Source organism: Tachyglossus aculeatus, chromosome 15, assembly GCF_015852505.1.
Source record: "Tachyglossus aculeatus isolate mTacAcu1 chromosome 15, mTacAcu1.pri, whole genome shotgun sequence".
Taxonomy (NCBI): Eukaryota; Metazoa; Chordata; class Mammalia; order Monotremata; family Tachyglossidae; genus Tachyglossus; species Tachyglossus aculeatus.
Genome location: NC_052080.1, coordinates 24,294,874 through 24,366,316, shown reverse-complemented (window position 1 = coordinate 24,366,316; position 71,443 = coordinate 24,294,874). Strand labels below are relative to the sequence as shown.

The following is a 71,443-nucleotide window of genomic DNA, read 5'->3' as shown; positions in this document are numbered from 1 at the left end:
CCCAAGCGATGCGCTGAGAGGCTGCGGAACAGTCAGAAGACTGTGAGCCCTATGTAGGACAGGGACTGTGTTCAATCCATTTACCTTGTATCCACTCCAGCGCTTAGAACAGTGCCTGCTGGCATGTAGTAAGCACTTCACAAATACCATAATTATTGTTATTATTTTATTAAGAGCTAATGAGGCAGCAAAGTCTAGTGGAAAAAACAGGGGAGGGGGAATCCAGATACCTGGGTTCTAATCCCCATTCTGCCACTATCCTACTGTGTGACCATGAGTGAATGGTACTCACTGAACCCTAAGTTTCTAACCCAAAGTTTCTTCATCTGCAAAATGGGCATAAGATACCAGCCAGCTCTCTCCATCTCATCATCATGATGGCATTTGTTAAGCGCTATACGCAAAACACTGTTCTAAGCACTGGGGGGGATACAAGGTGATCAGGTTGTCCCACGTGGGGCTTACAGTCATCATCCCCATTTTACAGATGAGGTAACTGAGGCTCCGAGAAGTTAAATGACTTGCCCAAGGTCACACAGCAGACATGTGGCGGAGCCAGGACTCGAACCCATGACCTCTGACTCCAAAGCCCGTGCTCTTTCCATTTGGGATAGGCACACCGTCCCACATCATCATCTGTATCGATCACGGTGCTTTAGCACATGGGCAGTGCTTAAGAAATGTCACAATTAGTATTACTTTACAGAAGAGCATTCCATAGAGAACTTGTATTACTAGTTCATGGAAAATTAGTATTTACAAACACAGCCTCAGATATGCTATTCTAAAGTATATCCCTATCCCTAGTCTTTAAATGAATTACCTCATACAATGAAAATTTCTCCTTTCATTTAGTTTTAGTCTTCTCTCTCAGGTTAATCAAAAAGACGTGTTATGGGGTATGCCCTTATTAATAACCCAGGATGCCAGTTAAACAAGACCTCCTCTGGTTTTTCTAGGCTACCAGGACTATTGGCAAGATTCTGGAATGAAGAATTAGTTGTAGTGAAGCAAATATAATGTACTAAGCACTAGACTTTCCTCTATTGTTTCTTAGGGTGGCTTTTTCCTAGCCTTTGTGTTTCTGCCCCTGGAAAAATGGAAGTGGAAATGTCTGTTTATAATTGAAAATGGCGTTGACCATTGGAATTAGTACATTCATCCTATGGCGATATGCAGCTGGACACTATTACTACTTGCTCTGAAAGAAATGGTAATGCCCATTTTCCTGGTGAGCTTGTAAAAGAAACATTAGTTTGGGAACCCCATTTCCAGATTACGAAGTTTTGTAGAAAAAAATGAATTACTCCCATTGAGTGGATAACAGTGTATTTCTCAAATTATAGAACAAAAAAAGCACAGAGTCAATGGTGATATGTCAAAATGGCACCCAAAATCCATATGCTTTTTTTCTGTTTCACTCAATTCTTCCTTCTTCCTCTGAAGTTCTCAGCTCTGGGCATGTCTCATTTTATAGCAAGGGTAATGTAAAATATATAATGCAATGTCGCTTTCAACATAAGCGGTCGCAAGATTCTTGAGGCTTTAGAGTAACCTAACACCCATAACCCAGAAAATAACCCGGGAGAAAAATACACATGCGCCAGGCTGGGCTATCCAGGAAATATATCAATTTCAGTGTAGGTGAAATCCGCAGTTCAAGTCTCAATATTGTTTCTAGATACGTTTGACATATTTTCCATTCGAGTTCAAAATAACTGACAGTGCGAATAACCAATATTCTGGCCCTGAAGTTTACAGAATGGACTAGTAAGAATTTTCCTGCCACTGAGAACAAGGCACTACTAAAGCTGAGTAATTCAGCTCCACGTGGAAATTGTGCTTGGGAATCTTAGGAGTGAGCATAGTTATTTTTTCAATGAATTTGTTTAGGATTCATGCATGGCTCTATAAAGATCTCTTGCAGTCTTCAAACTTGCCTCAGGGAGAAAAAAAAAGTCTCTCACAATATTCCTCTGCAAACTCTAAGATAGACGCCAAAACAGATATTTTAATCCTTTAAAGCAGAACCACCACCATAATCATTGGCAAAACCCCAGGCTTTATAAGCTATTTGAAAACGACATATTTCTGCACAATTGGAAACAAAGGAGAAATATTTGCGAGGAAAAACTTCCAAGTTTCATGTTACACATCAATTTTCTACTGAAAAAGTATATTCTATAGAGAACAATTTGAGATGCTCATACGGATCAGTTGTTTTTACTGTGACGTGACTGCACCAATGAATACGCAGCGAATGGGCTTCCTTATATCCTGTTCTCCTTTCATTCATCTGTCCTTTATTTTCAAGTTTAATAATAAAAATCACATAGCATATGCTTCCCATCTTTTAGTAACCCTCTGGAGGTTTAAATGGAGAAATAAAATATGAGAATAATAAACAATAGTGGTATTTGTTAAGTGCTTGCTATGTGTCAAGCACTGTATTGAACACTGGGGTAAATACGAGTTGAGCAGGTCACTCATGGGCTCACAGTTTAAATAGGAGGAAAAAGAGGCAACTGAATCCCCACGTTAGAGGGAGGGAACTGAGGCACAGAGAAGTGAAGTGACTTGCCTGAGGTCACACAGCAGACAAGTGGCAGAGCCAGAATGAGAACCCAAGTTCTTCAGATCCCCAGGCCCGGGCTCTATCCACTCGGCCACAATTATTTAATATTCATTAAGCGGCCGTAGGTTGTTAGCTTTTGGGCAGAATATGCAAAACCCGCCGTTCCGGCTCTCGTGGATAATAAATGTAATAAAATGAGTTTCCGATTTAAAAAATCGAGGTCAAGATTAAAAAAAAAAAACAACCCTGATCTATCAGCTCAGAGAAATATGTGGGTTAATGGCATTACTGTATAAACTTTTTTCCCTTATTCTTATCACAAATTGACTCATTTCCTTTCTAATAACAATAATAATGATGGCATTTGTTAAGCGCTTACTATGTGCCAGGCACTGTTCTGAGCGCTGGGGGGAGGATACAAGGTAATCAGCTTGTCCCACGTGGGGCTCACGGTCTTAATCCCCATTTTACAGATGAGGGAAGTGAGGCACAGAGAAGTTAAGTGACTTGCCCAAAGTCACACAGCTGACAAGTGGCGGAGCCGGAATTAGAGCCCACGACCTCTGACTCCCAAGCCTGGGCTCTTTCCACTGAGCAATGCTGCTTCTCAAGCAAAGAAGCATGAAGTGCTTCTTTCTAATCACTGCTTATAGTACACATTCCTCAGACTTTCCATCATTCTTTATTTTACTGTTCCCAGTGGTGATACTGCCGCATTGTTAGATAAATACTGCATAATAAATACTCATGGCTGTAAATGGCTTGTTTTGAGTACTTACATTGACGGTATATGCAAAGGTTGCTCTCTGGTTCAGTGAGAGCATATGGTGTAATAGTCGGAGCAGTGAAGAAAGAATCAGACCAGCAGGATTTCATTCCGAGACCTGCTATTGATTTGCCGTGTGATTTTGGCATTTGGAAGCCTTTGTTCATCAAGTCGCACGCCTGAGGTAAAATGGAGTTCAGAGTTCAGCAGAATTGTGAAGACTAACTAGGTAGGCCCGTAATATATCCTACATTTCTTGGATAAAGTAGTTTGCTAACTGTTTTCCAAAAGAACTGATGAGCAATTAATCATCATCATCAATTGTATTTATTGAGCGCTTACTGTGTGCAGAGCACTGTACTAAGCGCTTGGAAAGTACAAATTGGCAACATCTAGAGACAGTCCCTACCCAACGGTGGGCTCACAGTCTAAAAGGGGGAGACAGAGAACAAAACCAAACATACTAACAAAAGAAAATAAACAGAATAGATATGTACAAGTAAAATAAATAAATAAATAGAGTAATAAATATGTACAAACGTATATACATATATCCAGGTGCTGTGGGGAAGGGAAGGAGGTAAGATGGGGGGGATGGAGAGGGGGACGAGGGGGAGAGGAAGGAAGGGTAGTGACAACAAAAAGAATCTGCCACAGGCTTTCAGAGCAGTAACAGTACCTCCATTGTACTTTCCCAAGCATTTAGCACAGTGCTCGTTACGGAGGATGAGCTCAAAAACCTGAGTGACTGACTGAATACCTACTGAGTGCGATGCTATCAATTAATCATATTTACTGAGGACCTACCAGGAGAATAAAAAAGCGTTAGTACATGTGATTCTTGCCCTCCGTGAGTTTTGCCATTTAGCCAGGGATGCAGGTGTTAAAATAATTTACAGATAGAGACGACCTGGAGCCCCAGGGTGGAAGGACAGGATCGTTGTTGTGATCATTCAGTCAGCGCTTGGCAAAGTACAGTACTACCCCAAGACATGGTCTCTAACCACAAGGAGCTTACTATACCCTCACAGAGGAAGATGTCGCACAGAATCAATCAATCAATTGTATTTATTGAGCGCTTACTATGTGCAGACCACTGTACTAAACGCTTGGGAAGTCCAAGTTGGCAACATCTAGAGACGGTCCCTACCCAACAGTGGGCTCACAGTCTAAAAGGGGGAGACGGAGAACAAAACCAAACATACTAACAAAATAAAATAAATAGAATAGATGTGTACAAGTAAAACAAATAAATAGTAAAATAAATAAATAAATAGCAAAATAAATAAATAAAATACATAAATAAGTAAAATAAATAAATAAATAGTGAAATAAATAAATAAGTAAAATAAATAAGTAAAATAAATAAATAAATAGGTAAAATAAATAAACAGTAAAATAAATAAATAGTAAAATAGTGAAATAAATAAATAAAATAAATAAATAAGCAAAATAAATAAGTAAAATAAATAAATAAAGTAAAATAAATAAATAGTAAAATAAATAAATAAATAAAATAGTGAAATAAATAAATAAAATAAATAAATAAGTAAAATAAATAAATAAATAGTAAAATAAATAAATAAATAGTAAAATAAATAAATAAGAAGCCTTAAGCACACTGTTAGTTTAAAAGAGAAAGGGTTAATAAGAATAATGATGGCATTTTGATAAGCACTTACTATGTGCCAAGCACTGTACAAAGTGCTAGGGTAGATACAAGGAAATCAGGTTGTCCCACGTGGGGCTCACAGTCTTAATCCCCATTTTACAGATGAGGTAACTGAGGCACAGAGAAGTTCAGTCACTTGCCCAAAGTCACACAGCTGATCAGTGGCGGGGCAGGGATCATAATACACGACCTCTGGCTCCCAAGCCCGTGCTCTTTTCACTAAGCCACGCTGAAAGAAATAGCCGAGATATTATAAGACAGCGGATGTCATCTTTTCTTTCTTCGGCGAAATGCAAAGCAGAGCTGATTTTAGGGTCTGACGAAGCAGGTAATAATAATAATAATGATGGCATTTATTAAGCGCTTACTATGTGCAAAGCACTGTTTTAAGCGCTGGAGAGGTTACAAGACGATCAGGTTGTCCCACGGGGGGGCTCACAGTCTTCATCCCCATTTTACAGATGAGGGAACTGAGGCCCAGAGAAGTGAAGTGACTCGCCCAAAGTCACACAGCTGACAATTGGCGGAGCCGGGATTTGAACCCATGACCTCTGACTCCAAAGCCCAGGCTCTTTCCACTGAGCCACACTGCTTCTCCCAAGTCACCCGGGCCGGATTTTGGGAGGCAGCAGCTCCTAGTTTCTGGTCCAGGACGTGACTTCTGGGCCACCAAAGAGTTCCACTCCCTAAACTCTCCATACCCACAGTTGAAAGCTACCCTACCTATCATCATCATCAATCGTATTTATTGAGCGCTTACTGTGTGCAGAGCACTGTACTAAGCGCTTGGGAAGTCCAAGTTGGCAACATATAGAGCCAGTCCCTACCCAACAGTGGGCTCACAGTCTTAAAAGGGGGAGACAGAGAACCAAACCAAACATACTAACAAAATAAAATAAATAGAATAGCCCCAAAGAGGCCAGGTCTCTGAACTACAGTGATCCTTTGGAGCCCCTAATGTGTTAAAGTATTTCTGATTGGCAATGAGTACGCTGTAAACCCAAGAAAATGGCTCGAAATAAAAATCTGCCTAAAACAAAGCAAGTAGATGGTACACACGTCAAGAAATAGGCAGGCAGAAGAGGTATGGCTGATTAGTATGGACCCAAGGTAAAACAATCTCCTCAAATCTCCTTGAGAATAAACTGGTATTCAGTGACACAAACGTAAGACTCTGTAGTCAATCCAGTGCTCTGCACACAGTAAGCGTTCAATAAATACGACAATGAATGAGTGACAATGGACGCTTCTGCAAATGATGGAGGCATGTTAATGAAATTCCATCATATCAATCAATCGTATTTATTGAGCGCTTACTATGCGCACAGCACTGTACTAAGCGCTTGGGAAGTACAAATTGGCAACACATAGAGACAGTCCCTACCCAACAGTGGGCTCACAGTCTAAAAGGGGGAGACAGAGAACAGAACCAAACATACCAACAAAATAAAATAAATAGGATAGAAATGTACAAGTAAAATAAATAAATAAATAAATAGAGTAATAAATATGTACAACCATATATACATATATACAGGTGCTGTGGGGAAGGGAAGGAGGTAAGCATCATATGATGCAAGAATGCCTGGTCTCAATAAAATGAAGAAATCCATCACTTAAATCCATTACCACAAAAGACCGAATGAGCTTCTCTCAATGAGAGCCAATGAAGAAATCTAGAAAATGGAAAGAATGCAACTACATTGACTCTTCCCTGACCCAAAGCACGTGAGAGTAGATGCCCCCTGTACTTTCCTCAATCAACAGTATTTACTGATCACCTGTTCTGTGTGGAGAGTGTACTAAGCACCTAGGAGAGACCAGGAATTCTGGATTTACTCCTTTGGCCCAGAACTCAGTAGAAATTGATTCTGAATTGGGTGTTGGTGCTAGATTTAGAGAATGAGGTGAAATTAAAAATAATTTAGGGGAGACTGGGAAATTTGACCAAGAAAGTATTTGAAATTAAACGTGCTCTAGTCATAATGGAACAGACTTTCAAAAAAATAGTTTATATCACGGGCTTTCTCCATGTCAAACATTGTGCAAAGCTGTGTAATGATAAAAGATTACCAGCTTGGATTCAGTCCCTGCCCCACATGGGGAGGCAAAGTCTAGTGGCGGGGAGGGGAGAATGTGTATTTTCTAAATGAAGAAACTGAGGCAGGAGAGGAGTTTGGCGACTTATTTAACCAAAGTCTCGCAACGGCAAGGAGCGAAGCCAGGACCAAAGCTCTACCTAAGTGCCCGACTCCCACTTCTGTGCTGCCTTTCTTACTAGGCTAAGTCATTAGCTAACGAATTTAAACAAATGCACGTTTGCTAACAATTCGTGGGAACTCATTTCCATGTTGAGAATTAGCCTTTTACTAATATTTGTTGTTTTCTGCATCTTAACCCACAGCAGGATTGTTACCTCTGGTCCTGTGGCAACTCTCCCCATCTCCATCCCCCCCCATTTTACCTTCTTCCCTTCCCCACAGCACCTGTATATATGTATATATGTGTGTACATATTTAATACTCCATTTATTTTACTTGTACATATCTATTCTATTTATTTTATTTTGTTGGTATGTTTGGTTCTGTTCTCTGTCTCCCCCATTTAGACTGTGAGCCCACTGCTGGGTAGGGACTGTCTCTATATGTTGCCAACTTGTACTTCCCAAGCGCTTAGTACAGTGCTCTGCACACAGTAAGCGCTCAATAAATACGATTGATTGATTAATTTGAAACTCATCAAATATACTGTGATTTCTTTCCATCAGTAGTAGTAATAGCAGCATTTACTGATTTACTGAGCACCCATTTGGGGCCACGCAATCTACTAGGGTCTTGGGAAGTTCTGTGATATTTCGACTAGAGTACTGTAAGTAAAAGGTTCATGAGATTCAATAATAGTTGGAGAAATATAATTACCTTCACCAATCAATCAAGGGTATTTATGGGGTGCTTACTATGTGCAGAGCACTACACTAAGCATTTGGGAGAATACAATACAACTACGTTAGCAGATACAGTCCCTGAACGCAATGAACCTGGTAGATTTAAACAAGTCAGGTGCTCAGGAAAGGGATCACAAACCTATTTAACATCTGTTTCTGATACCACAGCAGTTTTATTTTCTGCCATGGGGAGAGTTTGTACTGTACGTGATTGGCAAAAGTTCATGAGAAAGCTCGGAGAATTCTCCGCAGACTTTTAACAAGAAAAACATTACGGGGCCAGATGTAAAGGTTCATGTAACAGGGTGGAAATAGTTTTAAATTAATTATCCATTGGTCTAATTAGCCATATTATAAAACAGAGTCAGTTTTACCAGCATATGATCAATCACATCTGCCTGATAAGATTAAAGCAGAAACAATTTAATCCAATGCTTCATTTTTCCCCACACTGAGACACAGTAGTATACATTTCAACCGCAGTATTGTTTTATATTCTGCCAGAAAATAGCTTAGTAAGATGCTCAGTTTAGTAAGGTACTCGGTTCAACCAAAGAAGAAAATTTCACTCCCACCTTTGGCAAAACTTTTTGAAAGCATTTATAGGACGTCACCCTCCTCCCCACACGCCAGCAGTTCTTGGTATTGCTAATTTTCGGCGTCGATTGTGAATGTAAGATGGGGAGAGGAGTTGATTGCGAATGTAAGATGGGGGAGAGGAATAAGATTCCTCATTTCTTTGAAGTTGGAATATTTTAAGGAGCATTCTACATAGCTGGTGGTGGTGGGCAAATCTCCAAAAAACCTCCTTCTCTCCATTTATTTTCCCATCTTATGTGTTTTTTCTCCTATCCTCCCTCTATAATCGAGTGTCTTTTGTGGATTTACAACCTCTTCCCAATAGAGATAACTCGCACGCCACTTATGAACTCATCATCATCATCAATCGTATTTATTGAGCGCTTACTATGTGCATAACACTGTACTAAGCGCTTGGGAAGTACAAATTGGCAACATATAGAGACAGTCCCTACCCAACAGTGGGCTCACAGTCTGAAAGGGGGGAGACAGAGAACAAAACCAAATATACTAACAAAATAAAATAAATAGAATAGATATGTACAAGTAAAATAGAGTAATAAATATGTACAAACATATATACATATATACAGGTGCTGTGGGGAAGGGAAGGAGGTAAGATGGGGGGGATGGAGAGGGGGACGAGGGGGAGAGGAAGGAAGGGGCTCAGTCTGGGAAGGCCTCCTGGAGGAGGTGAGGTTGTGAGGTAACTCACAACCTAAGCGCTTGTACAGTGCTCTGCACACAGTAAGCGCTCAAAAATTACGACTGAATGAATGAATGTGAGTCAGAGGTTGTGGGTTCTAATCCTATCTCTTTCACTTATCAGCTGTGTGACTTTGGGCAAGTCACTTAGCTTCTTTTTGCCTCAATTGCCTCATCTGTAAAATGGGAATTAAGTCTGTGAACCACACCTGGGACAACCTACCTCGTATCTACCCCAGTTCTCAGAACAGTGCTTGGCACGTAGTAAGTGCTCACCAAATACTACTAATATTATGTATATAGTTTTACACTTTATGACTTCAGGTGTCCCACTAGATTGTAATCTCTCTGAGGGCTGATTAACTCTATTCTCCCACATACTTTGTGCAGTGCTCTGCATGTAGTAGGCACTCAATGAATACTCTTGATTCAATAAATTAGTAAACGTGGCTTAGTGGCAAGAGCCCGGGCTTGGGTTCTAATCCTGACTCTGCCACTTCTCAGCTGTGTGACTTTGGGCACGACACTTCACTTCTCTCAGTTGCCTCAGTTCCCTCATCCGTAAAATGGGGATTAAGACCGTGAGCCCCACGTGGGACAACCTGCTCACCTTGTGCCTCCCCCAGCGCTTAGAACAGTGCTTGGCACATAGTAAGCGCTTAAGAAATACCATTATCATTATTATTAGATGGAGGTATAACCTTATCTAGAGGTGGATATATACAGAAGTCGTCAGGAATGGGCTAACAGTACTAGGGTGGCAACAGAAGTGGGGGGGTGTTGAAAATGAATGGGGGAAGTCTTCCTGGAGTCTTCCCTTCCCCACAGCACCTGTATATATGTTTGTACGTATTTATTACTCTATTTATTGATTTATTTTACTTGTACATATTTATTCTATTTATTTTATTCTGTTAATATGTTTGGTTTTGTTCTCTGTCTCCCCCTTCTAGACTGTGAGCCCCCTGTTGGGTAGGGACCGTCTCCATATGTTGCCAACTTGTACTTCCCAAGCGCTTAGTACAGTGCTCTGCACACAGTAAGCGCTCAATAGATACGATTGAATGAATGAATGAATGGAGGAGGTGGACTTCCAGGATGGAGTTTCCAGGTGGTTGCCGCCGTGATGCCTGTCTACTCCAGCGCTTAGTACAGTGCTTTGCACATAGTAAGCGCTTAATAAATGCCATCATTATTACTATTATTATTACTTGTTTTGTTGTCTTTCTCCCCCTTCTAGACTGTGAGCCCGTGGTTGGGTGGGGACTGTCTCTCTCTGCGGCCGGACTGTACTTTCCAAGCTCTTAGCCCAGTACTCCGCCCACAGTGAGCGCTCAATTCATTTCATTTAATCGTATTTATTGAGCGCTTACTGTGTGCAGAGCGCTGGACTTTCCAAGCGCTTAGCCCAGTGCTCCACACACAGTGAGAGCTCATTTCATTTATTTTCATTTAATTGTATTTATTGAGCGCTTACTGTGTGCAGAGCACTGGGCTAAACGCTTGAGAAGTCCAAGTTTTCACCATCTAGAGATGGTCACTGAAGGCCCTACTGAGAGCTCACCTCCTCCAGGAGGCCTTCCCAGACTGAGCCCCTTCCTTCCTCTCCCCGTCGTCCCCCTCTCCACCCCCACCATCTTCCCTCCTTCCCTTCAGCACAGCACCTGTATAAATGTATATATGTATGTACATATTTATTACTCGATTTATTTATTTTGCTTGTACATAACTATTCTATTTATTTTGTTAGTATGTTTGGTTTTGTTCTCTGTCTCCCCCCTTTTAGACTGTGAGCCCACTGTTGGGTAGGGACTGCCTCTATATGTTGCCAGCTTGTACATATTTATTACTCTACTTATTTATTTATTTTAGTTGTACCTATCTATTCTATTTATTTTATTTTGTTAGTATGTTTGGTTTTGTTCTCCGTCTCCCCCTTTTAGACTGTGAGCCCACTTGGGTAGGGACCATCTCTCTATGTTGCCAACTTGTACTTCCCAAGCTGTTAGTACAGTGCTCTGCACACAGTAAGCGCTCAATAAATACGATTGATTGACCGTCTCTATATGTTGCCAGTTTGTACATATTTATTACTCTATTTATTGATTTATTTATTTGACTTGTACCTATCTATTCTATTTATTTTATTTTGTTAGTATGTTTGGTTTTGTTCTCTGTCTCCCCCTTCTAGACTGTGAGCCCACTGTTGGGTAGGGACTGTCTCTAGATGTTGCCAACTTGGACTTCCCAAGCGCCTAGTACAGTGCTCTGCATACAGTAAGCGCTCAATAAATACGATTGATTGGTGATTGACTGTCTCTATATGTTGCCAGTTTGTACATATTTATTACTCTATTTATTGATTTATTTATTTTACTTGTACCTATCTATTCTCTTTATTTTATTTTGTTAGTATGTTTGGTTTTGTTCTCTGTCTCCCCCTTCTAGACTGTGAGCCCACTGTTGGGTAGGGGCTGTCTCCCTATGTTGCCAACTTTTACTTCCCCAGCGCTTAGTCCAGTGCTCTGCACACAGTAAGCGCTCAATAAATACGATTGATTGAATGAATGAATGAATGCGGCCGGAGACCTGCCCTCGCAGCCGCCCGCTACGCCGGGACCCGCCACGGGGGGGCGTGGGCGGGGCCGGACAGGGAGCCGGAGCGGAGGGTGTGCGTCAGGCGCGGGCGGGGCAGGAGAAGTTGCGTCAGGTTGCGTCAGCTTGCGTCGGCGTGCGCCGGACGCGGGCGGGGCAGGGGCCGGAGCGTCAGGTTGCGTCAGGGTGCGTCAGGGTGCGTCAGGGTGCGTCAGGGTGCGTCGTACATGGGCGGGGCAGGAGCCGAAGCGTCAGGTTGCGTCAGGTTACGTCATCGTGCGTCAGCGTGCGTCGGGCGCGGAGGGACCGGAAGTGAGGCCTTGGGCCCTTCGCACACGTGGCTGCCCTGGGCCGGTCAATCCATCAGTCGTATTTATTGAGCGCTTACTGCGTGCAGAGCACTGTACTAAGCGCTTGGGAACTACATCAGTCGTATTTATTGAGCGCTTACTGCGTGCAGAGCACTGTACTAAGCGCTTGGGAACTACAAGTTGGCAACATATAGAGACAGTCCCTACCCAACAGTGGGCTCACAGTCACGGTGCTTGCCCTGCCCTGCCCATGGCCGAGATTGTGGAGCAGCGGATCGAGGACCGGCTCCCCGAGTTCGAGCAGCTGGAGCGTGTCGGGCTGTTCACCCGAAAAGAGATCAAGTGAGGGGGGGCGGGGGGGGGGGGCTCGGAGGGGAGGGCCCGGAAGATGGCGAAGAGCAGGAGGAGGAGGAAAAAAAGAAAAAAGGGTGGGTGGGGTGGTGGGGGGAGGTTGCCCTGTTTTTTCATTACTGTTCCTCAGTGGCCTGGATGTTTGCTGTAGGCCTGGGGATAAAGACGCTTCACTCCCACGCAAGGGTAACTTCATTGCTCCTTCACAACACCCTCCCTCTTCCTAGGTTGCCAACTTGTACCTCCCAAGCGCTTAGTACAGTGCTCTGCACACAGTAAGCGCTCAATAAATACGGTTGAATGAATGAATGAACGAGAAGGAGGTGGATGGGCAACCCCCATGAGTGGGGAAACACGGACTGGACGTTTCTGTAGAAAAATGAGCCAGGCAGCTGAGTGAAGTGGGGACTCCTTCCCCTCCCCACGGCACCTGTATATATGTTTGTACAGATTTATCACTCTGTTTTACTTGTTCATGTTTACTGTTCGATTGATTTTGTTAATGATGTGCATTTAGCTTTAATTCTATTTGTCCTGACGACTTGACACCCATCTCCATGTTTTGTTTTGTTGTCTGTCTCCCCCCTTCTAGACCGTGAGCCCGTTGTTGGGGAGGGACCGTCTCTATACGTTGCCAATTTGTACTTCCCAAGCGCTTAGTACAGGGCTCTGCACACAGTAAGCGCTCAATAAATACGATTGATTGATGGAGGAGGAGGAGGGGCGGTCTCTCTAATAATGATAATAATCAATCAATCAATCGTATTTATTGAGCTCTTACTGTGTCCAGCGCTTGGGAACTACAAGTTGGCAACATCTAGAGACAGTCCCTACCCAACAGTGGGCTCGCAGTCTAAAAGGGGGAGACGGAGAACAGAACCAACCGTACTAACAAAATAAATAAAATAGATATGTACAAGTAAAATAAATAAATAGAGTAATCAATCAGTCGTATTTATTGATCGCCTACTGTGTGCGGAGCACTGTACTAAGCGCTTGGGAAGTCCACGTTGGCAACATATAGAGACGGCCCCTACCCAACAGTGGGCTCGCAGTCTGAAAGGGGGAGACAGAGAACGGAACCAACCATACTAACAAAATAAAATAAATAGAATAGATATGTACAAGTAAAATAGAGTAATCAATCAATCGTATTTATTGATCGCCTACTGTGTGCGGAGCACTGTACTGGGCGCTTGGATAGAGAGACGGTCCCTACCCAACAGTGGGCTCGCGGTCTGAAAGGGGGAGACAGAGAACGGAACCAACCATACTAACAAAATAAAATAAATAGAATAGATAGGTACAAGTAAAATAAATAGAGCAATCAATCAATCGTATTTATTGATCGCCTACTGTGTGCAGAGCACTGTACTAAGCGCTGGGGAAGTCCACGTTGGCAACATAGAGAGACAGTCCCTACCCAACAGTGGGCTCGCAGTCTGAAAGGGAGAGACAGAGAACAGAACCAAACATACTAACAAAATAAAATAAATAGAATAGATATGTACAAGTAAAATAAATAAATAGAGTAATCAATCGTATTTATTGATCGCCTACTGTGTGCAGAGCACTGTACTAAGCGCTTGGGAAGTCCAAGTTGGCAACGTATAGAGACAGTCCCTACCCAACAGTGGGCTCACAGTCCAAAAGGGGGAGATAGGGAACAAAACCAAACATACTAACAAAATGAAATAAATAGAATAGATATGTACAAGTAAAATAAATGGAGTAATAGATAAGTACAAACATATATGCGTATATACAGGTGCTGTGGGGAAGGGAAGGAGGTAATGCCTTCTAGACTGTGAGCCCACTCTTCGGGACCCAGACTGAGCCCCTTCCTTCCTCTCCCCCTCGCCCTCCCTCTCCATCCCCCCCGTCTTACCTCCTTCCCTTCCCCACAGCACCTGGATATATGGATATATGGATATATGTAACAGTGCTAGGGTGGCAACGGAAGTGGGGGGGTGTTGAAAATGAATGGGGGAAGTCTTTCCTCTTTCCCTTCCCCACAGCACCTGGATATATGGATATATGGATATATGTAACAGTGCTAGGGTGGCAACGGAAGTGGGGGGGTGTTGAAAATGAATGGGGGAAGTCTTTCCTCCTTCCCTTCCCCACAGCACCTGTATATATGGATATATGTAACAGTGCTAGGGTGGCAACCGAAGTGGGGGGGTGTTGAAAATGAATGGGGGAAGTCTTTCCTCTTTCCCTTCCCCACAGCACCTGGATATATGGATATATGTAACAGTGGTAGGGTGGCAACCGAAGTGGGGGGGTGTTGAAAATGAATGGGGGAAGTCTTTCCTCTTTCCCTTCCCCACAGCACCTGGATATATGGATATATGTAACAGTGCTAGGGTGGCAACGGAAGCGGGGGGTGTGTTGAAAAAGAATGGGGGACGTCTTACCTCCTTCCCTTCCCCACAGCACCTGTATATATGTAACAGTGCTAGGGTGGCAACGGAAGGGGAGGGGTGTTGAAAATGAATGGGGGAAGTCTTCCTGGAGTCTTCCCTTCCCCACAGCACCTGTATATATGTTTGTACGTATTTATTACTCTATTTATTTATTTTACTTGTACATATCTATTCTGTTTATTTTATTCTGTTAATATGCTTGGTTTTGTTCTCTGGCTCCCCCTTCTAGACTGTGAGCCCACTGTTGGGTAGGGACCGTCTCCATATGTTGCCGACTTGGACTTCCCAAGCGCTTAGTCCAGTGCTCTGCACACAGTAAGCGCTCAATAAATACGATTGATTGGTTGACCGTCTCTATATGTTGCCAACTTGTACTTCCCAAGCGCTTAGTACAGTGCTCTGGACACAGTAAGCACTCAATAAATACGACATTGATTGATCATCTGTATATGTTGCCAATTTGTACTTCCCAAGCGCTTAGTACAGTGCTCTGCACACAGTAAGCGCTCAAATATGATTGGCATTTATTAAGCGCTTACTATGTGCAAAGCACCGTTCTAAGCGCTGGGGAGGTTACAGGGTGATCAGGTTGTCCCACAGGGGGCTCACAGTCTTAATCCCCATTTTACAGATGAGGGAACTGAGGCCCAGAGAAGTGAAGTGACTTGCCCAAAGTCACCCAGCTGACAATTGGCAGAGCTGGGATTTGAATCCATGACCTCTGACTCCAAAGCCCAGGCTCTTTCCATGGAGCCACGCTGCTTCTCTATGATAGTAATTCAGTCGTATTTATTGAGCACTTACTGTGTGCAGAGCACTGTACTAAGCGCTTGGGAAGTCCAAGTTGGCAACATCTAGAGACGGTCCCTACCCAACATTCATTCAATCCTATTTATTGAGCGCTTACTATGTGCAGAGCACTGTACTAAGCGCTTGGGAAGTACAAGTTGGGCCTGGGAAGTACAGCGGGCTCACAGTCTAGAAGGGGGAGACAGACAACAAAACCAAACATATTAATAAAATAAATAGAATCAATATGTACAAATAAAATAGAGTAATAAATACGTACAAACATATATACAGGTGCTGTGGGGAGGGGGAGGAGGGTATTTGTTATCTTTTAGACTGTGAGCCCACTGTTGGGTAGGGACTGTCTCTATATGTTGCCAATTTGTACTTCCCAAGCGCTTAGTACAGTGCTCTGCACATAGTAAGCGCTCAATAAATACGATTGATTGATTTGTTCGGCGCTTACCCTGCGCTAAGCACTGGGGGGATCCAAGGTGATCTGGTTGTCCCCTGTGGGGCTCACAGTCTTCAGCCCCATTTGACAGATGAGGGAACTGAAGCTCAGAGAAGTTAAGTGACTTGCCCAGGGTCACACCGCAGACATGTGGCAGAGCCGGGATTAGAACCCACCACCTCTCACTCCCAAGCCCGGGCCCTTGCCACTGAGCCACACTGCCTCTCTAATGTGAGCAGGGAACGTGTCTGCTCAGTCTTGTATTGTAATAATGATGGCATTTATTAAGCACTTACTATGTGCAAAGCACCGTACTAAGCGCTGGGGAGATTACAAGGAGGTCAGGTTGTCCCACGGGGGGGGGGGGGGCTCACAGTCTTAATCCCCATTTTACAGATGAGGGAACTGAGGCCCAGAGAAGTGAAGTGACTTGCCCAAAGTCACACAGCTGACAACTGGCAAGCGCTTAGTGCGGTGCTCTGCACATAGTTGGGAAAGGGGTAGGGGAGGAGGGGGATCCCTCTACACTGTGAACAGGGAAGGTGTCTGCTAAGTCTTTTGAATTGTAATGCTCTGCACATAGTGAGTGCTCTGTAAATACCACTGATTGATCTGGGGGCTGGGCCTGGGGTTTGTGTTGGACTAAAAATTTAGGAAGAGCCCTCTGTTTTTGTCATGGCCTTCTCAGTGCTTCCCAGTGGATATGGATGGACCTCTTAGTCACAAGTCAATCAATCAATTGCATCTATTGAGCACTAACCATGTGCAGAGCACTGTACTAAGCACGTGGGAGAGTACAATATAACAGTTGGCAGTCACGTTCCCTGCATGCACAGCATCATATTGCTGTGTGACTTTGGGCACTTCACTTCTCTGGACCTCAGTCCCCTCATCTGTAAAATGGGGATGAAGACTGTGAGCCCCCCCGTGGGACAACCTGAACACCTTGTATCCTCCCCAGCGCTTAGAACAGTGCTTTGCACAGAGTAAGCGCTTAGTAAATACCATCGTTATTATTATTATTAATGGTGGGACCATTGCCTTCGATCTCAATTCTGAAGAGCGCGCGGTGGTATAGCAATCTCAGCGGCATTCTGCGGCTGTATTGGAGGCAGAAATTTTGAAGAGCTGGCCACGCAATAAAGTTTTTTGGGGGAAGGAAATCCCATTTTTAAATTTGTTTGGGAAGAACGACCAAAACGTTAAACAAGGGAAGACCCTGGAAAGTTTCATTAAGGGGAACTCATCGCTCCACCCGTAAGCAGCCTGCGGTGATCATCGACCCGGCAGGGTGTGCAAAATAAAGCGAAGAGCTGTGCTTTTGCAAAATCTCACGTTAAGGAAAGCATTTGCTGAAGTCCTTGACCATTTCTACACTATGCATCCGGACATAAGCTGTTTCGTTTGACATAGCGGCATACGGAATCCAGGTTCACGTCCTCGGAATACCGCTAACTGATTCCCTAACGCTGTCTTAGCCAAAGGGTGGATTGGAAACCTCCACACGGCAGTACTGAGTGTACATATTTTTGGAGTGCAAAGCCATCATCAATCGTATTTATTGAGCGCTTACTGTGCGGAGCACTGTACTAAGCGCTTGGGAAGTACAAATTGGCAACAGAGAGAGACAGTCCCTACCCAACAGTGGGCTCACAGTCTAAAAGGGGGAGACAAAACCAAACATACTAACAAAATAAAATAAATAGAATAGATATGTACAAGCAAAGTAAATAGAGTAATAAATATGTACATACATATGTACAGATATACCACATTGTGGTGCTCTGCTGGAAAGCACTCTCGAAGACTAAAGGCACTATGACTTTTGATGCTTGGAGTTTTTACAATGTTAGCAACAGCGTTTTCAGTCAAAAAATACCCGCATCTCCCACCATTTCTCATATTTTTGAAACTCTTATGTTTCGGCAGGGCTATAATTAAGAAAGTTTCCGCTCTAGAATACAAAATTCAAAGAAGAGCTCTTTTCAAAGAGGACTTTATCAGTTATATTCAGGTCAGTGAATTATTTGATTGCTCTCTTTTTTTACAGAAGTTTAATTCTCAGGCTCATGATAACATCTTGTCCTGGCAATCAACCTGGTAGCCAAACTGGCCATTTAGTGCTGAAGGGCTTTCCCAAGTGGGATCTCTTGCCTTCCAGGGGATGCCAGGAATTGCACATTCATTATGAGTTGTCCAGTTCGGCAATATATTCTGTATTCTATATATATATGTATTCTATAGCTTCAGGCAAGGCTTTGGGGCTTGGCTTAAGCTCCTGTTGGTAGATTACAACTGTTCAGGGGCATTATTTCTATATTTAGTTTTAAATGCTCTTGTTTTGATCTGTTTATAGATCTGAAATGGTATGTTTTGCTCTCCCCTTCTAGTATGAAATTAATCTTCTGGAACTAATCAAGAAGAGAAGAGCGGTAAGTGGATGAGCAGTAGAGAAAAGATTGTATTTCTAGGGGGCATGAACAAGTGCTCAGAGCTGGGCTTAAGCGATGGTCTCTCCTGCCGCCGACATCACCGTGTGACATTAGGAAGTTAGGCTGCTGTTGAACAGATGAGGCTGAACCTTTGCATTTTGTTTCTCTTTCAGCGTACCGGCTATTCATTTAAAAAGGAAGAAATAGAGTATTCCATTATACGCCGCATACAGGGCGTGTTCAGACGCGCCACAGCCAAGTGGCAGGTAAGGAGGTGCCCTTTTCCTGGTACAAGCAGTCTGAACGCATTGTATTAGATATACTCAGCTTTTCCTTATCGCGGCTCATCCCGTTGCGTATTTGGATAGAATAATAATAATAATGATAATAATGATGGCATTTGTTAAGTGCTTACTATGTGCAAAGCACTGTTCTAAGCGCTGGGGGTGCCTGGACAATTTCTTTTCTGTCTTCTCCAGTTCTTGGGCAGAACTCCTGTTACTGGGCTTATTGCTGAACTTCATTTTGGCTCTGAGGACCCAGCCAAAATCCCCAGTGCAGCTAAATTCTACGCCTGACCCAATAATAATGCTGATGGTATTTGTTAAGTGCTTACTATGTGCAAAGCACTGTTCTAAGCGCTGGTGGTATTTAAGCGCTTACTATGTGCAAAGCACTGTTCTAAGCACTGGGAGGGATACAAGGTGATCAGATTGTCCCACGTGGGGCTCACAGTCTTAATCCCCATTTTACAGAGGAGGTAACTGGGGCTCAGAGAAGTTAAGTGACTTGCCCAGGGTCACACGGCAGACGTGGCGGAGCCGGGATTCAAACCCATGACCTCTGACTCCAAAGCCCGTGCTCTTTCCGCTGAGCCACGCTGCTTAAATGCTGTGGGGAGCATGTCCAGCCTGACCCCTTGCAACCACCTGAATACATCACGGTGTGGGACGAAAAGGTTATGCCCACTTGCGCACCGCCAGTCGAAGCCCGCGGTCCGGGACGCGAGTTTTCGGTAACACGGCGTTCGTTAGAAATGTTACGGGAGAAGTAGGTGGCCCTCTGTGCTAACTGCCTGGGTGCAGAGGGCTTAGTACAGTGCACTGCACACAGTAAGCGCTCAATCAATACGACTGGACGAAAGGGGTGATCCTAATAAGAAAGGAAAGGGTTACCACAGGAGTGGAGCAGGCAACCGGCAGGTCTGTCCGCCTGGTTTACGGGTTGGGTGCCGAGGCGTTGCCTAGGCAGAACAGCCAACGGCGATAGCTCGATTTGTACATATTTGTACCTATCTATTCTATTTATTTTATTTTGTTAGTATGTTTGGTTTTGTTCTCTGTCTCCCCCTTTTTGACTGTGAGCCCACTGTTGGGTAGGGACTGTCTCTATATGTTGCCAATTTGTACTTCCCAAGCGCTTAGTACAGTGCTCTGCACTTAGTAAGTGCTCAATAAATACGATTGATGATGATGATGATGATGATTTGGGAGGGGTCTGGGACTCGGCCCTGTTGTTGAATACTACCGACTACAAGAGCTAGAGGAAAACCAGGAGGTGGAGAAACCTGAGGTTCTCGGGATCCAAGGGCAAAGTTGAAAAGTCAGGCAAGTTGAAGTGACCCTTTGCTGGTGGACTCGAGTCCCGCCCCAGGGTCTCAAAAGCCTAATGGAAAGATTTGCCTCTAACTGTGGGATTTATGCCAAAAGCTGTCTGTTCTTTGTGTTTCCCATAGGATGACATTCAGCTTTGGCTTTCTCACGTGGCCTTTTGCAAGAAGTGGGTGAGTCTATTCGGATGTCATTTACTCTCCTGTCCCCTTCGCCTCTCTCCCCGACAACCCCAAAATGCTGGATTACAAAGCGTCTCTGAAGAAGGGGTGAATGATAACTAGTGTGAGACGGATACGGTCAGAGGTTGGAAAAGGATTTCAGAAATTGGAAAGGCTGCAGTACTGATTTTAATTTGTTTATTTTTAGATTTGGCCCTGTATGCTTTTGGGCCTAATGCAAGCATACCATCTTGAAATTTGACCTTGTTTCTTTCACCTAATCATATTCTGTTCATTATGGTTAGTCTTTGTGGCTTGTGACGGGGTTTCAGTTGCTTTGTCTAAGTTGGCGCGAGAGTACTGGTGCCTGCATTCTGGATGTTATGAACAAACTGAGCCAAATCCTTTCCTCTAGAAGCTTCAAACCCAAGTCTCTAACAGGCACGATGCACTCTTGGCACAGAAATATGCCTGGGAACAAAATAGTTCATGTCTCTAAAACAGAGCTTTGTGTCTTGTCTCACAGAATATGAAAACCCAGCTCAGCAAGCTGTTCTCTTCTCTGTTGGCTATTCACCCGAACAAACCAGGTACCTTAGAATTCCCTTCAGGCCTCCCTCTCGAATCCCTCTGTGAATCCAGAGGTTCTGTTCAAACCCTGCTCCAAAGCAGATGATGCTTTGAGATGTGGGCAGAGAGATCATTTGACTGGCTCCCTAAAGACTTCGCTTAGGCATGGTTGGACTCAGAATATCCTTCTTCCAAAGCATTGGCTGTGACGTGCCCTCTCAAAGGTCACCAGTGACCTCCTGCTTGCCAAATCCAACGGCTCCTACTCTGTCCTAATCCTCCTCGATCTCTCAGCTGCCTTCGACACTGTGGCCCACCCCCTTCTCCTCAACACGCTATCCAACCTTGGCTTCACAGACTCTGTCCTCTCCTGGTTCTCCTCTTATCTCTCGGGCCGTTCGTTCTCAGTCTCTTTTGCGGGCTTCTCCTCCCCCTCCCATCCCCTTACTGTGGGGGTTCCTCAAGGGTCAGTTCTTGGTCCCCTTCTGTTCTCTATCTACACTCACTCCCCTGGGGAACTCATCCGTTACCACGGCTTCAACTATCATCTCTACGCTGACACCCAAATCTACATCTCTGCCCCTGCTCTCTCTCCCTCCCTCCAGGCTCGTATCTCCTCCTGCCTTCAGGACATCTCCATCTGGATCTAAAACTCAACACGCCAACCCGCCATCTAAAACTCAACATATCCAAGACTGAACTCTTTAATCTTCCCTCCCAAACCCTGCCCTCTCCCTGACTTTCCCATCACAGTTGACGGCACTACCATCCTTCCCGTCTCACAAGCCCGCAACCTTGGTGTCATCCTCGACTCCGCTCTCTCGTTCACCCCTCACATCCAATCCGTCACCAAAACCTGCCAGTCTCACATCCGCAACATCGCCAAGATCCGCCCTTTCCTCTCCATCCAAACCGCTACCCTGCTCGTTCAATCCCTCATCCTATCCCGACTGGATTACTGCATCAGCCTCCTCTTCGATCTCCCATCCTCCTGTCTCTCCCCACTTCAATCCATACTTCACACCGCTGCCCGGATCGTCTTTGTCCAGAAACGCTCTGGGCATATTACTCCCCTCCTCACAAATCTCCAGTGGCTACCAATCAACCTACGCATCAGGCAAAAACTCCTCACCCTGGGCTTCAAGGCTGTCCATCACCTCGCCCCCTCCTACCTCACCTCCCTTCTCTCCTTCTACAGCCTAGCCTGCACCCTCCGCTCCTCTGCCACTAACCTCCTCACTGTGCCTCATTCTCGCCTGTCCCGCTGTCGACCCTTGGCCTGGAATGCCCTCCCTCTGCCCATCCGCCAAGCCAGCTCTCTTCCTCCCTTCAAAGCCCTACTGAGAGCTCACCTCCTCCAGGAGGCCTTCCCGGACTGAGCCCCCTCCTTCCTCTTCCCCTCCTCCCCTTCCCCATCCCCCCGTCTTACCTCCTTCCCCTCCCCACAGCACCTGTATATATGGTTGTACATATTTATTACTCTATTCATTTTACTTGTACATATTTATTCTATTTCTTTTATTTTGTTAATATGTTTGGTTTTGTTCTCTGTCTCCCCCTTTTAGACTGTGAGCCCACTGTTGAGTAGGGACCGTCTCTATATGTTGCCAACTTGGACTTCCCAAGCGCTTAGTACAGTGCTCTGCACACAGTAAGCGCTCAATAAATGCGATTGAATGAATGAAAGACAATGCAAGAAGGCTTTGAATGATCTTTCCCAGCTAGCTAGGTGTTAATTCAAATTCTTCTCCATTGTGGGGGCTGCTTGATGAACCCTGCCTTAGGGAAAACTCATGCTGTAGCACTTGCCGTGCCCAACATCGTGTTTCCTGTGACCCCCACATCCTGCCACAGTCGGAAAGACACGGGTGGTCAGAAGAACGTCTCCTAATTCTGCTGTCGTCTTCTGGTCAAACCCTTTCACGAAAATGCTCACTCAAAGGGAACTGTAGTTGAGAACGTCCGCTGTAGCCAGTCAGAGATGGAACTTGGGTGACTTGACTCCCGACTGCTATTTCAGAAACAGAATTCCCCGAGATGGCTTGATTGTTCCTACACTACGTATGTTAAAGAACCAAAGTTGGAAAAAGGGAAGAGCTGTGATCATTTTTGCCTGCTGCTGGAACAGCTAGTAGTGGAAACAAGTGTGGTTTTTTTTTTTTTTCCCTTCTCCTTTTCTTTCAGCTTTGTGGATTATGGCAGCTAAGTGGGAAATGGAGGATCGCCTGTCTTCCGAAAGTGCCCGGCACTTGTTTCTCCGTGCTTTGCGTTTTCATCCCGAGTCTCCCAAACTTTACCAAGAAGTGAGTGTGTAGCTCTGTGTGCATGCGCGTATGCAGTTGAGGTGACGAGGATGGGGTTTCTGGCCCTGGATATTAAGATGCCGTGCGTGAAACGCAGTTAAATTGAACTCTACATACTTGGAATTCCCAGCATCAAAGCCTTTCCTTGCCTTCGTATGGACCAGAAAGCAAAGGGTTTTTTTGTTTCTGGTTCATTTGAAAATTAACCGATGAAACATCAGTTGGCATTCTGAACCACAAGCCTGGACTTCTTGTTTTTATAAAATGGGATGTCATTTTGGTGATGAGGAACTGCAAAAGTAGGGGTGAAAATTCAGGTAATGTGACAAGAGGACAGGTAACTTAGCTCCCAATCATCCAGCAAAGATATGACCTTATAGAGTCCCTTGTACATTTGCTTTAAATAGAGGCAATGCCATTGGGGCTGAAGCTGTCCTTTTAGTGTCTTTCTCTTAACCTGATCAGAAGAGGTGTGAATGGACAGAGAACAGGGCTTGGCACGTAGTAAGCGCTTAAAAAATACCATCATCATCACCACCTTCTTGATGCTAGCCAAGCATTGAGCTTATAAAAATGTGTCAGGCTCTGATGCAGATGGCACTGCCAAAACCTGGTGTACATGGGGTGAATAGTGGGACTGACAGGGACTGTGGCAAACATCCACATCCCCAAAGGTGGGAGAAGTCTGATTTTTGTACAAAAATGGCCTTTAAGAAGATTAGGAATAGTATTTACTAAGTGCCTACCGTGGGCAGAGTGCTGGGCCCAGTGCTGGGAAAAGTTTTTCAAAGGTTAGTACCTTTTCAATCTGTACGTATTCTGTGACTATTGTGATATCACCTGGTTTTAGTTTTGCAGGAGCACTCTGCAACCAACTGAGCACAAAAGGTGCAATTTCCTTTTCTTAAATGTTTCCACCCCGTGTCAAAAGATGAAAGAGATCTTGGCACCGTAACAAAACATGCTAATTTGGTCCGATCGACGTTCCCCTGTTCTTACTGAGATAGAACAGGTGTCCTCCCTGGGATAATGACCTTGTTCATTTTCTTCCTTCAAAAGTATTTTAGGATGGAGCTGATGCATGCTGAGCGGCAGAGGAAGGAAAAGCAAATGTTTGAACAAGCCAATATGACTTTGGTAGGTCTCTCCTAATTTTTGTTGCTTGTGAAGAGTCGGCTAAATAAGGCCGATTGAGAGTTAATCAGTCAATAAATCAGTCGTATTTATTGAGCGCTTACTGTGTGCAGAGCACTGTACTAAGCGCTTGGGAAGTACAAGTTGGCAACATATAGAGACGGTCCCTACCCAACAGTGGGCTCACAGTCTAAAAGATGAGTTAAGCTCCTCAGTGGAACAGATAGTGTGTAATAGGCTATTTTGAGATACCAGTTGGCGTTTCATTGTAACTTCAAGACCTTAGAGTGTTTGGAAAGATGGGCCCAGTAGAATTGCAGGTTTATGAAAAGTGCAGATTCGTTTGCTTCGAAAACGGAGGAGCGTTTAGATTCGTTGATGGTGGAAAAAAAAGATGGGATAAAAAAGCTAAACTTGGAAGTTTAGCCGGTCCCCACAATTGAAGGGATCTTTAAAAATCACCCATTTGAGCGTGACTTAATCGTATTTCCCATTCCTTTGCTGGGGTAACTTGTTAAGACTAATTGTAATGAGTTTGGGCTGGGGAGATGGGGGTTTAAAATGCCCTTTTCCTTGCTGTAGAAGTTTCTCCCTTACACAGTGCCATAGGCAATAAAAGCTACTCGATTCTCCTCTATGAACAGTTTTGGTTTATACCGTTTTTTAGGAGCAGTTCACTTTTCCTGAGGAGCTCTTTAAGGGAAGATTGGCACAAGTCATCTTTCATGAAGCAGTGAAGAAAATCAAAGGTACGCGTTTGGGCACGATTACTCTTTTTGTTTGGAAACGTTATTCTGATGAATAACGGCGGCTTTCTATTTCACATGGGGTACTCCCCGTTTGTGAAATGGAGAGTCGCCGTTATTCATCAGAATCATTGGAGCACTTTGATAACTTAAGGCTAATTGTCAGTGTCCCTGAGACCAACGAGTCAGAGTGAATCACTTTCGTAGTTTCGCCTGGAGAAGCGTATCTCTTGATCGGGCACTCTTTAAGTGAAGGCTCCAGATAAGGAAAACTGAAAGCTGCCATTGATTCGGTGTAGTATAAGCTCCTTGTGGAAAGGGAATGTGTCTTGTGCTTCTGCTGTGTTTTTCCCAAGTGCTTACTACAGTGTGTTGCACCCAGTGGGTGTTCAATAAATGCCTTCTCTACTAACTACTATTACTACTTCTCATCTGACACAGAGCTGTGGGTTGGTCCTTGTGAGCAGTAATGTCACTGCCTTGCATTGTAATATTTTAGGGGCTGAATTTCACCTTTCCCTACTTTCGATTGCAAAACTATTTGACTTCACCCAAGATCTACAAAAAGAAATTTACGAACAGTAAGTATGAGGGGAGGGGAAACTGGCAGAATTGAGGGGGAGGCAGGATGGTCTAGTGGGGAGAGAGTACAGGCGGGAAATCAGAAGATGTGGGCTGTAGCCCTGGCTTGGCCTGCTGTGTGACCTGCTTCTCTCTGGCCCTCAGTTTCCTAATCTTTAAAATGGGGATAAAATCCCTCTCTTCCTCTCTGTTAGACTGTGAGTGTCTTGCAGGACGGGCGGTGCATTTGACACGATTTATCCTGCATCTCCCTTGGTGCTTATCACAATAGTTGCCACATAATAAATAAGTGCTCAGTCAGTGGCATTGTTATGATTATTCCTGCCTCCGTGGGGTTTTCAGCCAAGGCAGCTGACTGTGCGGTGTGTATTCCAGCCTACAGACTCTGCATGCAGATGACCCACTCACCTGGGACTTTGTGGCCAGGCAGGAGCTAGAGGTGAAGCCCGAGCCGTCGGCAGAACCTGTGCCCAAAAAGGCAAAAGCAGGCGAGGTAGGGCAGAAGGAGGAGCGGTGCTGTGCGGTCTTCGAAGAGGCAGTGAAAGCCCTGCCAACAGGTCAGCCTTTCAGCTTCTCATGTAGAAATGTTCCACGACGTCACGGTTCCAACTCACACGTGGTCCCTCTCGTGTAAAGCGCTTCCCTAAACTCTTTGTGGGGATGCTGAGTTTTTTTTCTTTTGATAACCTTTGGGTATTTACGGATGTCTGAGCTAGTGTCTCCACCCACAAAGGCTGTAGACGTTAATAGTTTATCCCATCTAGACCTTGAGCTTGTTCTGGGCAAGGAATGTGTCAGTTGTTGTGGTGTACTCTCCCAAGCGCTTTGCACACAATAAGGGGTCAATAAATATGACAGTGAATGAATGAATAATCAGAGCTCGGATGCTTCTCTCCAGGCCGACTGCCCTGAGGAAACCCTTTACTGAATTTGGGTTGACATTCTCTTTGGCTCTTTCCAGGGGCCATGTGGAAATGTTACGTCAACTTCTGCCTGGAGAGGTCAAATAGGAAAACAAATAGCAAAGACCTCAGAGAGAAGGTAAGACGATTGAAAGTTTCCAAAGAAGGTTTTAAGGAGGCTTCCCTTTGACCTCCACCATCTATTTGAACCTCAGAGGAGAGAGTGGTCGAGGGTACGGATCCCTTGATCGAAGTTGTAGGGACCGATGGGTCCCTTTGATTGAAAGCCATTATCTCAAAGCACTGTTTATACCTGATAGATGCCTCTTTTTAGGATCTGATTTGCATTGGTCACTTAGGCCAATTATTTAAGTAAAAGCTTAAATACCACAATAATGATTATTAACTATGCTTCTGTGCACTCACAACCACCCTTAACACTTCTGGGCATATCGGCGTACCCTACCGTTTAAACACTTATATACCTACAGATCCATTTTTCCTTTCTGTTCTTGTACGTAGAAATTATTTTGTAACCGTCTCCTTCCAGCCTTGTGAGACTCTTAAGTTCCTTGAGGGCAGGGATCATGTCACCTAGCTCCATTTTACTGTCCCAGGTGATTTGGACAATATTCTGTTCACAGTAAATGCACTGGAGTGACTGCCATCAGAAAGGAAGAGGTCCATCAGCATTTATTGCCCTAGAAAATTGATGATGAGAAAGGGCTTTGGGCTCCAAAAGTGGGCTTACAGGCTCAACGCTTCGCCTTTTCACAACAGGGTTACCAGGCAGGTGGATTTTGACAAGTGGAAATCTGGGCACAGAAGGGTAGAGGGAGCGATAACTACCGCTCACAGGGCGCAGAGACCTCTACTTGGTGCTGGGTGACTTGATGGAAAGAAGAACCGGATGAGGCCCCTGCCCTCAGGGGGTTTATAATCTAGGGCCTACCCCCCACCATCCCCGAGCCAGTTGGGGAGACTGCAGAGTTGCCTGTGGTAGAAAGAGGTGGGGCTGATAGAGGAGGCTTTGCGGTTTCAGAGGCTGGAAAGGACCATGGCGTCGTTCAGAAGGGCCCACGAGGAGAAGCTGTTGCCCGAGTCTCTGTACAAGCAGTGGGTAAGTTGCTGCGGAGAGAAACTGAGCCCGGTTACTTGACTTGAGCGAGTGAATTTCTCCAGCAGATGATAGGTGTTTCAGCCATTACACTGTGCATGAACGGTGAGTGTTAGTTTGGATATGGGGGAAGAGAGAGAGTGAGCATGAGAGAGAGATAGCAGTTACCACTGTGAGTTGCCTCTGGCCCTGAGTAGATGTGGGTTCTAGCCATTAATTCTTAGTTAATTCAGAGACTGATGATCTGGTTTTTGGATTATCCAGGGCTCTTGCTTCTTCCCCATCTGTCTTTGGGCCTCTTTGTTGCTTTTTTTAGCCCCTCAGTAAGATGATGTGGAGAGAGAGGGGGAGAAATTCTGCCCCGAGTACTTTGTACACGGAGCGGCCCTTGTTCAGGGTTCGGCTAAAATGGCACTTTGATTATATGGGGATTTTCCCCAGCCACACTCTCCTGCTCCCCACGTGCTGTGCCGATAGTTCGGAGGTGGCACCAGCTGACCTTCTACTTGTCCCGTAGCTGGAATTGTTGCTGGAGCAGAACTTCTCCCAGATGGCAATGGATGTGGCCCTGGCTGTGACCGACCTCTACCGAGAATCGGTGGACATGTGGCAGTTGAGACTGCAGGTGCTGATCCAGCTGAAGAGCGGGGACATCGCCAAGAATTTTGAGGAAGCCTTTCTCAAACTGCCAGCCAAGGTCTGGGAGATGTTCCACCTCATTTTTGCTTTGCTGTCGGAAAAAACCCCAAGGGGTTGGAATCCTTTCAGACGTTGATGAACGTATCTGTCTGCCTAGTGTTACCGTTCCACGGTTGAGATGTCATGCGTTTCAAGGATTCCCTTGTTTTATAACCTGTTTCCACCTCCTTCCCCGGCATGTTACCTGTTCTAATATTATTAATAATAACTGTGGTATTAGCGAAGTGCTTACTAGGTGCCAAGCAATAGGCTAAACACTGGAGTAGATGCTGTGTAATCAGGTCCCAGTGGGGCTCACATTCTAAGTAGGAGGGAGGACAGGTAATGAATCCCAATTTTCCAGATGAGGGAACTGAGGCCCAGAGAAGTGAAGTGACTGCCCACGGTCACACAGCAGGTAAGTGACGGACTCAAGATTAGAACCCAGGTCCTTTGATTCCCAGGCCCGTGCTCTTTCCTCTAGCTATGCTGCTGTTCTCCTTGTGGGACTGTTCCTGTTCCCTTATTGCTGGAGTTCTTACTAACCTAATATTAGTTATTTTCTTGTAGGTGAGCACTCCCCCAATCCCCTCTCTCATTCAGTCAGCCAATCGCTCGATGGTTCGGTTCCCTCATCCGTAAAATGGGGATAAGATACCTGCTCTTCCCGCCTCTTAGATGGTGAGCCTCTGTGGGACAGTGACTGATTTGAATATCCTGCATCTACTTCAGTGCTTTGGCACTTAGGAAGCACTTAAATACCAGTCTTAATTTTTATGGCATTTAGTGAGTACCTACTGAAAAAAGGATGAGCGGATAGGTTTGCAAGAACATGCAGCCGGCTAAGAGCTTTTTGCCTGTTTAAGTAATAAAGAAATGCAGCTTATGGCAGAATTGAGTAGTCAATTTAAAAAAATCAAAATTGACCCAAAGTATCAACCAAAACTTCGTAGGACTAAGATCAGGGTAGAAGAGGGTTCAGTTTGGGTTGATGCTGAGCAGCCCTTGACGTGACTCGATCACTGACTTGAGTTTTTGAATTTAGATGGTTTAGAGAACGGTGCTCAGTGTTTGCATCCAACATCACTTTGGTTGCTAGGTAAGGGCTGAAAAGAGCATTTGGCATCGTGAAGGAGAATGGGTGGACCAACACACGCATCCCGTGCCAGAGATCCCACTCTCTGGGCAGTCTCCTCTTGGCCTAGGTGACCTTGCTTGATTTCTGACTTGCAGGACTGCTTACCAATATGGATCTTGTGGGTGGAGTGGAGTGAGGGTGCAAACAGCAAGGAAGACACGGAAGCTCTCTTCAAGGTACTGTGCCCCCCCCCCCCCCCGCCCCTTTTTTTCCTCTTACTGGGACCGGTGGGCTCTGGGGTGCAGGGAGGATATCTTTTGGGGGCTCCCAGAAAAGTCTTAACCGCTGCCGAGCAATGGGTCTGAATCCTGGCCCGTAGGAGTCATTGAATTAGAATCCCAGCAGGCTTTCCTGTGGTAGCCCGTTTCTTATTTCTCTTCCTTTAGAAAGCTGTCCTTAGTCCTGCATCTGCCATCTCGGTGACATTGAAGGAGAAATACCTTGACTGGGCCTACCGGATTGGGGGATACAAAAAAGCCAAGAAAGTTTTCATCAGGTAACACCCCCCCACCCCCCAAAAAACAAAAGCACAAGAAGTTCACTCTAACGCCAAGCCCTGGAATCCATTCTTCTGAGAAGAGTCCAAGAAATTCCAAGCCTCATTACGTAGTTATTGTGCCCTGAGCGGGTGCTGTGATTTTCGTTCCACTTGCAGAGCGTTCCCTCTGGAGCCGAGGGGTTCTCCATAATATATTGATTGGCTGCTTAGTACACTGCTTAGTGATTGGTACAGTGTTTACAGTAAGCGCTCAATAAATACGACTGAATGAATTAGGCAATGGCTGCTGGGCCTTACGAGTCAGCAGCATTTATTAAACAGAACAGATTTAAATTTCTGGGTGGGAGGTGCAAGCGATTAAAATGAATCTCTCTGCTCCTCTTTAGTCTGCATGAGAACCGCCCGCTGTCGATCAGCTTCTTCAGGAAGATGATCCAGTTTGAAAAGGAACAAGTGAGTGCGCCGGGTGTCTCTGTGCCTGCCTTCCCTTCTGATCTGCATGAAGTGATTACGTGGCTCTGACCTTGAGCACATGCTCTCTCTCTCTGCTAAAACGTCACAGTAACTCACTTTTGGACTACGCCCTAACTGAACTGCCTTGTTAGGTGGCACTGGATTCCAGACCAACTCAAATCAGTAAATGGCAAATTTCAAAGTGGTTGGAAGGTTGCTGGACTCTTTTGAGAGGTGCTGGGTGAAGCAGGATGGGATGCTGGGGGAGGCCAAAAGGAAGAACTGAATTATTTCAGTTCAGAAGAGCAAGTCATTCAAAATAAAAGGAGGTCCAAGTTATAAAAAAAGCCCCCTTTCTCTCCAGAATGACCAAGAAGTGACAGCTCCGTAGAGTGAGAGTGAAGTGGCAGAGTTGGGCGCAGTATTGGTATCTTGGCTGGTTCGAGTGGGAGTTTTGTCTCCAAGTCTGACCAGTAATTTTGGATTGCTCAGATCCTGCCCTAAACAATCTTGCCTTCTTCTCTTGCCAGGAAGTCTGTAAAATGGTGAACTTGAGAGAATATTATGAGCGGGCCTTGAGGGAGTTTGGTTCTGTGGAGTCCGGTAGGTAACATTTTCTTCGGGGCGGGGGGGTCTAGTCTGGTTTCTTGCACTCTTATTCACAGAAGGCTGTCCTTGGGTTGGGATTCTGTAAAGTAGTTCCTGCTTTTCTTTCATGCTTGTTGGTGAGGCTGAGGGTGAAGGCTCCAGCTTAGAACCAGAACAGGATGGGAGAAGGGAGTGGCCTATTTCGAGGCCATGAGCAGGACTTGACTGGGGCTGCAAGCAGCCTGATTTCACTGTAACCAGAGCCTGGCAGTTGTATTTTGAAGTCCAGGAAAGCCTAGCCCTGCAAAACACAGCCTCAGGCCATACAGCATCCTAGTCAAAAAGAAAACATGGGAGTCAGTTGCTATGAACTAACTGACCCAGCATATTGCCATCAAGAAAGGAGCTACTCTTTTCCAGCGGAGACTTCTTAAGGAGAATGAGAAAGGAGGCGTGAGTGAAAACAGCGCCCGGTGCTGCTTTTAAACCACAGACACAACACAAGTGACAAGCTTGTGTGTTTGCGTGGTGTGATGGGGACTAGGGGTCCCTCACTGGACTTCTCAGCCCCTCCCACACCTGCCAGTGGCATCACCTTTGAGTATGAAATAGCCCAGAGCACAGACTTCTCAGATTCATGTCAATTCGGGAATTGGTCTGGGAACCCAAAAGCATAGACCAAGTGAATCAAGCGTCCACACGTTGACCAGATGAATTCTTTTGGAAGAGTTAAGTAAACCACGCTGATCCCCCCCCTACTTCTGCCCTCACTATGAGGATATTAGCAAAATGAATAAAGCAAACATTCTTGTCCCCCATGAAACTGAGTTAGGGGAGTTCTGAGGGCACTGGGGCTCATTGAGCCCAACTCGGCTGTTGTCAGAGGCTTAATGAACCCAAGTGCACACTTTGAGACCAAACCTTTGAATCTGTGAAACAAGCATACAAATCTCTTGCCCGACTTCTACCCTCTTCACCATTCTGGGAGTCCTTGCCCTAATTCTTTTAAATGGGACATTCCCTGCTACGAGGAATGAAGCTGTCCTACGCGTCCCAATGTTCCGTATTGCGGTGCAGGGAGACCTCGGGCCCCTGTTTCACTTTCATGAAAAGTGTGTCATGCTGAATTGCAAGTCTTTGTGTAAAAGCCAGGTGTTTGTTGTATTTACGTTGGTAGAAGCGGCATGGGCCTGCGACTCAGAGGACCTTGGTCCTTACCCCAGCTCTGCCACTTGTCTGTTCTGTGACTTGGGGCAGGTCACTTAACTTCTCAGTGCCTCAGTTCCCTCATCTGCAAGACGGGGGTTCAATACCTGTTCTCCCTCCTGTTTAGACTGCGAGACCTGCTTATCCCCTATCTACCCCACTGCTTAGTACAGTGCTTCACAAAAAAACCCAATTAATTCATTCTCTTCTGTTTCTTTCGAAGATCTCTGGCTAGACTACATTAAAGAAGAGTCGACTCACCCACAGGGCAAGCTAGAGAACTGTGGTCAGATCCACTGGAGAGCGATGAAGATGTTGCAGGGCGGGCTGGTGGAGGAGTTTGTAGCCAAGTACACTTTGCTGCAGATTGGTCACTTGTAAAAGGGTGAAGTGGGAACCGGCACACTTGAGCATTATTTACGTGAACGTGATGAGCACAATTACAGCCTGTGTTAATCTAGAGGCAAGGTTTGCCGGCTTGTTTATTCTCAAACAGACAAATATTTAAACCAAGAAATACCACGTCGTGCTACTCCTAATTGGTAGGTCCACTCAGTACTGGGGTACAGCGCTCGATGCTGAGCAGAGAGCTATATGGGGAAGGGCCGTACTTTCAGATGGAGGAAAGATTCGTTCAGTTGTATTTATTGAGTGCTTACTGTGTGCAGAGCACTGTACTAAGCACTTGGGAAGTACAAGTAAGATAAACCTCTTTCAGGACACAAGCATATTCCCAAACCAAAGCCTCGAAAATCGGTCTTCAGAAAGTGTGTGTGGTAAAGGTCTGAAATCATGTGAATCATCAGAGAAGCAGCGTGGCTCCGTGGAAAAGAGCCTGGGCTTTGGAGTCAGAGGTCATGGGTTCAAATCCCTGCTCTGCCAACTGCCAGCTGTATGACTTTGGGCAAAGTCACTTAACTTCCCTGTGCCTGTTCCCTCATCTGTAAAATGGGGATTAGGACCGTGAGCCCCCCGTGGGACAACCTGATCACCTCGTAACCTCTCCAGCGCTTAGAACAGTGCTTTGCACATAGTAAGCGCTTAACAAATACCGACATTATTATTATTATTATTGTTGTCAGCTGTGTGACTTTGGGCAAAGTCACTTAACTTCCCTGTGCCTGTTCGCTCATCTGTAAAATGGGGATTAAGACCGTGAGCCCCCCGTGGGACAACCTCATAACCTCTCCAGCGCTTAGAACAGTGCTTTGCACATAGTACGTGCTTAATAAATGCCACCATCATTATTATTATTACGTGAACAAAAACTCCAAGCCACAGAGAAGGATCATACTCAGATCCTGCAGGCTTCAGGAGTGGCACTGCCCTGTCATAGAAATGCCCTGGAAACAACGGGGAACAGCCAGGAAGCAGTCATCCTAGTCCCTGAGGAACAGAAGCGGACTCAAGCGTGTTCGAGCGTTGGCCACCCGGAAGGTGGATCCCTCTCCCATCACACGGCTCTTCTTGGGATCCCAATAATCCCAGCGGAGCCTCGGAAGGTGGTGGGATAGAGCCTTCCGACTGGTGAGCTTCCAGGGACAGCAAGAAGTCCGGCCACAGGGCTCCCACACACATCATGCCAATATGGTACACGTTCTCACATCCAAATATACAGACTCCCAATTGACCATCCCCTCTTTGCTTCTCTAAACTCCAGATGCCATTACAAGCAGTTCTATAAAGCAGGAGTGGTGTGCTCGTTGCCTTGCTCACACGTCACTTAGTAGAAGGCCTATGGTCACCGTCAAGCCCAGATGCACAACTGTTCCTCCTAGGACCAGGTTCTATCCACGGATGTTGCCGGGAGAAAGTTGCCCAATTCCTCAACCACGTTCCACGCAAATAACAGGGAAAACAACATTATGGCGTAAGGAGCATTGGTGTGAAAGAACTGTCGCGATCCAAAGCACTTCAACCTACTAGAGTTTACAAGATGGCCTTGAGGGGGTGGTGGAAAGGGGGCAGAGAACCACTGTTCTAGAATTAGGAGCTTTAAAAATTGGCCCATAACCTTAAATTTGCTATCCATTGGAAAGTATTATAAAATGCTTGAGGCACTCTGCTCTTGTAATTTCTAATATTAGAACCCAAAACATTACCAGTTTATCTTCTGTTATGCATAATGCATTTTGTTTTTAAGGTGATGAACTAAATCTAAATTTGATGAAATAAACAGTTCATATACTTCAGTGTGTCTTAAATTCTGTAGGTTTATTTGGAGGATGGACTGGGAATTGATTTTCCACCTCATCATCATCCATCGTATTTATTGAGCACTTACTGTGTGCAGAGCACTGTACTAGGCGCTTGGGAAGTACAAGTTGGCAACATATACAGTCCCTACCCAACAGTGGGCTCGCAGTCTAAAAGACCTAAAAGTCTAAAAGACGCAGTCTAAAAGACCTCAACCTTTCTTGCCAGTTCTCTTATTTAAAGTGAGAATATTCCCCAAGATCACTGATTCCAATTCATTCGTTCACTCGTATTTATTGAGCGCTTACTGTGGGCAGAGCATTCCAGTGAAAACAACAAATATTTGCAGAATCACTTAACACTTGCCAGAGGAAAAACAAAATCCATCCTCTCGCACCAACAGTCCTACACTTGCCCACTTTTACCAGCAGTCTGTTGATTTGCCTGAAATCAGTGAAGAAGACTTTGAACGAGTAGAGTTAAAATGATCGCAGAAATTTGAAATTTTCCTTGCATAAATTAAATTTCTGCTAGACCTGTATTATTTTATACAGCTGCCTCCCAGTCATTAGTGAGGCCTCTGCAGTTGGAGGACAATTGCAGGGGAAAGGAGGGAAGGTGGGTCCTACAGAAGCATCACGGTCTAAGTGGAAATCAATCAATCAATCAATCAATCGTATTTATTGAGCGCTTACTGTGTGCAGAGCACTGTACTAAGCGCTTGGGAAGGACAAGTTGGCAACATAGAGCACGGACCTGGAATTCAGAGGACTTAGGTTCTCGTCCTGGGTCTGACACTTTTCTGCTGTGTGACCTTGGTTAAGTCACTTAACTTCTCTGTGCCCCAATTACCTCATCTGTGAAACAGGGATTAAGACTGAGATATGTACTGTGTCCAACCCAGGTAGCTGGCATCTACCCCAGCACTTAGTACAGTACCTGATATATACTAAGCGCTTAGTACAACTAAAAAAAAACAACCAAACTGATGAGTTCAAGGCCCTGCTGAGAGCTCACCTCCTCCAGGAGGCCTTCCCAGACTGAGCCCCTTCCTTCCTCTCCCCCTCGTCCCCCTCTCCATCCCCCCATCTCACCGCCTTCCCTTCCCCACAGCACCTGTATATATGGATATATGTTTGTACATATTTTTTACTCTATTTTATTTGTACATATCTATTCTATTTTATTTTGTTAGTATGTTTGGTTTTGTTCTCTGTCTCCCCCTTTTAGACTGTGAGCCCACTGTCGGGTAGGGACTGTCTCTATTTGTTACCAATTAGTACTTCCCAAGCGCTTAGTACAGTGCTCTGCACATAGTAAGTGCTCAATAAATACGATTGATGATTGATGATGATGAGTTGCACCGTACTGGAGAAGCAGCGTGGCTTAGTGGCAAGAGCACGGGCTTGGGTGTCAGAGGACATGGGTTCTAATTCCGGCTCTGCCACTTGTGTGCTGTGTGACCTTGGGCAACCCACTTCACTCTGCTGTGCCTCAGTTCACTCATCTGTAAAATGGGGGTTAAGACTGAGCTCCATGTGGGACAACCTGATTTACCTTGTATCTACCCCAGTGCTTAACAGTGCTTGGCACATGGTAAGCGCTTAATACAGTGCTCTGCTTTTAGACTGTGAGCCCACTGTTGGGTAGGGACTGTCTCTATATGTTGCCAACTTGTACTTCCCAAGCGCTTAGTACAGTGCTCTGCACACAGTAAGCGCTCAATAAATACGATTGATTGCTCTGCACACAGGAAGCGCTCAATAAATACGATTGATTGCTCTGCACACAGGAAGCGCTCAATAAATACTTTTTAATGAACGAATGACTGTGTTGCTGAACTGTACTTTCCAAGCGCTTAGTACAGTGCTCTGCACACAGTAAGCGCTCAATAAATACTTTTTAATGAACGAATGACTGCCTTTGTTGCTGAACTGTACTTTCCAAGCGCTTAGTACAGTGCTCTGCACACAGTAAGCGCTCAATAAATATGATTGAATGAAAGAACAAATATCATCATTATTATTAGGTGCTTGGCAAGAACACAAGCAGCACCACACGCCTCTGCCACTTGTTTGCTGTGTGACCTTGGACCAGTCACTTCCTCAAATGCCTCAGTTCCTTCATTAGTAAAATTAGGATTAAGGCTGTGGGCCCCATGTGGGATAGGGACTGTGCCCAACTTGATTTCCAATCTATCTACCCCTGTGCTTAGAACAGAGTATGACACATAGTAAGTGCTTAATAATAATTATGGTATTTTGTTAAGCGCTTACTATGTGCCAAGCACTGTTCTAAGTGCCTAACAAATACTATTATTATTATTATTATTAATAATAAAGAGTTCACAGTTATCCTTTCACCTGCCCACTTTAAGAGAAGCAATGTGGTTCAGGGGCAAAAGCCTTGGCTTGGGAGTCAGAGGTCGTGGGTTCTAATCCCCACTCCACCACCTGCCAGCTGTGTGACTTTGAGCAAGTCTCTTCACTTCTCTGGGCCTCAGTAACCTCATCTGTAAAATGGGGATTAAGACTGTGAGCCCCAAGTGGGACAAACTGATCTGTGGAAAGAGCCTGGGCTTTAGTGTCAGAGGTCATGGGTTCAAATCCCAGCTCTGCCAATTGTCAGCTGTGTGACTTTGGGCAAAGTCACTTAACTTCTCTGTGCCTCAGTGACCTCACCTGTAAAATGGGGATGAAGACTGTGAGCCCCCCATGGGACAACCTGATCACCCTGTAACCTCTCCAGCGCTTACAACAATGCTTTGCACATAATATTCATTCAATCACTCATTCAATCGTATTTACCGAGCACTTACAGTGTGCAGAGCATTGTCGTAAGTGCTTGGAAAGTACAAGTTGGCAACATATAGAGACGGTCCCTACCCAACAGCGGGCTCACAGAGAGAAGCAGCATGGCTCGGTGGAAAGAGACCGGGCTTTGGAGTCAGGGGTCATGGGTTCGAATCCCGGCTCCGCCACAAGTCTGCTGAGTGACCTTGGGCAAGTCACTTAACTTCTCTGAGCCTCAGTTACCTCATCTGTAAAATGGGGACTAAGACTGTGAGCCCCACGTGGGCCAACCTGATCACCTTGTATCCCCCCAGTGCTTAGAACAGTGCTTTGCACACAGTAAGCGCTTAACAAATGCCAACAGTATTATTATTAGAAGGGGGAGACAAGTAGTAAGCGCTTAATAGACGCCATTATTATTATTGTATCCGCCCCCCATTCATTCATTCAATCGTATTTATTGAGCGCTTACTGTGTGCAGAGCACTGTACTAAGCGCTTGGGAAGTACAAATTGGCAACATAAAGAGACGGTCCCTACACAACAGCGGGCTCACGGCCTAGAAGGGGGAGACAAGTAGTAAGCGCTTAATAGATGCCATTATTATCATTGTATCTGCCCCCCATTCATTCATTCATTCATTCATTCAATCGTATTTATTGAGCGCTTACTGTGTTTAGAGCACTGTACTACCCGCACATATCTATTTTATTTTGTTCGTATGTTTGGTTTTGTTCTCTGTCTCCCCCTTTTAGACTGTGAGCCCACTGCTGGGTAGGGCCCGTCTCCATATGTTGCCAACTTGGACTTCCCAAGCGCTTAGTCCAGTGCTCTGCACACAGTAAGCGCTCAATAGATACGACTGATTGATTGGGAAGTACCAATTGGCAACATACAGAGACGGTCCCTACCCAACAGCGGGCTCCCAGCCTAGAAGGGGGAGACAAGTAGTAAGCGCTTAATAGACGCCACTATTATTATTGTGTCCACCCCCCATTCATTCATTCAATCGTATTTATTGAGCGCTTACTGTGTGCAGAGCACTGTACTAAGCGCTTGGGAAGTACAAGTTGGCAACATACAGAGACGGTCCCTACCCAACAGCGGGCTCCCAGCCTAGAAGGGGGAGACAAGTAGTAAGCGCTTAATAGACGCCGTTATTACTACTGTATCCGCCCCCAGCGCTTGGCACATAGTAAGCGCTTAACAAGTACCATGATTTATCATTATTATTATTATTATTCAAATCTCTACTCACCAGATTTGGGGTTTCGTCCGGCCCATTTTGGGGGGGATTGTTGGCAGGGGGGGAGGTGGAGCGGTTGTTGTGCGGGGCCAAGGCGTCTCGTCGCCGGCTCGGGCCCCCCGTGCCCCAGGCCGCGCCTCCTGCCCCTAGGCCCCGCTCATGCGGAAGCCGCGTGGCTCGGTGGAAAGAGCCCGGCCTTGGGAGTCAGAAGTCATGGGTTCAAATCCCGGCTCCGCCAACTGTCAGCTGGGTGACTTTGGGCAAGTCACTGAAGTGCTCTGGGCCTAACCTATAAAATGGGGATGAAGACTGTGAGCCCCCCCGTGGGACAACCTCCCCAGCGCTTAGAACGGTGCTTTGCACATAGTAAGCGCTTAATAAATGCCACTATTATCATTGGGCACGAGGCCCCGCCCCTTGGACACTGGGCCCCACCCCCTGCGCCTTTAGGCCCCGCCCACTGGACACCGGGCCCCGCCCCGGTGCCGTAGGCTCCGCCCATTGGACACTGGGCCCCGCCCCCGTGCCTTAGGCCCCTCCCCTTGGACACTAGGCCCGCCCCCTTGTGCCTTAGGCCCCTCCCATTGGGCACTGGGCCCCCCCCCTTGCCTTAGGCTCCGCCCATCGGACACTAGGCCCGCCCCCTTGTGCCTTGGGCCCCACCATTAGACACTAGGCCCGTCCCCTGTGCCTTAGGCCCCGCCCCTTGGACACTGGCCCCCCCCGTGCCTTAGGTCCCGCCCACTGGACACTGGGCCCCGCCCCCGTGCCTTAGGCCCCTCCCCTTGGACACTAGGCCCGCCCCCTTGTGCCTTAGGCCCCTCTCATTGGACACTGGGCCCCGCCCCTTGCCTTAGGCCCCGCCCATCGGACACTAGGCCCGCCCCCTTGTGCCTTGGGCCCCGCCCATTAGACACTAGGCCGCCCCCTGTGCCTTAGGCCCCGCCCATTAGACACTAGGTCCGCCCCCTTGTGCCTTAGGGCCCTCCCACTGGACACTGGCCCCGCCCCTTGTGTCCTAGACCCCGCCCAATGGACACTGGGCTCCACCCCCTGTTCCCTAGGCCCCTCCCACCGGACTCTGGGCCCCGCCCCCTGTGCCCTAGGCCCCTCCCATTAGACACTAGGCTCCGCCCCCTCTGCCGTAGGCCCCTCCCACTGGCCACTGGACACCGCCCCCTTGTGCCTTAGGTCCCGCCCGTTGGACACTAGGTCCGCCCCCTTGTGCCCCGGGCCCCTCCCATTGGACACTGGGCTCCGCCCCCCGCGCCACAGGCCCCGCCCATCGGACACACTGGGCCCCGCCCCCCGTGCCCCAGGCCCCGCCCACGGGACACTGGGCCCCCGCCCCCGGCGCCTTAGGCTCCGTTCGTCGGACGCCAGGCCCCGCCCCCACGTGAGCACCGCCCGCCCCTCCGTCGGTTGAAGGGTCGCGGCCGCTGATTGGGTCCCTTGGCCTGGCCTTGCCCCCGCCGCGGGCCGGGGGGGGGGGGGAGTCACGTGGCGCGGCGGTTGGGCGGTTGGGCGGTTGGGCGGGCGGCTGGGGGCAGGGCCGGCGGGCATGGAGGGCCCGGAGGACCCGGAGGACCCGGACCCGGAGCGGCAGGTAGGGGGGCGCGGGGCTGCCCCGGGGGGATCCCTCGGCTTCATCCATCCATCCATCCATCCATCCATCCATCCATCCCCTGGCCCCCTCCTCCCTCACCTCCCTTCTCTCCTTCTCCAGTCCAGCCCGCACCCTCCGCCGCTAATCTCCTCACCGTACCTCGCTCTCGCCTGTCCCGCCATCGACCCCCGGCCCACGTCCTCCCCCGGGCCTGGAATGCCCCCAATCCCTCCGCCCATCCGCCAAGCTCGCTCTCTTCCTCCCTTCAAAGCCCTACTGAGAGCTCACCTCCTCCAGGAGGCCTTCCCACACTGAGCCCCTTCCTTCCTCTCCCCCTCGTCCCCCTCCCCACCCCCCCATCTTACCTCCTTCCCTTCCCCACAGCACCTGTAGATATGTATATATGTTTGTACATATTTGTTACTCTATTTATTTATTTTACTTGTACCTATCTATTCTATTTATTTTATTTTGTTAGTATGTTTGGTTTTGTTCTCTGTCTCCCCCTTTTAGACTGTGAGCCCACTGTTGGGTAGGGACTGTCTCTATGTGATGCCAATTTGTACTTCCCAAGCGCATAGTACAGTGCTCTGCACATAGTAAGCGCTCAATAAATACGATTGATGATGATGATGATGAGCCCCTTCCTTCCTCTCCCCCCCCCTCTCCATCCCCCCATCTCACCTCCTTCTCTTCCCCACAGCACCTGTCTATATGTATATATGTTTGTACATATTTATTACTCTATTTCTTTATTCTACTTGTACATATCTATTCTATTTATTTTATTTTGTTAGTATGTTTGGTTTTGTTCTCTGTCTCCCCCTTTTAGACTGCGAGCCCACTGTTGGGTAGGGACCGTCTCTCTATGTTGCCAACTTGGACTTCCCAAGCGCTTAGTCCAGTGCTCTGCACACAGTAAGCGCTCAATAGATACAATTGATTGATTGATTCCCAAGGGAACTGCACGATGCCATGCGAGGGTGGGGAGGGGGCGAGGGAAGCCCCTCCCTCCTCCTCCTTCTCCCTTCTCCCTCCTTCACCGTTCTCCTCCTCCTCCCTCCTCCTCCTCCCTCCTCCTTCTCCCTCCCTAGGCCTCTCCCAGGCTCATTCATTCAATCCTATTTATCGAGCGCTTACTGTGCGCAGGGCACCGGACTAAGCGCTCGGAAAGTACAACTCGGCCCCGGCTAGAGACAGTCCCTGCCCAACAACGGGCTCACGGTCAATCAATCAATCAGTCAATCGTATTTATTGAGCGCTTACTGTGTGCAGAGCACTGGACTAAGCGCTTGGGAAGTACAAGTTGGCAACATATAGAGACAGTCCCTACCCAACAGTGGGCTCACAGTCTAAAAGGGGGAGACAGAGAACAAAACCAAACATACTAACAAAATAAAATAAATAGAATAGATAGGTACAATTAAAATAGAGTAATAAATATGTACAAACATATATACATATATACAGGTGCTGTGGGGAAGGGAAGGAGGTAAGGTGGGGGGGATGGAGAGGGGGACGAGGGGGAGAGGAAGGAAGGGGCTCAGTCTGGGAAGGCCTCCTGGAGGAGGTGAGCTCTCAGTAGGGCCTTGAAGGTCCCAGACTGGGCTCCCCATCCCATCCGCCGGATGGCCGGCCCACCCGCCCTCTTGGCCCCCGGATTTCCCACCCGACGAGGGGTGGAAATCACCGAGCAACTGCATCGGTTGGTGTCGATGGGACGCCGAGCACTGTTGTAAGGGCTTGGGAGAGCACACTGCAGCGGTACTGCCCAAACGCTTTTAGACTGTGAGCCCACTGTTGGGTAGGGACTGTCCCTATATGTTGCCAACTTGTACTTCCCAAACGCTTAGTACAGTGCTCTGCACACAGTAAGCACTCAATAAATACGATTGATTGATTGATTAGTTCGGTGCTCCGCACACAGTAAGCGCTCAATAAATACGACTGAATGAATGAACGTTAGAGGCAAATCTCAAAGATTTTACAATCTAGTGGGACTGTAATGTGGTCGTGCCCAGCCAGGTGCCTGAGGGCTTGGGCAAGCCACGGCCCATCTCCCCATTTCCTATGTCCTCCCAGTGGCCTGTAGGAATAATGATGGTATTTGTTAAGCCCTTATTATGTGCCAAGCACCGTTTTAAACGCTGTGGGGGTGGTACGTGGTAATGTGGAACTCACAGTCTTAACCCCCATTTTACAGATGAGGGAATTGAGACAGAGAAGCTAAGTGACTTGCCCAGAGTCACACAACTAAGTGGCGGAGTTATGATTAGGACCCGTGACCCCTGACTCCCAAGCCCAAGTTCTTTCCACTGAGCCATGCTGCTTCTCATGTAGGCCCTCAGTCCATTTTTTTATTTTATTTTATTTTTTTGCAAGCGTCATTTAGGATGGGCCCTTAGGGCCCTCAACACTGTAGTAGTACACGTAGTATAGTGCTTTGCACATAGTAAGCACTCAGTCAATAAGACTGATTAATTAAAATCCCTTCCCCCTTACCCCACTACCACTTGCCCATTCCCTAATAAATAAGCTCCCCTTAGGGACTCTTACCCTTCTCCCACCCTCCCTTGTCCTGGGGGTTTCTGTTGGATTTAGCTTCCATTCTCCCTTCAACCTTTCTTTGTCAGCCATCCCTATTTTTTGTTACCTGGCCTGTGGGATCTACAGGCAGCCCAGACTGCCTCTATAGCTCGGAGTGGCTCTGAATGACTGACCCTGGCCCTTCCCGGCACCCCTCAAGACTCTTGCATTCAAAAAGGAGCCCAGGGTCTGGTGAAAATGCCAGTTCCCCCAAAGGCTTCTCTCCCTTATTAATAATTAATAATTGCAGTATTTGTTAAGAAGTCGCTACGTGCCAGGCGCTGTCCTAAAGCGCAAGGGTGAGTAGAGGGCGGATCGGGTCGGGCACGGTCCCACGTGGGGCTCACAGTCTCCATCCCCATTTTACAGATGAGGTAAGTGGGGCACAGAGAAGAGAAGTGACTCGCCCAAGGTTACAAGACAGACCCGTGGCGGAGCAGGGATTAGAATCGCTGACCTTCTGACTCCCAAGCCCGTGCTCTATCCACTGTGCCATGCTGCTCTCTCTCTCTTCGGCCTGCACAGGTGATGCCTGCTCCTGGGCCCGTGTATCCACAGGAGGAAGACAAGAATGAGAAGGGCCTGAGGTGGAGGCCCAGTCTCGGTACGTGTCTGCAAACGGCAGAAGCAGGAGACCTGAGCTAGGACTGAGAGGGCCACCGCGGGGCTCCCCGTCCTGGCCGCACCACACACACAGCCCAGTTCACTAGTAAGCACTTCCCACCGAGAGCCCGGCTCTCCCCGTGGCGGCGGGGGCTTTCGTAAGCCCTGTGAAAACGGCACAGAGGGCGTCCGTACCGCTCCCGGCCCCCTCTCCTCCTACCTGACGTGCTGCAGAGATCCTGTCCGCGGGGCTCCGCTGGGATCCGAAGCCACACTGACCGCGGGAGCCTTCGGTCACGGTCTTTCTCTGCGGGGCCTCTCGCGAGCCACGAGGATGCTCGCCCCCGGGCCTCACCCCAGCACGTGCATTGCTACTCTCCCGGGTCTAGCTGCAGAGGAGAAAAACAAAAGAGGGGTGGTGTGGGAGGGGAGGGGATGGCGGAGGTCATGCGAGTAGACAGTAGAATCCCAAAGTTTGATTGGGATTTGATTTGACCGCTATCACCACCCCTTAACGCCAGGCACCCCCCATTCTGCCACTGCAGAGCCGGCCCGTCCTAATGTGGGCTGGGGCTCCCGGTGAGGCTGTGGAGAGCTCCCCGCTCAAACAGCCTGCTTTCCCAGGGGCTGATGATGGAATGTCCTCTCCTCTTCCTCCCCCTCTTCCCAACACCCCCTCCACCCCCCCCCACCACCTTCCCGCTGAAGAATTTTTATCCAGGGGAGCTCAGAGCAGCCCCGACGGCAACCGTTCTGACGGGGAGGCCTCAGCGTTGTCCGGCCCGGGGGAGGACGATGAGGATTACGACAGCGACCTGAAGAACTGGGAGATGGAGGAGGGCGAGGGGGCCGGCTCCCCGGCGACAGGGCAGAGGGCCGGGTCTCCGGTTAAAGAGGACTGGGACGCGGAGTTGAATCCTTACGGTAGGCATCGGGGGGCCTGGGTGGGACCACCTCCTCGGGGAAGGCCCCTGGCCTAGGCTGCTCGTGCGGGGCCGGGGAAATCAACCTAGTCAGGAAAATACCAATATGCCCTCCACCTCCCGGCCTCCTCTTCTAACTTCTCTGTCGAACCTCCGCAGACGCGGAAGACATCCACTGCACCAGCTCCCCGGAGAAGAACCGTTGGGTGCCCCGGGCCCCGGTAGGCGACCTGATCTATGACCCCAGCTGGCACCACCCAGCCCCGCTGACGCCACACTACACCAAAATGGTCTTCGAGACCGGACAGTTCGACGATGCCGAGGACTGAGGGGCAGGAAGCCCCCGGCCACGGAGCCAGGTGGGTGGAGGAGCCATCGCTTCTCCCCAGAGGGGCCGGGCCGGGTCGCCGTCCCAGGCCGTTCCAGAGCGGCTTGCTCTTTGTCTGGTCTGTGTGCTCTCTCGAGGTGCCTGGGAAATGACCCTCGCTACCCCACAACCCTGCATCTCATGGTTCTGTTGGTTTTAAGTTACAATGGACATTCACTCAAGGAGCAAGCCTATTTTCGGGGCAGGGGGAGGTGGGGGTTTTGGGTGCGGGTGGGTGTTTTTTTTTCTAAATAAAAGTTGAAAAATCGGAGTTTGTTTAAAGAAAAACTGAATTCTTTCATAAAAGATCATCCCTCCATCTCATTCAATCCAAATTTTTAAAGAAAGCAAGGACATTTCCATGAAGTGTTGCCACATGGTTAGATTTTCTTCTGCCATTCACATACATTATTCCCTTCCCCTGTATCTTCTCATGTAAATTTTGACGATGGAGTCTCCCGTCAGCAATATTGGATGAGCCTCACTCCCGACACCTCACGACTTGGTCCTCAAATTTGACAATTACTCTCCCCCGCCCCCAAAACCTTATTGAAGGCACATCTGCTCCAAGAAGTCTTCCCTAAGCCCTCCTCCTTTCCTCTTCTGCCACTCCCTTCTTGCTCCCTTTGTTCATCCCCCTCCCAGCCCCACAGCACACATGTACATATCTGTCATTTTACGTATTTGTAATGTGTCTCCCTGCCGTCTAGACCGTAAGCTCGTTGTGGGCGGGGAATGTCACTGTTTACTGTTGTACTTTCCCAAGCGCTCTGTACAGTGCTCAGCACACAGTAAGCACTCAAAAAATACGACTGATTGAATGAATGAATGAATGACAGAACGGTGCTGCTTTCTGCTCAGGGGACGGGGAATGCAGCAATCGACCAAAGCAGAGTCCTGGAACCAATCGATCAATCAGTAGTATTGATTAAATGCTTACGGTGTGCAGAATAAAGTACTTAGCGCTTGGGAGAGTGCAATACAACTGAGTGGGTACATATGTTCCCTGGGCATAACGAGCTTTACAGTCAAATAATGAATTTGGAATTCCTAGCCTTCCCTGGAGAGCAAGAGATTATACTGGGAAAGCCCCTCAGCACTAAGTGATCAATTTGGCTACCAGGTTAATGGCCAGGAAAGCATGTTAACAAATCAATCTGGGAATTAAACCTCTGTAAAAACCAAGCAGCAGTGGCCGCTCTGGATGCAGCCGTCGTCACCCTGGCTGAGAGAGGTTTGGTTTTTTCTTTTTTATGGTATTAAGAGCTTACTATGGGCCAGGCTTCGAACTAAGCGCTGGGGTAGATCGAAGCTAATTGGGTTGGACACAGTCCCTGTCCCACGTGGGGATCCAGTCTTAATCTCTATCTTACAAATGAGGTAACCGAGGCACAGAGAAGTTAAGCGGACGTAGCGTGGACAAGTGGCGGAGTCAGGATTAGAACCCGGGTTCTTGCGATTCCCCTGCCCGTGCCCTTTCCACCAGGCCACGCTGCTTTTCTAGGTCTTCCAGACATAACCAGGATGGGTGGAATGAGACCCGAATTGGTGAGGGCCTGTGAGTGGGAACCTCCTTCCTATCTCTATCCTCCAGAGTGACCAACTCGGGGAACACTGGACGCCAGAGGAAGGGTGATCGACAGGGAAGCACAAATACCCCAAAGACTTTGGTTTTCATGAAAGAGGAAGGACCAAAGTTCTCCTCTGGACCCAAAGCCTTAGCCCAAGGTACTAGAAGACGGTAGACTCTTTGAGGACAGGGATTGTGTGTCTGTTACCTCCGTTGTCCTCTCCCAAGCACGTACTACAGTGCTCTCTGCACACAGTAGACGGTAAACTCATTGAGGGCAGGGACCATGTCTAAGTCTATTGTTCGCTCCCGAGCGTCTACTACACTGCTTTGGGCTATTTGCAATTTTCCTGTGGTGATAAGCGCCCACAGGGTGGCGGCCTTTAGCAGCAGCCAGACCTTCCCGAAAGAAATGCGCGGCCTGGAAGATCAATCAATCAATCAATCGCATTTATTGAGCGCTTACTGTGTGCAGAGCACTGGACTAAGATCAGTTACTGGTCCACCTTGGCCTATCCCGGCCTTTGTCCAGGAGGAAAGGAATCCTGGACGGTGATGTTGCCCATTTGTACTTCCCAAGCGCTTAGTACAGTGCTCTGCACATAGTAAGCGCTCAATAAATACGATTGATGATGATGATGAAGGCCCTGGCTTATCCAGTCTGAGAAATGGTAAAAGTGGGCGCGGGCTGGACCCCGGGTGGTCTGGGACTCATTTCTGGGCATCACCGGGGCTACAGGTGGAGCGCCTGTCTACCAATTCCATTCATTCATTCATTCATTCAATCATATTTATTGAGCGCTTACTGTGTGCAAAGCACTGTACTAAGCGCTTGGGAAGTACAAGTTGGCAACATATAGAGACGGTCCCTACCCAACAGCGGGCTCACAGTCTAGAAGGGGGAGACAGACAACAAAACATATTAACAAAATAAAATAGAGTAATAAATATGTACAAACATATATACGTGTGTGTGTGTGTGTGTAACGCACGGGGGCCAGAGTTTATTAATAATGATAATAATAATGATTCTAGACTGTGAGCCCACTCTTCTAGACTGTATTCCATTATACTGTAAGGGCTCAATAAATATGATGGACTGACTGATTAAGGAGAGTGATAGTCCCTGCACACTGACCAAGGGATTATAAAACTACAGCACGTGTGAAGTGTCATCCCCCCTCCTTGCTCCCACACTGAGGACTGGGTCGCTTCTGGTTCATCCTGGGTTAATTTCAGACATCCCCTTCACCCGCTAACTGCATTCCTGTCTTGTCTGAAACATTCCTAATAATAATGATGATGGCATTTGTTAAGTGCTTACTATGTGCAAAGCACTGTTCTGAGCGCTGGGGGGGATACAATGTGATCAAGTTGTCCCACGTGGGGCTCACAGTCTTAACCCCCGTTTTTACAGATGAGGTAGCTGAGGCTCAGAGAAGTTAAGTGACTTGCCCAAGGTCACACAGCAGACTTGTGGTGGAGCCGGGATTCGAACCCATGACCTCTGACTCCAAAGCCCGGGCTCTTTCCACTGAGCCACGCTGCTTCTCTAGTGACCAAACTCAGCCTAACTTAGCTTCGTGGTACATTAAAGGCTCCTCAAGGGCAGGGAATTTTACTTCTACTGTACCCCAGCCCCCGCCAAGTGCCCAGTACAGTGCTCTGCGCTCTCCCAAGAACCTAGCACAGTGCTCTGTGTACAAGATGTGCTCATTACATAGTGTGGAATGAACTGGAATCTGTGGGCCACGGCGGATGCATGCGGTCCACTTCAAGGTGGACGGTGAAGGTTTGCATTCAATCAGTTAATCAAGGCTAAGCTGTATTCGCTCTTTCCTGTTTTCCTGCTGTTTTTTTTCCCTATCATCATCATCATCATCATCATCATCAATCGTATTTATTGAGCGCTTACTATGTGCAGAGCACTGTTCTCTGATCAGCTCACTTTCCCATCTGGCAGGGGTGGGAAAGTTTGCCCAACATTCTAGCTTTCTTATTAGAAATTGGACAGGTGGCTGATTCTGTCCATGGGGAAGTTATTTTGATTTCCAAAAAAAATTTCCTACCACAGTATCCAGTTAGGTAAAGGAGTGTGGCCTGGTGGAAAGAGAATGGGGCTGGGAGTCAGGAGACCCGATTACTAATCCCAGCTCGGGCCCTGGTGAGCTCTGTGGCCTCAAGTATGTCACTTGACCTTTCTGGGCTTCAGCTTCCTCATCTATACCATAGGGAGAAGAAAGACCGAGCCCCAAGTGGGAAAGGAGCTGTGTCCGACCTAATTAGTTCTAGCTACCCTACTGCTTATTAATAATAATAATAATAATAATGATGATGGTGGCGTTTATTAAGCACTTACTATGTGCACAGCACTGTTCTAAGCGCTGGGGAGGTTACAAGGTGATCAGGTTGTCCCCCCGGGGGGCTCACAGTCTCAATCCCCATTTTCCAGCTGAGGGAACTGCGGCACAGAAAAGTGAAGTGACTTGCCGAAAGTCACCCAGCTGACAGTTGGCGGGGCCGGGGTTTGAACCCATGACCTCTGACTCCAAAGCCCAGGCTCTTTCCACTGAGCCACGCTGCTGCTCCATTCCAATGCTTGGCACAGAGTAAGCACTAGACAAATACCACAGTATTTTTATTATTACTAAGCGCTTAGTACAGTGCTCTGCACACAGTAAGCACTCAATAAATACGATTGATTGATTGATTACTATAATGATATTATATGGACCTCAGGGCTTAATAAATACTGTCAATCTTATGTACGGATCCCAAGTTACCTACCTTTCCTTTAGCAGTGACCTGCAGGCTGCAGTTGGTTTCTTCCATTCCAGCAGGGGTAGACAATGACCAGATGAATCCAATGGACTCTCATGGGATGATGTTGTATTTTCCAGGCTGGGTTTTTTCCCCCCTTTGAAAAGGAGAGAATGAAACATGAAAAGTTCCAATGCCTTTAAAAAGTGAAAACTGCCTCGGGGAGAGCGGGGGTATGGGCTTAGCCGCGGAAAAGTTGTTTCAGAGAGGGTTTGCATTTAGCTAAAGGCAATAAGCAAGACTGAATGCATTTTTCAAATCAAATGGAGGCAGGGGCACCCGTACGGCCTGTCTCTTCCTCTCGACTGGACTTAGATGCGTGCTGAAGAAAGCGTCTCCCTTTCCATAACAAAATCACTTATCAATCACAGCATTCACCATCTCTGTACAACAGACTTCTGGCTAGAGTTTGGCCTGCCTTTGCCGTTTTCATCAAGCTTCTCGGTACCTTTCTGCGCTCCGCAAAGAGATTTTCAAGAGTTTTCTTGGATTACGAGCCCCTTGAGGGTCAGGGACCGGGTCTAATACTCTCCAGTGTCTTTTTTTCAGGGCATAGCACAATGCTTTGGCCATAGTAGGTGCTTAATAAATACTACTGCTTCTTGGCTATGGCTGAATTTGCGATTCATTCTCAGCCAAAAGCTGAGCTTAGTCCTTGGGCATAGTGCTGTCTGCCTCTCCAGCCCAACGGCTTGGATTAATCAATCAATCAATCGTATTTATTGAGCGCTTACTGTGTGCAGAGCACTGTACTAAGCGCTTGGGAAGTACAAGTTGGCAACATAATTTGGGATTGGCTATCCCAAGAGACCTTCACAGCTGAGAATCTTGTTTGAGGATCACCACCATCATCATCATCAATGGCATTTACAGAGTGTTCATGAAGTGCAGAACACTGAACTGAGCGTTTGGGAGAGTCCAATACAAAAGAGGCAGTAGAGATGTTCCCTGCCCACAGGGAGTTTACAGTCTGGAGGATTGTCAGCACTGCCTTCGGAAGATGGGAAAATGGTTTCGAACATTTTCACCTGATGTCCTGTCCAGGAAGGGTAGGTCCTATGGATAAATCCGGTACAGATATTTTTGGACCACTAGAAGTGCTATCCAATTAATTAATCAATTGTACTGATTGAGCACCTATTATGTGCAGAGTACTCTACCAAGGGCTTGGTAGCTTACCCTGAATAAGCCTACCATCCAGTGATATTTAGTGTGCTGGAACCTTAGCACTTGGATATGCATCGATTTTTGAATTTTACGTATGATAATGACAGCATTTATTAAGCATTTACATGTTAAACTCTGGGGTAATGCGAGGTAATCAGATTGGACTCAGTCCTCATTTCACAGTCTGAAAGGGAGGAGGAACAGGTATTTAATCCCCATTTTACTAAGCGTTAACTAAGCGATTTCCCAAGCGTTAACTTGCCCGGGGTCACACTGCAGGCATGTGGCAGAGCCAAGATTAGAAGTTAGTAGTCCTGGCTCCCATGCCTGTGTTCCTTATACTAGACCATTCTGCTTCCTTTATCTACTTAGTTAATCAATCAATGGTATTTACTGAGCAATTATTTAGTAACTTATTCCTCTAGTCATCTTTCTCTACTCTCACTTTATCAGCTGCGTCCTGGTTTCTCTTCTGTTTCTATCTGACTGTTTGTAAGTAATTTATATTGTGGGTCACCACCAATATACGGTATCCCTTGAGGATGGGGATGGGACTTCTCGTATAACTGTACTCTCCCAAGCACTCATTTTACTCACAGTACACATTGAAACTGGTTCATTGATTATGGATCGACTGGAATGGGAATTGGCCAAAATGAAACATAAAAGATAAGAGAAGCTGGAGTCATGACTCACTGACGGAGGGAGCCCCAGAGCCCAATCAATCAATCAATGGTATTTACTGAGCACTGACTGTGTGCAGAGCACTGTTCTTAGCTCTTGGGAGAGTACAATACAAAGGGTAGGTATAGACTATTCCTGCTCACAAGGGGCTTAGAGATTAAAGTTTGGGGAGGCAGGGAACAGACTTAAAAATAAATGAGACTACAAAAGCCCAAGATGAAACTCCCCCCTGTGCCCTCTGGACTCTCAGCTCTCGGGGACCTTAGGCCACTATGTCCCAGGACAAGTCCAGAGCACTGGACCGCTCATTGGCTCTGGGTTATTATTATTATTATTATTATTATTATTATTATTATTAAGTGCCTTTGAGTCGTTTCCAATTCATAGCGACTCGACAGATATACTTTCTCCAGAACGTCCGGTCCTCTGCCATAATCCGCAACCTATCTAACGGTTCTTCCGTTATCACTGTTACAGTCTCCTTCCATCTAGCTGCTGGTCTGCCTCTTCCACATTTTCCTTGGACTTTCCCTAGCATAAGTGTCTTCTCCAGAAAATTAGTCCTCCTGATTATGTGTCCAAAATATGCAAATCTAATTCGAGTCATTTGGCCTTCCAAAGACCACCTTGGTTTAATCTGCTCCAAAATCCATTTGCTTGTTTTTCGGGCAGTCCGTGATATTCGCAAAAAGCCTCCTCCAACACCACATTTCAAAAGAATCGATGTTCTTTCTATCCTGTATTTTCACTGTCCAGATTTTGGATCCATACATTGGCACTGTGCCTCTCAACTGAGCTTGGACAGCTACAGTTGGGAAGAGGACAGAGGAGTTGGCTATTTCAAGTCAGTTTGGGGAAACAGCCAAGTGCTAAGTGACTTGGCACTTCAAACCATCCACTGCTGTGAAACCCCCTTCTCCGGTTGAGGTTCCCAATGAATGAGCTGTCCGTTGGCCAAACTCTGGGGCTTTCTGGGGCTCTAGGGAATTGAGGCTTATCTCCCTTTAGAAAATGATAAGTGATGTCTAATTGGCCTATTTTCCATTGTACTACTTATGGACCTATTAATCTGATTAGCAAGAGAGGCAGGCATATTTTCCATTCCCCGCTTTGAAGGGGTCTGAACACAGCGCCAGGATTCCTCCTGCCTCCCCTTTACCCCCACCAACCAGTTCTTCAGTTGATCCTTAGTGTGGCAATGCCCCAGGCCACCTGGACTCAGGGAATTACGGCTCACAGGGTGAGCTGGGAATCTGCACAGCATCTGGATGGTTTGGCAAGAGAAGCGACTGCAGCCGACTTGGAGCTGAGTGAGGATCTTTGGGAAGACAACGTGAAAAGGAAAGGCACCCTACCCATCCCTGATCGCGGACCAGCATATACGGCATCAAACGCACAATTCCACCGGTCCGTCGCAATGGAGTCTAACTGATGCTATTTGTTGAACACCTGCTTTGTGCTAAGCCCAGAACTAAGCCCCAGGGTGAATATGGAATAAGCTAATTCAGACTCGCCTCTATCCCATACAGGATCTCTTTAGGGGAGGAGAAGACGCTTAGGAAAGATAAATAAACTTTAGGTCCCACATGGGGCTCACAACCGAAGCAGGAGGGAGAGCAGGAATAATAATAATCATGGTTCTTGTCAAGCGCTCACTATGTGCCACGTGGGGAGATACAAGTTAATAAGGTTGGACACGGTCCCTGTCCCACCCGGGGTGGAATCTCGGCCCAGCTCTTTCAGTGTCCTGCTGAGTGACCCTGGAAGTCACTTGAACCACTCTGGGCCTCAGTTTTCTCATCTGTAAAACCGGGATAAAATAGTTTCCCTCACTCACAGACCGGAAGCCCCATCTGGGACAGGGATTGCGTCTCACTGGATTATTTTGCATCTAACCTCCTATTTGGACAATGGTAAGGGCTTCCTACATCGGTTCTTTAACAGTGCTTAGAACAATGCTTGCCCTGGCACACAATAAATGATCAATAAATACTACTGACCGACTGGGAGGTTGACAGGGAAAGCTTCAGGCATTCCTCTGCTCAGAGGTGATAAAACCTCCAGAGTTGGGAATTTTTCACCTGCTCCACTACTGTTTCTGTCACTGCCTCCTCCCCTTTCCCCATCTGATGGTGCATCCTGGGGCTGCCGTCTTTGTTTCTTACCATATAGAGCCGGCCCTGTCGGGGTGGGTGACTGGTTGGTATCAATTCATGTTTGTCTGTGGCATTTCAAATTCAGATCCCCAGGAAAGAGCCATAAAACAAGAAGTGGACACTTCCCCTGCTAAGAACTCAGTTCCACCTTTCCCAGCCTGCGAAGCTGATGACTCGAGGGAGGCACAAAAGTCTTGTGAGTCCTTGTGGGCTGTGGGTATGAGACAATGCAGTCGACACCCTGACATTTCCCCTCTTCTTCCCCAAATATACCAAGGCACTGCTCCAAAGGCAGTAACCGACAAAATGCCGGTCTCTCACAGTGGACCGGGTTGCCGCAACCAGATCATCTTAGTTTTTCTTTTTTGTTCGATTTTTGGGAAAGAAGAGACTATTACTTATTTCCTAGGACTTGGGTCTCTCTTGTCTACACTGGACTAAGCCCTGGGGCAAGCCCAAGAAGCTCTCTCTTAGTCACATTCTCCAAAGAGCCACAAGAGCACTTCTAAACAAAGCCAGGTGGTTTCCTGTGGTTCGACGAAGAAGTCAAGGCGTAAGCGACAAGAAACCACGAGACAGGCAGGATGCCAAAAACAAAGCCTAAAAGCACCATGGAAACCCCCAACTCGAGGTTAGCACCTAAAAATGCACCAAAATCACTGGTGGCCTGCAACAACCCCTCTAGACTATAAACCCGGTGTGGGCAGGGGTTGTCTCTCTTTATTGCTCACTGTATTATTCAAGGGCGTAGTCCAGTGCTCCACACACAGTAAGCGCTCAATAAGTACGACTGAATGAATGATTTTAGAGATGGCAAAAACCTATTTGGAAGAAAATAACATTCCACAGATAGAATGCAGCAAAATGATGATAAAAGGCAGCAACGCTCTGGAAGAATGTAGCAACCCACGGACAGAATGCAGTAAAATGATGATAAAAGGCAGCAACCCTCTGGAAGAATGCAGCAACCCATGGGACAAGAGCTGGACAGGGAGAGGAGGTGATGGTTGGAGAGTCAGTTCATTGTGGGCAGGGAATGTGTCTGTAATACTGTGCTCACCCAAGTGCTCGGTACAGTGCTCTGCACACAGTAAGCGCTCAATAAATACGACTGACTGACTGCCTCTGAAGATCAGAAAATATAGAGATAAAGCAGCATGGCCTAGCAAATACGGCCCGGGCCTGGAAGTCCAAAGGACCTGGGTCCTAATCCTGGTTCCGCCACTTCGTCATCATCATCATCAATCGTATTTATTGAGCGCTTCCTGTGTGCAGAGCACTGTACTAAGCGCTTGGGAAGTACAATTTGGCAACATATTGGCAACATATTTGGCCACTTGTCTGCTATGTGACCTCAGACAGGTCACCTCACTTCTCTGTGCCTCAGTTCCCTCATCTGTAAAATGGGGACTAAGACTCGGAGCCCCACGTGGGACAGGGACTGTGTCCAGCCTGATAAGCTTCCATCAATCCCAGCGCTTAGGACCGTGCCTGGCACATAGTCAATGCTTAACAAATAAATAAAGAATATAGTATTGCATTGAGTTGGGGCTTTGGAAGTCATGTTTTTCTAGATTGTAAGCTCGCCCTCTAGACTGTAAGCTGGTTGTGGGGAAGGAACGTGTCTGTTTATTATTATATTGTACCCTCCAAAGCGCTTAGTACCGTGCTGTGTACACAGTAAGTGCTCAATAAATACGACTGAATGAATAAGGTCTTTTCCAAAAACACAAGCACCTCCATCCTCAATTCCCCTCCCGGGGGTCAGAGAGGACATTCACAAGCCTTCAGTGGCTTTTCAAGAATCAGCTGGAGTTCCTTCAACACATCCTCCCATTAGACTGTAAGCTCCATGAGGGCGGGGAATTAGTGTCTTGCTTCTGTTGTGCTCTGTGCTCTAAAGATGCTCGATAGCTGCTACTGGATGATACGTGAATCCTTGTGTTTATCACTTTTATCAGGAGACTCGAACTAGGACACTCTCCCATCCACTGGGCAGTAGATCACTGACTGAACAGTCAAAGGCCTCAACCTCCAGCTAAAGGAGACTGGTCACCCTGAAGTCCCGTCCTGCTGTCCTTGAAGAATTGGAATGGGACGGTCACACACACACACTTCCACCCGCTCCCGGCCCTTGCTCTCCTCTCTGGATTGTTTTCCACAGTAATTGCAGACAGATGGGAGCTGAGGCTTGTGGCTGTCAGCCTTCACCCCTTCCTGTTGGAACATTTTCTTGGCAGCCCATTGACTTTCCACTGGGAAGAAAGTTTGGCAGGAGGCTGGTGTACTGGGCCAGAGAATGAGCTGGTGGTGTGGAGAGAGCTAATTGCATCCCGGGTCAACCCAGGGGTTGACTAGGGCCGAATTAGCCCAGGGGCTTTACTCTGCTCTCCCTCTAATGTGGCGCCGGGAGTGGTAGCTGTGTACTGGCAGTTAAGATTCCCCAATCTGCTCTAGTCTGGGTTTTTCAATCAATCAAGTGTATTTATTGAGCCCTTACTATGTGCAAAGAGCTTGGGAGAGTACAACGTACTACAACAGACACATTCCCTGCCCACAATGAGTTTACAGTCTAGAGGGGGAGACAGACATTAACATAAATAAATAAATTATGGATATATTCATAAGTGCTGTACAGCTGGGGGCAGGAATAAAAGGAGCAAATCAGGGTGACGCATTCATTCATTCATTCATTCATTCATTCAATCGTATTTATTGAGCGCTTACTGTGTGCAGAGCACTGGACTAAGCGCTTGGGAAGTACAAGTTGGCAACGTATAGAGACGGTCCCTACCCAACAACGGGCTCACAGTCTAGAAGGGGGAGAGAGACAACAAAACAAAATATATTAACAAAATAAAATAAATAGAATAGTAAATATGTACAAGTAAAATGAATGGGAGAAAAGGATAGGAAGGCTCAATCAGGGAAAACCTGGCAGTTAAAGTTCTTGAAACTACTCTAATCTGGATTTTTCTCATGTTTCCTCTGGTTCCTGGTTTGGCTCTGGGGCCCCAGCAAGCCAGTCCCCCATAATAAACAATAATAAATGTGGTACTTGTCCTGGTTTGGCTCTGGGGCCCCAGCAAGCCAGTCCCCAGTAATAAACAATAATAAACGTAGTACTTGTTAGGCACTTACTATGTGTCAAGCACTGTTCTAAGCCCTGGGGTCGACACAATTTAATCGGGTTGGATACAGTCCCTCTCCCACATGGGGCTCACAGGAATCCCCGTTTTACAGATGAGGGAACTGAAGCACAGAGAATTTAAATGAACTGCCCAAGGTCACACAGCAGATAAGTGGCAGAACTGAGATTAGAACCCAGGTCCTTCTACTCCCAGACCCGAGCTCTATCCACTAGGCCACGCTGGAAAAGGGCTTGTGTCAGGTCCCTGCTCCACCTCAGGAAGGTCCGGGCTCCAGTTTATTTTAATGTCTGTCTCTCCCTGGAGACCGTAAACTCCTTATGAGCAGGGATCATGTCTACCAAATCTATCACACTGTACTCTCCCAAGAAATCTCAGCACTTAGAACGGTACTTGGCACACATAGTAAGTGCTTAACAAATACTATTATTATTACTGTTATTATTATCATTGTGCTCTGCACACAGTAAGCCTCGGATAAATACCACCGATTGATTGATTGCCACTCCGACTGAGAATTTACTGCTGCACAACCCTCCGGCGACAAATCGAAGGGCAGAGATTTTTCCAGGCCCAGAGATTTGTCAGGCCCTGCCAAGTGCAATAAACATGGATTTCCAACCTTTCAAACGGCTCCACTGAGCCTCCCGGGAGGAGCCCTCTCCCGGCTATTATTTCATCAATTATTCAGGATTTGCTTAACTGAGCCGTAAAAGTGTCGGCGAGTAAACTTTATTTAATGATTTCCGATCTTTTTCGCTTTGTGGCAATAACTTCCAGGGACAGGAACAATTTACCTTGTGACTTGCTGTTAGGCCGTTAAGCGCGGCCAGCATCTTTCCACTTGGTTTCGGGAGGACTCCGTTTCTCTCAGTTTTCTCTTTGGGAGAGGGTCATCTGATGCATTCTAATTTCTGGGCTCCGTCGGGCACAGATCCCTGCCCCGCTGCCACCACCACCAACATCATCATCATCACTGCTAAGTCTCTAGTGAGAGAAAGGCGCCTTACTCGTAACTTTTTTTAAAAAAATGGTATTTGTTACGCACTTACTATGTACCAGGCACTGAACTGAGTGTTAGGGTAGATTCAAGATATCACAGTCCATGTCCCACATGGGGCTCAAAGTCTTAATCCCTATTTGGCAGATGAGGTAACTGAGGCCCAAAGAAGTGAAGTGACTTGCCCAGGGTTACACAGCAGGCAAGAGGTAGAATTAGAACCCAGGTCCCAGGCCTGTGCTCTTTCCACTAGACCGTGAACTCGGCACTTTGGGATGTATGTTGAGTCGAATAATAATACGCTGCTACTATTAACAATAACAACAATGATAGCTGTTAGGCACTGCACTGCAATAAGTGCCAGGGGAGGTACAAGATAAGCACATCGTCCCCAGTGTCCCACATGGGGCTGCCAGTCCATGTGGGAGGGAGAACTGAGTTAGCTGAACATTTAATCATTTATCTTAGCTACACTGTTTGCCAATCATTTTATATCTGTCTCCCATTAGCGTTAGCCCTGTCACTTTGTTTTGTACTAATACAATACACTGTGCCCAGCATGCAGAGCGAATACAGCACAGGTCTGGAAAGTCAGAGGACTCTGGGTTCTAATTCCGACTCCTCGGCCATTTGCCTGCTGTATGCTCTTGGGCAAGTCACTTTCTTTCTCTGTGCCTCAGTGTCATCATCTGCAAAATGGGGATTCAATCCCTGCTCTCCCTCCCATTTAGACCATAAGCTCCGTGGGGGGCAGGGACCGTATCCAATCCCCTTAGAGTGCACCTACCCCTGTGAGGAGCATAGTGCTTTATGCACAAGAAGCGCTTAATGCCACAGTTGCTATTATTATTAGCTGGTGCTCAATAAATACCGGTACTACTGCTAGTAAGCACTTGAGAAATAATAATAATAATGGTATTTTTTACACCAGAAGCCAGACACGTGATCTCCACTATGTGTCCAATCTTAAAGTAGGCCTTCTTAGCCCTACAGAATCCTGCCTGCCCTGTCCCACACATTCCCGTGTTTTACCACCATCCCAACTCGGATCATGAACACCAGCTGTGCTAAGAAGGCCATATAAATAATAAATAATGATGGCATTTGCTAAGCGCTATGTGCCAAGCACTGGGTGGGGGGGGGAATACAAGGTAATCAGGTTGTCCCACGTGAGGCTCACAGTCTTCATCCCCAGTTTACAGATGAGGGAACTGAGGCACAGAGAAGTGAAGTGACTTGCCCGAAGTCACAGAGCTGACAAGTGGCGGAGCCGGGATTAGAACCCACGACCTCTGACTCCCAAGCCCGGGCTCTTTCCACTGAGCCACGCTGCTACGGTCCGATTGGGAGTTTGGCTAAAACCCTTGCTTGCCCACAGGCTGATTTTATCAGGTGCCTGGACAATTTCTTTTCTGTCTTCTCCAGTTCTTGGGCTGAACTCCTGTTACTGGGCTTACTGCTGAACTTCATTTTGGCTCTGAGGACCCAGCCAAAATCCCCAATGCAGCTAAATTCTACGCTTGACCTAATAATAATAATACTGATGGTATTTGTTAAGCGCTTACTATGTGCAAAGCACTGTTCTAAGCGCTGGGAGGGATACAAGGTGATCAGGTTGTCCCACGTGGGGCTCACAGTCCTAATCCCCATTTTCCAGATGAGGTAACTGAGGCCCAGAGAAGTGAAGTGACTTGCCCAAAGTCACCCAGCTGACAATTGGCAGAGCGGGGATTTGAACCCATGACCTCTGAGTCCAAAGCCCGGGCTCTTTCCACTGAGCCACGCTGCTTCTCTGTCAATCCCTGGCTTGGAGCTCCTGACCTAGTGTAAGAGCACAGAAATGGATACAGCTAGCCAAGTCCTCCCAATAAGCAATTTCTTTGGAGGGGGAGGGCGAGATGAGGAGGGGAGAAGAAGACTTCCATTGATTATGCCGTGGGACTGTCACCTGTCTTGTCTGCCCTACCAGACTGGAAGCTCCTTAAGAGCAAGAGCCATGTCAGCTTTGTAACCCAGGCCCCATGTATGTCTGTGCTGCTTCCTTTGTAATAATAATAATAATGATGGCATTTGTTAAGCGCTTACTATGTGCAAAGCACTGTTCTAAGCGCTGGGGTGGATGCAAGGTGATCAGGTTGTCCCATGTGGGGCTCACAATCTTAATCCCCATTTTACAGATGAGGGAACGGAGGCCCAGAGAAGTGAAGTGACTTGCCCGAAGTCACACAGCTGACAAGTGGCGGAGCCGGGATTTGAACCCGTGACCTCTGACTCCAAAGCCCGGGCTCTTCCCACTGAGCCACGCTGCTTCTCACTTCCCAAGGGCTTAGCAGAGTGCACTGCATTCGGCGGGAGCTGGGGAAATACCACGATTAGGACCACGGCCGCTGCCGACGGCGTTGCTAAGCTCTGCCCTCTTGGGCATTTAGTACAGACCTGTTGACTGGCCTGGGACTTCCAGATGGCTCAGGACGGGGCTCCTTTTTCTGCAGGAGGAGTCACCGCTTTCACAGGTGCCACTCGCCTGGCATGGGGGATGAGGGAGTCTTGCAGGTTGGAGCCTTCTTTTTAGCTGTGGCTGCTTTGAAGAGGCCTTTCTTTTCTTCTCTGGGGTCCGGCCAGCTGGTCTGTCCCCAGATGCTTTCCTTTCCTCCCCGAGACTCCGGGCAGCTGGCCAGGGAGGGAGTACAGTCCCAAATCCTCCTGTTGCTGCTGGAACTGTGCGAGACAGAGAGAGAGGGAGAGAGGGACTGTGACTGCCTATGTGTGTGTCTGTGTGCGGGCACCCGCAAGCTTGCAGCCACTCCCAACCACTCGGAAGGCAACGAGGAGAAGTGATAAAACGTTTGAGCATTTGGAAGCAGTAAATGTCGACTCCGGAGCTGGGCTCTGAGGAGCCCTAGAGATGGATGATGACTGGGGGGTGTAAAAAATGAGGGATGATGAAAATTAAAACAGATGGTGGGAAAATAAAAATGAATCATCTCCCCAGATAATTTCCACCGTTCAAGCCCAAGAGGATATACGGCAGGTGCCCTCTGTGCTGGGCCTAGGGACTTAGGGACTGAGGGAGAGAGCCTGTCAAACGTAATGCAGATCTATTTTCTTTGCTCTTTCGCACTAAAGAATTAGAAATCAGTCTGGCAGGGTACATATTTCCTTCCATTCTGCCTTCTCAGAGCCCTTAGAAATAGCTCTTTCTTCACTACAGCTTGTCTAGGGAAGATAATCCAGCAGTCATTTCGTGAGCAGCCCCACTCTCTAATAACATGCTCTACTGGAAAGGCCTGGGAGTAATGAGATGCGGGTTCTAATCCCAGCTCTACCTACCACTTGCCTGCTGTGTGACACCGAGTCACTTAACTGCGCTGTGCCTCAGTTTCCTCATCTGTAAAATGGAGATTTAATGCCTCTTCTCTTTCCTACTTAGACAGTGAGCCCCATGTGGGACAGGGCCTGTCCCCTACCTGATTATTTTGAAACTTCCCCAGCACTTTCAGCGCTTAGTACAGTGCCTTGCATGTAGTAAGTGCTTAACAAATACTATTTGGGAAGCAGCATGGCTCAGGGGAAAGAGCCCGGGCTTTGGAGTCAGAGGTCGTGGGTTCAAATCCCGGCTCTGCCACTTGTCAGCTGTGTGACTTTGGGCAAGTCACTTCACTTCTCTGGGCCTCAGTTCCCTCATCTGTAAAATGGGGATGAAGACTGTGAGCCCCCAGTCTGTGGGACCACCTGATCACCTTCTAACCTCCCCAGCGCTTAGAACAGTGCTTTGCACATAGTAAGCGCTTAATAAATGCCATTATTATTATTATTATTATTATTATTATTATTATTATTATTATTATTACTACAGTATTTGGCACAGAGTAAGCCCTTAACAAATACCATCATTATTATTTGGGCAATTGTTATGGGGACTCGGCTGTTCTCTAATACCATCCAGAAATCCCTCCGGCTCCTTTCCCCCAAAAACCACCCGTCTTCACTCTTTCTGGATAACTGAGGAGTCATGAACCAACTCCCCAGTCTGGACAATGCACTGCTGTTGAAGGCTCTCTGGGGAAACTGGCAGTGAACGGGACCTACGTTTCTTAGAGATCCAAGCCCGGGGAAATAACAGTGGATTCAAATGTCCAAATGGGAATAAACATCTAGGCCAAGAGACCCAACTAGGATGAGATTAGGGCGGTCAGTTTTCCGAATTCATCCCGGACACTCCGGTTTTCAGCTGGCCTGCCTCCGTCTGGTACAAACACGGACGGCACTAGATGCCTTTCTGTCTGGTATTTTTATTTACGGGGCCCAGCTTCCCCTCACTGTAGCTCTCACCACAGAGTCCCACGGCTCGGAAGTGGCACCCGTGTTCACGGGGACCCAGGGAGAAAAGGGGGCAGGGGGTGCTGGGTTACAGGTCGCCCTGGAAGATTTCCACAAAATGTTCTGAATGATGCCATTACGCGACACCGCAGGACCTTTAGAATCCACCTGACTTAATGTCCGTGTTCTACTTCTGGATCCACCAAAGTATGGCCAGGGGCTTGGAGCAGGGGGGCTCTCTATGGGGCTCACTCTGTCTCTAGGTCCAGACAAACTTTGCTTCACTCAATCAATCATATTTACTGAATGCTTAATGTGTGCAGAGCATTGTACTAGGTACTTGGGAGAATACAATATAACAATATAACAGAGTTGGTAGATGTGTACCCTGCCCACAATGAGCTTACAGTTTGGAATAATATAAATAAATTATGGATATAATAAATAAATTACAGATTCATTCATTCAATTGGATTTATTGAGAACTTACTGTGTGCAGAGCACTGTACTAAGGGCTTGGGAAGTACAAGTTGGCAACATATAGAGACTTTTAGACTGTGAGCCCACTGTTGGGTAGGGACTGTCTCTATATGTTGCCAACTTGTACTTCCCAAGCGCTTAGTACAGTGCTCTGCACACAGTAAGCGCTCAATAAATGCAATTGATTGACTGATATAGAGACGGTCCCTACCCAACAACGGGTCCTGAACTTTGCCCCCTGAGTAGGAATCAGCCCCATCCCGAACCCAAACCAGGTTTTCCAAGGAGAACCAACCACTGCCTGAGTTCTGGGAAGGGAGAGCTGGTCATAGTCCAGGGTCCGGACAATGGGCCCAAAATCACCTTTTCCTTTGTCTCCTCTCTCCTCTGTCCTTCCTTGAGGGCATGGGTTCTCTACAACAGCTGTTGAAGGTTTCCTATTCCCTCTCTGCTCTGTTTGCAGTTGTCTACCTGTCAGTTTACACTGTATACTCCTGGAGGGAGTATATGCATTTTTCTCTCTGTGTATCTCTTAATAATAATATCTCTTAAGCAGTTACTAAGTGCCAGCACCGTACTAAGCACTGGGGTAAATACACGATAACCAGGTCCCATATGGGGCTCCCAGTCTAAGCGGGAGGGAGAACACGCACTGAATCCCCATTTGGCTCATGAGGGAACTGAGGCCCAGAGAAGTGAAGTGATTTATTTGCCCAAGCTCACACAGCAGGTAAGTGGCAGAGCCAGGATTAGAAGCCAGGTGCTCTGACTCTCAGGCCTGTGCTTTTTCCACAAGGCCACACTGCTTCTTAGTCCTGAGCCCAGACCTTAGGCCTCAATGGTGCTTTTGACAGCTGAGCAAGCTCTGCTTTTTTTCTGCTTCAGCGGCCTTGGATTTGCAGCCCCTCACTCCCTGGATCACTGTTTATTGAACAACTACTGAGTGTCAGGGACTCCACTAAGGGCTAGGGAGAGAACAATAGTAGTGAGCCACTCATTCCCTAAAGAGGTCACAACCTCACTGTCCTTTCTCAAGTGCTTAGTCAGTACTCTGCATGCAGTAATCACTCAATAAATACCACTGATGGATTCAAATCCCACCTCCTTCCCTGTTCAAGCCTCTTCTCGTCACCGGGGTCCTGTGACCTTCTACCCTAGGTTCTTCCCTCATCACGGATGGGTCTGAATTGTATTAGCTGCAGCCAGCCTCCCCCATTTGATCTTCTCCCTGCTTGGCTGCAGGTTGGTTGTCATAGCAACTCTCCTACTGATCCTGCAAAACAAATATAAAAAATTGCTCTTTACGATTTATATTAAAATCGTGTAGTAATAAATTAACCCTCCCAATAGGAGTTGTTTCTTCTTGACGTTTAGCTGCCTTATTTAAAATGGGGAAAAGATAGGGGAAAATTAAAGCAACTCACAGGCCAGAAGACCCCAGGTTCCTCTATTGCCTGTATTCCCTCTTCACGCACCTAAATTGGTCAGAGACAACCTCAGACATTGGGATGCATAGAGAAATCCAGAAACTCTCTTTTGATTTGACCCAGTCTAGCCACAGTTTATGCCTCAATTCCGCCACTTGTCTGCTGTGTGACCTTGGGCAAAGTCACTTCACTTCTTTGGGTCTCAGTTACCTCATCTGCAAAATGGGGATTAAGACTGTGAGCCCCACGTAGGACAACCTGATTACCTTGCATCTACCCCAGCGTTTAGAACAGTACTTGGCCCATAGTAAGCGCTTAACAAATACCATCACGATTATTATTATTATCTATAAAATGGGTGAAATGCCAGAGGACAGTGGGGCACAGATGTCACACTGTCTCGTGGGGTTGATGTCCCTATAAAGCCACTGTGGTAGTTTCCTCTGGGGCTCACAACTCTTTCCCTGCTCTGCACACGGTAAGCGCTCAATAAATACGATTGACTGATTTCCCCTCGGTGTCCCTGGAAGCCCACTGATGGGATGGTGGGTGGTCTGGGGCCGGGGGAGGAGGCGATAGAGTGGGGCAGGGGGGTACGGCGGGCAGAGGGAATACAGTCACTCTTACTCTGGACACAGACTCAGCAGCAAGAAATCCCTAAAGGGAAAATGCAGGAACAGGCACTTGGCAGGTAGAAGAAGACAGAATCGGGTTTCTTTCCTTTCCAAGTAGTTTGTTGTATAATTGGCATGTCTGGGCCTCAGGTATACGCATGCCCTGTGGTTTGGTTCTGAGGACTCAGCACTTTCTTGACTCAGGAAGGCCTGGGGGTCTGTTCCTAATGGGACGGAGGAGAGGTCTCTGAAAAAGCTACAAGGGATTGGGAAGAGAGAAGCTTTATTTCCTTTATCCCTGCCGTTTCCTAGCATAGAAGAGCTCTTTGTAGGTGGGGCAACAAGGAAGCCAGGGGCAGTATGGATGGAGGTAAATTGATTGAGGTGGAAGGAGAAAAGACTTGTCAACCAGGGAGAGCCCCGTGGTCACCACTGAGGACCCTTGAGAATACTGGAGGGAGGTGTCCTGCCACTGGTGGGCCCTGGACCACCATTCAGTTTGTCAACACATAGAGTGACGCCGACCTCTACCTGACTGGACGCTCCCTGTGGACACAGTCCCTGCCCCACACAGGTTTCACGATCCAGGAGGGAGGGAGAGGGATAGAGCTCATCCTCGTTTTACAAAGGAGGCAACAGAAGAACGGAGAGGGTAAGTGCTTTGCCAAAGGCCACAGAGCAGACCAGTGGCATTACTGGGATTAGCCTCACGCATCCCTGTGAAGAGAGGCTTCAGCCATGATGGTTTCCTGTTCTGTGGTCCAAACGAACTGTGTTCAGTCTGGAGATTTATCCCGGCTCTTAGCGTAATGGTTGGTTCTTAGTAAGCCTTTAGTAGTACGGTACTAACGACAACAATGACGACATTGTACATATCTATTCTATTTATTCTATTTTGTTAGTATGTTTGGTTTTGTTCTCTGTCTCCCCCTTTTAGACTGTGAGCCCACTGTTGGGTAGGGACTGTCTCTATATGTTGCCAATTTGTACTTCCCAAGCGCTTAGTACAGTGCTCTGCACATAGTAAGTGCTCAATAAATACGACTGATGATGATTGATGATGACAATGATAAGTGTGGTTGTCCTCCCTGACCAAAGTAAGGGGTCTAGGCCGGTCTCAGTTGGAGCTGCGGGAACTAAGCAGGGTGGCAAGACAGGCAGACTGCCCCACACAAAGCTCTGCTTCTAGCTGAGGGGCAGGAGAACCCTTGGGTCAGTCTTCCTTTGGTCTTTGCCTACAATAAGTGCCCCAGTTCCCTGCTTTAATCACAGTAGGTGCCCAGTACAGTGCTCTTTACCCAAAAGGCAACCAGTACATTGCACTGCACACACTGCACATCGAGGACGATGCTCTACCCTCAGTAAGTGGCCAGCCTGGCTTTCACTGTGCTCTGAAGTTAGTCCTCCCTACAGCGGGTTACCACACGACATTTCAGAAGTTTGCTGAAATCAACCAAGGAATCATATTTATTGAGGGTTTTCTGTGTATTAAAAGATTGGGGGAATCCAAATACGGTAGCCGACATGATCCTGCCCTCAAGGAGACAGATGCTAAAATAAATTATAGGTAGGAGGAAGCAATGGAGTATAAAGATGTGCACATAAGTGGTAGTTGGGGGGAGGCATGTAAGCAGAGAGGCACTTGTAAGTAACTATGTCCTTAGGTACCATGGAAATGTAGAAGTGGCAGTAGTTGGGGAAACAGGGTGGGAAGATGAAAGACGAGTCAGGGAAGCAATGTGACTTTGTGGATAGAGCATGGCCCTGGAAGTCAGAAGGCCCTGGGTTCTAATCCCGGCTCCGCCACTTCTCTGCTGTGTGACCTTGGGCAAGTCGTTTTACTTCTCTGTGCCTCAGTTCCCTCATCTGCTAAATGGGGATGGAGACTTTGAGCCCCATGTGGGACAGACACTGTGTCCAACCTGATCAGCTGTATCCACCCCGGCACTTAAAAGAGTGCTTGACACATAGCCAGCACTTAACACACACTATTACTATCATTATTATTACTAATAACTGAGTTTCCTGGGGTGGCTGTGATTTCAAAAAGGATGTGCAGGCATGTCGGGGGGAGTCGGGGAGGAGTTGGGCGGAGCTGGCAAAAGGCGAAAGAGAGAGGGTTCGGAAGACTTGAGGGCTGTGAGTGGCCTCCCTCCCCAAGTGGTTTCTCTCATCATGGGGAATAATCACAAATGGGGCTGAGTAAGAAAACAAGGATGCTGCTCACGCTCTTGCCTGCCAGGGATGGCTCTGTCCCCTCCCTCTCACCCCACTGTGCTTCCTGGTTTATTCTTTGGGTGACACGCTGCTGCAAACAGGCAATTTGTTTTCACTTACTTCTTTTCTTTCAGGAAAATGTCTAATTTGGCTGTAAACTTGCAAGGACGGAGATCAAACGAAGCTGTTTCTCTCTTGATCTCCCTCCCCTCCCCTGCTCCCCCCACGGTCTTTGATCTTTTGTGCTCCGATCTTGGGGAAGAGGAGGAAGAAATCTGGGATGCTCAGAAGCGGAACCTAATTGCTCCTCAACAGCCTCTGGGGTGGAAATGTTAAAATATGAGTTTCCACGGCCCATGCCAAAGTCACAGGATAGGGTCATAATACCAGGGCAGGGAAACTGGAGCACGCTGGGGTATGAGGGAGGGGAAGAGGGTGGCAGAGTGTTGGAGAAAATCTCATGGAGGGGAAAGTCCCCCAAAATGCAAGAGAGGCCAGTCCACGGAGGACGTCTCTTGGCCATTCCTCTCTCTCCCAGAGAGGGGTAGATACAGGAGAATCAGACAGTCCCCATCTGAAGTCCCTGCCCTTCACTGGGGCTTACAGAGAGAACAGGCATCGTATCCCCACTTTACAGATGAAACTGAGGCACAACAGGGTTAAATGACTTACTCAAGGCTCAAATATTTTCCTTTTCCCCAGCTTCTAAAGTACTGACCAACTTGAATAGAAGATTAAAACTGATTTCCACATCCATTTTTCGCTCTATTTAGCATTAGCTAATGACAGATAATCCTGATGTGTCAGCACAAGACGCCTGTTAGCTGAACAGAATGGGAAAGAGAAGATTTTGAAATTTAAATACTGGACTTGCGCAGGCAGAAGTCACCCCCGACTAGTGAAGAGGTTTGACTGGCCACCAACTTTTCCAACCATTTCTTTTTCTTCCAGTTCTGGTCTCATGCCGACCCCATTCCAGCCAGGGTCTTTGGCAGCTATTTGGAACACCAATCCAGAAGAGCTCTATTAGGCCTGTTTACCCAATAATGTAATTCGGCATAAGGAAAATAAACACTTTGATTGGAACACAACCCAGTGATACAGAGCACAGCCCTGGCTGACCTTCCTACAGTAATAAACTACTGGGGGGGGACAGAGGTAAAAATATTCCCAAATGGAAATAGATTTGCGCTTGAATTGTCCACGGGATCGGGGGCAGGGGGTGCAAGGGCTTAGGCAGTGAGAAGTGATATAAGCAGAGCCCTGTGGCCATCCAGGGAGAGAAGAGAGGGCAGAATAGGGGCAGACAGTAGGACTGTTAAGTTCTTGACAATAGCATCTGACTTGCCACAGATCGCATTAGGTATGGAGGCAAGAAAACTGAAAGATTTAGCAGAGGTGCGGAGCAGGGACTGAGAGGGGTGAAGAAAGGATATAAAGTCAAATACTAAGGGTGACCCAGGAGTGGGAGAAGAGGAAATGAGCCTCTCAGATCCCCGTTTTACAGATGAGGGAACTGAGGCACAGAAGAATTAAGTGACTTGCCCAAGGTCACACAGCAAGCAATTGGCAGAGCTGGGATTCGAACCTAGGTCCTCTAACTCCCAGGCCCAAGCTCCTTCCATTAGGACATGCTGCTTCTCCAGTCAAAGTCACAGTCAGCCCCAAATGCCCTCTCCGGTGACATTCTAAGTGCGCCTCTATTTATAATGATGACTAAACGTTGACTTCAAAGCACAGCAGTAAAACCGTGGCACCATCGCTGGCTGCCATGAAATATAAAGTAGTTGAGTCCATAGACGTCCGCAGTGTTATTTCCATAATACCGTTCATCCTTGGCCTCTTCTTGACCCGATCTCAAAAATCACTCGGCAGTCTGCTGGGTGGGCCCGCCCCTCCGCCCCTGCAGTTCTCTCCCTCCTCTGGCTTATCAAGAATATTCTCAGAGGCTACATCTTCTTTCCTCCATGTCTCAGCTTACTCCCAAACCCCAACTGCAACTGTTTCCCCACGTCCCTGCACCGTCAAAAGAATGTATTTAGAATGTGACCTATTAATCCCATTTACTGAGCACTTACTGTGTGCAGAGCAATGTACTAAGAGCTTGGGAGAGAACAATAAAAACAACAAAACAGAGCTGTTACACACATTCCCAGCCCACATTGAGCTTACAGTCTACAGGGGGAGACGGACGTTAATACAAATTAATAAATTGTGGATATGTACTTCAGTGCTGGGGGGGAGGTGAATAAAGGGAGCAAGCGCTGAAGAAATATCCCAATTATTATTATACTGTTGATGATGAGGATGATAGTGGTGACGGTGCAGAGCCCGGCTGGGATTGTTCTCCTTCTGCTGCCATCTCGGAGCAGCCTCACACGGGGCTCTCAAGAGCAAGGGAAAGGCACGCATCTCTTTATCCCCATTTCACAGACAAGAAAACCGAGGAGTAGAGAGGATAAGTGACTTGCTCAAGTCCACGGTGCAGGCCGGTGGCAGAACTGGGCCTAGAAATCAGGGTTCCTGACTCCCATTCCCATTTTCGCCCCCCCCTTGGCCTTCTCTTTAGTTTTGCCCTCTCTTCCGAATGAAGAATGGAAGTTGTATTTGGGATAGATGGATTTATCACTGTGCAGTGAGAAAGTCTGCGGCTGGCCTTGGAACAGCCAGTAACAGCAACGTTGACTGCCCGCAATCCCTCTGCATTGGACTCTGTGGGCAACTGCAAAATGAGAAACTGATCCTCCCAGAACTTACAACCTAATGATCAAAGTGAACATTTGGGCTCTATTTGTCATCTTCATCAATTAATATCCAGGGAGAGCCTATGTCAGAAGCAGGTCAGGTCAGAGAGAAGTTAAGGCCCTATTCCTCTCTGATCCCTTGCAGGGTAACTGGTAATTGTGTGCAATCAATTAACGGTATTTAATGAGTCCCCAAAGAGTGCTAGGCCTTGTAGTAAGCCCTGGGGAGAGTATAAGAGTAAAAAAACACAGTCCCTACTCTCAAGAGACTTACAATCTAATGGAGAGAGAAAAATTACTTAAGGCAGTGGAAGCAGTGGACAGAACCAGGATCACAGGCAGGTGTGGAGAGTGAATAAGGCAGGATGAATGATCAGAAGAAATGAGTGTAAAATTAATACATATACTGCAGTCACATGTGCTAAATGGGTATAAATGTGCCCGAGTGCTAAGAGTAAACTTTGTGTTGATGTGAATGGGATTGTCGGGAATTGTACTGTACTCTCCCAAGCGCTAAGTACAGTGCTCTGCACACAGTCAGTGCTCAATAAATACCATTGATGATGATGATGAATTGATCAGGGAAGGCTGCCTGAAGGAAGTTCTGCTTCTCTTTGGGAGCCAATCTGATTCAAGGCCGTTTCCATATAAAGTCTTATTTTGATGCCTAAAGCCAGGCTCAGCAGTGGCTTGGCTTGCCTGGAGTTGGTTCGGCTCAGAACGAGAGGGCTGCGGCATCAATCGATCAATCGTATTTATTGGGTGCTTACAGCACTATACTAAGCACTTGTGAGAGAGTACAATATAAAAATATAACAGAGTTGGTAGACGTCTTCCCAGCCCACAATGAGCTTACATTCTTCCTTCAATCAATCAATCAATCAATCGTATTTATTGAGCGCTTACTGTGTGCAGAGCACTGTACTTAGCGCTTGGGAAGTACAAGACGGCAACATAAATTCTCTTCGCAGAAGAGAATTTGAAGAGGGTGATTTGAGTGGACTGTCCAGAGTTCTAGCTGGTGTGAGATGAGCTAGCAGGAGGGGTTCTTGGCAGGGTAGTGGAGAAGACAGGCAGAAGAGGTCCTGGGAGAGGAGGGCAGGCAGGATTAGGGTTGGGGGCAGAAGGAAGGGGCTTCCACCGAGGGGATGCAGCAACAGAATGCGGGCAGGACCTCAGGACTCCATTCCCTTTCCTCCTCCGAGCTTTCTCCTCCCCATCGATAGGAGAGCCTCACGCGCTACCCTGTGTCCCCAAATCCTGCCTTAAAATTACAGACACTCTGGGCCTGCGTTCCAGTTTCCCCTGATCGACTTTAAGATGCTGCGTTTTAGGCAGGCTAATTTCCCGCAGATCAACCTGGACCCGGTCACCACCCTCCCCGTTTCCTCTGAAATCATCAATCGTCATCAATCGTATTTATTGAGCGCTTACTATGTGCAGAGCACTGTACTAAGCGCTTATCACTCCGAGATGAGGCCCATTCCTCTGGGGGGTGCCCAGAGCACTCCCAGGGCAGCCGGGGATGTAGGACTGACACTTGGGCACCGTTCACTGGCTCCACGTGCCCGCCCGCCCACCCATCTGCTTCCAATCTCCTGTTGCTCAGCATTCTTTCTGACCGAGAGCCTGTGGACCAAACTATGTTGCCGTTGCTAAATGAGCCGTATCTGTTTCGGGGGGGGGGGGGGGCCTGCGGCCATTCCGTCTTTTCGTCCTCCACCCCGTCCCTGGGATTCAACTCGTCGGCTCCTCGCTGCTCGCTGCAACGACCTGCCCCTGGAAATAAATCCAGATTATGGAAAGAACCTGCAGTGAAGGTGCAGCAGAGAGGGCTGGGGTAGGAGAATTGAACTGATAATAACAATAAAATAATAAATAATAATGGCATTTATTAAGCGCTCACTATGTGCAAAGCACTGTTCTAAGCACTGGGGAGGCTACAAGGTGATCAGGTTGTCCCACGGGGGGCTCACAGTCTTAATCCCTGTTTTCCAGATGAGGTAACTGAGGCCCAGAGAAGTTAAGTGACTTGCCCAAAGTCACACAGCTAACAAGTGGCGGAGCCGGGATTTGAACCCATGACCTCTGACTCTAAAGCCCGTGCTCTTTCCACTGAGCCATGCTGCTTCCCTATCTGATGATTCTCAAGGTTCAGGGGTGGGGGTGGAGGGAAGTCTAATAGAAAGAGTACAGGATTGGGAGTCAGGAGGCCCACGCTCTGTGACGTGGGAAAGTCTCTGGGCCTTAGTTTTCTCATCTGTAAAAACTGTTGTACTTTCCTCTCCCTAAGGCCACTGTGAGGGTAAAATGGAAGCACAGTGGCTTAGTGGAAAGAGTTATTACTCTATTACTCTATTTATTTATTTATTTTATTTGTACATATTTATTCTATTTATTTTATTTGGTTAATATGTTTTGTTTTGTTGTCTGTCTCCCCCTTCTAGACTGTGAGCCTGTTGTTGGGTAGGGACCATCTCTATATGTT

The 71,443-nt window shown here is 47.3% G+C and overlaps 2 protein-coding genes across 2 annotated transcripts; both read left to right on the top strand.

Moving 5' to 3' along the window:
- The first annotated feature begins 12,397 nt into the window (after positions 1-12,397).
- UTP6 (UTP6 small subunit processome component) lies at positions 12,398-32,802 on the top strand. The gene is made up of 19 exons (XM_038757453.1): positions 12,398-12,489; positions 18,100-18,184; positions 18,561-18,602; positions 18,776-18,868; positions 20,338-20,385; positions 20,900-20,963; positions 23,128-23,246; positions 24,306-24,383; positions 25,048-25,129; positions 25,626-25,707; positions 26,084-26,265; positions 26,670-26,749; positions 27,653-27,730; positions 28,245-28,424; positions 29,639-29,719; positions 29,930-30,039; positions 30,429-30,495; positions 31,026-31,098; positions 32,513-32,802. Exons 1-19 carry the CDS (start codon positions 12,398-12,400, stop codon positions 32,668-32,670), a joined length of 1,794 nt encoding a protein of 597 aa, XP_038613381.1. The 3' UTR covers positions 32,671-32,802.
- A 7,281-nt stretch (positions 32,803-40,083) lies between these two features.
- COPRS (coordinator of PRMT5 and differentiation stimulator) lies at positions 40,084-44,830 on the top strand. The gene is made up of 4 exons (XM_038757149.1): positions 40,084-40,128; positions 43,240-43,318; positions 44,026-44,241; positions 44,400-44,830. Exons 1-4 carry the CDS (start codon positions 40,084-40,086, stop codon positions 44,567-44,569), a joined length of 510 nt encoding a protein of 169 aa, XP_038613077.1. The 3' UTR covers positions 44,570-44,830.
- The last annotated feature ends 26,613 nt before the right edge of the window (positions 44,831-71,443 follow it).

Bases quoted from the DNA above. Each gene is read 5' to 3' on its own strand.
- UTP6 (XM_038757453.1), top strand. From the start codon at position 12,398: ATGGCCGAGATTGTGGAGCAGCGGATCGAGGACCGGCTCCCCGAGTTC. The intron at 18,869-20,337 runs GTAAGGAGGTGC...TGTTTCCCATAG, and splicing joins GCGCCACAGCCAAGTGGCAG to GATGACATTCAGCTTTGGCT. The intron at 27,731-28,244 runs GTAAGTTGCTGC...CTTGTCCCGTAG, and splicing joins AGTCTCTGTACAAGCAGTGG to CTGGAATTGTTGCTGGAGCA.
- COPRS (XM_038757149.1), top strand. From the start codon at position 40,084: ATGGAGGGCCCGGAGGACCCGGAGGACCCGGACCCGGAGCGGCAG. The intron at 40,129-43,239 runs GTAGGGGGGCGC...CGGCCTGCACAG, and splicing joins ACCCGGACCCGGAGCGGCAG to GTGATGCCTGCTCCTGGGCC. The intron at 43,319-44,025 runs GTACGTGTCTGC...TTCCCGCTGAAG, and splicing joins GAGGTGGAGGCCCAGTCTCG to AATTTTTATCCAGGGGAGCT.